Source organism: Alosa pseudoharengus, unplaced genomic scaffold, assembly GCF_046254945.1.
Source record: "Alosa pseudoharengus isolate Yale_2024_CS ecotype anadromous, Long Island Sound unplaced genomic scaffold, YU_APseudo_1.1 YU_APseudo_1.1_scf_2, whole genome shotgun sequence".
Classification (NCBI taxonomy): Eukaryota; Metazoa; Chordata; class Actinopteri; order Clupeiformes; family Clupeidae; genus Alosa; species Alosa pseudoharengus.
This window is the reverse complement of record NW_027468663.1, coordinates 23,244,552-23,316,640: the sequence shown is the minus strand read 5'-3', so window position 1 is coordinate 23,316,640 and position 72,089 is coordinate 23,244,552. Positions and strand designations below refer to the sequence as shown.

Genomic DNA, 72,089 nt, shown 5'->3' with positions numbered 1-72,089 from the left:
AAAATCTGACCTGGCGTAACGGGCAGCTGGCAAAAGCAGCGTTAGCCAGCTGATCTATAAAGAAGTGGTTTTATACACGCAGCCTTACAACACTGTTTACTGCTCTTCGAATCACTGTAGGCTACAATGTCATTTTTGGTACAAATACAATATAAGATATCCAAATGGGATGGGTGCTTGTGCTTCCTTAGGAATCCGCCGTCTTGGTTTTGTATAAAAATAAATGTTAAGTGACACATAATGCCGACACAAACATAGGGCACGGGCGGTAGGCCTAATGGGTCACTTTCCGATATAGAGGTTAACTTACCTAACTAGCAGGCAGGTAGGCTAGGAAATGGCATTTGTTTTCATGACATTGCGAACATTTTTGACTGATAGGCCTAAGGTTTCACTGTGTAGGCCTAAGGTTACACTGGTGTTCTAAAAACGAGATGACAGTCTGACTAAAAACGCTGCGTGTTTTCTGTCAGTGACAGACGAAACGTCACCAATACCATGCTGAGCTAAATAGCTATAGGCCTACTGCAACTGCGATTTGACAAAACGATAGTGTTGCAAGGTAGCCTATAACTATGAAAACAGTTATTTAAGTTAGTATTTGACATTTCGTTATGGCAGTTCTAAGCTATAGGCTATTCTTGAGAAAATAAACGAATACCGGAGCGTAGCCTATCTGACAGCTTCACTTCGGTAAAGTTAGATAGAAATTGGCCAGCTTCGTGGTAATTTCCCACGCTACTTATTGTTTTCACTTAGATCTGTGGCCATGACATCACACCAAACTGACATTGAAATTAAAGACACATGAAAATAGATTGTTGACGGAATGTTTTACAAACCTGTCCATCAAAACGACGGACAATGAGAACGTCTAGACTCTAGTGCAACCTCAAAAAAGCGCAATCTCTGAAAATGTGTGTTGTGTGAAACAGCAGATGATTAATGTTAGTAAAATGGCGTTTAATAAATGAAGTGTTCAGAACTTATGGTGGACCAGAATGAGTTAATTAAGTGGTGCAAGTTACTGATTATTATGCTGTTTATTACGTAGAATGGGAAAAAACAAGAACTTGAATTTGGGACACTGGTGGTTAAGTCCGGGACAGTGCCAAGTAGAATTCGGGACAGCTGCGGGACACTGAGAAAAAAAGTTAATTTCGAGCCCTGGGGGTAATGTTGGGTCTGAGTGGGGTAGGGGGGTAATGTTGGGTCTGAGTGGGGTAGGGGGTCTGAGTGGGGTAGGGGGGTAATGTTGGGTCTGAGTGGGGTAGGGGTGTAATGTTGGCTAGATCCAAGCATGACCCACAGTTGGTATATTTGTATCTTGGCAGAGACAGACAGATTTTGATTTAAAATTCAAAGTATTTATCCAGGAGTTTGTCTTACCATGCTGCGGTTGCAGGCCCTCGGAATAATAGTAGCCCCACAACACCACAGACCCTGCATCATAATTATTAGTGGGCATGGGGTTCTGTACACCACACCCATCTTGAGTGTTGGTCAGTTAAATCAGCATCAGCTGATGTAATGTAATGTTTGTTGACGAAAAGCTAAATTTTCATTTAATCTGACCATTGAACACAACTCCAGGCAAAGACAAGAAATTTTTTTTTTTCTTGCTATTGCATGCCTTTTAAATAATGCAAAGAGCAGTGGTATGGATCTCAAGATGCTGTTTTTTTTTGTAACTTTCCAAAAGTGATCCTGATCTCATGATGCCGCTCTTTTCTGTAACTTTCCAAAAGTGATCCTTACCTTCCTCCTCAACGTACTTGTATATGGGAGCAAGATAAACATGGGTTGGTCCTTGTCCAAACAAATTTGTCACAGTTCCAGTAGATTGGAACATATTTTTTGTATCAAATTGTGTGTGTGCGTGTGTGTGTGTGTGTGTGTGTGTGCGTCCCTGTGAGCATATACATGGAGGTTCATGGACATGCCCCCAGAGCGTATCGCTGTCGCTGCCTGGCTACATTTGCTGCTGGTTGTAGCAACTCGAGCTAGGTAAAAACGATTGTTTTCATTTTTTCTGTACTGACAGTACTCGGTGACCTTGAGAAACGGAGATCTATGTGAAAACTTGCTGGGTTTCTCCTTTAAGAAGATTCAGCTGGACTTGCAACGTCACTGTGGCTATCTCCAGGTCAGAAATGTTTTTCTTTCGGACATATTATGCACCTTCATGTCATAAATTCTAGGGGCGAGTCCTCTAAAATGAGCAAATAGAAGGGCATGATATTTAAATTACACTTTCAGCCACCACATTTACCAACACACATTCAATCTTATGCCTGAATTGGAGTGATGCAAACGTGTCATGAATCCGGCCCTCAGATCTGCACTGGTTTCTATGCACCGTTGATAAATGAGGGCTATTGTGTTTCTACCTTTTCTTATTATTACGCATCTTTCTTCTGTCTATGGCAGCCCATAGAACCGTTGAAAAAATGAAATTTGGTACACTGATTGGGGACAGTCCCATGTTACATTTGACCAAGTTTCATGTTTGCACCTCAAGTGCTCTAGTGCCACCAACTGGTCAAAGTTGGACCAATCCGAGTTCAACGCACGTAACGCAACGCACTATGACGATTCACAAAGGGTGTACTTTTTGTAGCCATATTCAAAAGCGTTCGCCTGTGTAAAGTGTTGTGTAATTACACATGCAGCTCGTGTGAGTGTAGACACTAGACTGGTTTATTCACGTTACCCACTTCACCATTCAGGGGTCAACACCTAATGGCGTTAACATCCACACTGATATTTAAAGTGATAGTGCCACAACTCTACATCCTCTTTCTTCCAGATGAGATGTAAATAAACTTAACACAGCCCACAAAACACATTTCATAACCTGAGGTGTAGGCATCACATAACAAAACCGGAACAAAACCACATACTGAAATTATCTGTCCAGGACACCTACCACAGAACAAAAAGTGACACACAACATTAATAGTAGGGTGCAGTATGAGCAAACAAAGTTAGTTCAGTTAACGAAGGAACACATAGTTATCATTTCCACATCTTGACTTTAGTTTAGTTTTTCAGCCTAGTACTGACATAGTCCTGATAACACTGATTGGGTTGGCTAACTCTGCCTGCTCAAGTCACCACCAACTGTCTCACAGGTGAGTCAGTAGTATTGACCACTGGTGTGATATTAGGAGGTGTAGGTGGTGGGTTGGCGTTTTCTCTCTATCAGGTACTGGTGAGGTGGACCTCAGTGGCACGTCCTCCTCAGAGCTTGCCGTTGGGTTTTCACCCACCCGGAGGAGATGTCGCTGATGTTTCTGATATATCTCTTTCCTTGTGATGCTATTACGTAGCTATTAGGCTGCTGAGCAGGGCCTTCCACCCTTGCCACTTGATTAAAACCACGTTCAGTCTGCACTCTGACTGTTTGACCTGGTCTTAGTGCAGAGAGGCGTTGAGCACTGCGGTCATGATACACTTTCCCCCTCATTCTGTGTTTGGAGATGGCAGCAGCCACGTTGACTTGGATAGCAGGCCTGAGCATGTCTGGGGTTGCTGGCAGGAAGGTCCTGGTCTGCTTTGACATGAGGCGCTGAGCAGAGAAAGTCCATCACAGGGAATGTTGCGAGTGTGGAGAATGGCTGCTTGGATATCTGTGCCATCATGGTGGCACTTCTCCAGCAGGTGCTTAGCGGATCTCACTGCACGCTCAGCAAGACCATTAGATTGTGGGTAAGGACTGCTGCGGAAGTCTGCAAAGTGCCTTCCAGTGAACTGGGTCCCATTGTCAGTCATGAGGGTGTGGGGCACACCATGGGTGTGTTCGAAACGGGAGACAGCTGCCTACTGCCTCCCTCCCTACATAGAGAGCTGTCTAACTAGACATGACTTTGGATTAAATGCATCTTTTAAAAATGAGCATAGCACTCTAGAATCTTTGGTTAACCCTACGGTATGACGTTAGCAAAGGCCTGACGTTAAACTAAATTAGCTTACGTAAGCTAGCAGGCTAACGGTATAAATTAGTTTTACGGCCGGCAGATATATCAGACCAGACGCTATTAATGGTTACAACAATGGCATAATCAGATAGTAAGTTGTTTATTTTTCATCTCTTTTCTACAAATCTAAGCAAAATAAGGTCACACAAATGACATTTTAAACAGATTCAGCAGCCATTACCGATGTCATCCGCCATGTTTGTTTACCTTTCACAGCTGTTTCAGACGTTGCCGCAAGGGATTATGGGTAGGAGGGAGCATGAAGTGTGCATCGATGCTGCCTTCAAAAATGACCGTTATTTGGGAATTCTAAGATATCTTAAAAGGCAGCAGAATTTGTTTTTTCGGTTTCGAACCACACTTGCTGCCTTGCTCCCCAGTTAGATATCTTAAAAGGCAGCAACTTTAACCGTTTGGAACACACCACATGTGTTGCAAAGTGTTGCTTCAGCTTCACAATGGCCGTATTGCTGGTCATGTTGGGGAGGTAGTCCAGCTCGAACCACCCTGAGTAGGGGTCCACCAGAACTAGATACATTTTGGCATGCCACTCAAATATATCAGCTGCAGTAAATGACCATGGTAGTTCAGGGATGCCATGGAGGTGCATTGGTTCCTTTGTGTGATGTGCTGTCAAAGCGTTGCATGCAGCAGAACAAGACACCTCTCTTTCGATATCTGTGTACATTGAGGTCCAGTACATAGTCTCTCGAGCTCTGCGTTTGGTGGCTTCAATCCCGGGATGGCCCTGTTGTAGCTGGCCAACATAAAACTTTTGCAGTGCTGCAGGTATTACTAACCTTCCTCCAACGTCAACTCTTCCTTCATGGAGAAGAACGGTCGCAACTGTTGCGGCAGCTCCTTGGAGGTGCTGGGCCAGCCATGCACGATGACTTCAGAGAGCTGTTGGCAGGTGATGTCACTCTTTACTGCATTTCGTAATTCATCTGTATGACGTGAGGAGAGAACCTGGACAGTCATCAGTAAGTCATCAGTAAGTGGGGGCTCAGACTCAGGTAAGTGTGCACGCGACAACGCGTCTGCAACAAACAGTTCCTTGCCACGCTTATACATCACATCCAAGTCGCAACGTTGCAATTTTAGTATCATGCCCTGCAGGCGTGGTGATGCGCTATGCAATGGTTTCCTCAGGATAGTTATAAGGGGCTGATGATCCGTTTCAGCAGTAACAGGGCGGCCATAGATGAAATCATGGATTTTTTTAGCTGCAAACACCAGTGCTAACATTTCTTTTTCACTCTGAGCATACCTGGACTCAGTTGGTGTGAGGGCATGTGACGCGAATGCCACAGGCCTCCCGTGTTGGAGGCACACCGCCCCAAGACCGTGTTGGGAGGCATCTGCCGATATGACCACTGGCTTTAATGTGTCAAAAAATTGCAGGATTAGTCAGTGCCTGCTTCAGTTTGCTAAACGCCGCATCATGGGCGTCAGAGAGCCAGAGACAAAGCCTACAGAGCTGGGGATGAAGCTGGCACGAGAACAGCGAGAGCCAACCTGTCCCGTGGCATCAAGGAAGCAAAAAACGAATACACTCACAAGATAACCACCCACTTCAAAGACAGCAGGAACGCACAAAGCCTATGGCAGGGCATTCAGGCCCTCACGGACTACAAGCCCGCACCACAGAGCTGTGAGAGCAACATCCCTCTGCTCAACAATCTGAACCGCTTCTTTGCTCGCTTTGAAGCACAAAACAGCACTTGCCCACTGAAGACCCCTCCCCCTCTACACGAGCAGCCCCTGTGCCTCTCTGCCGACAGCGTGAAGAGGACACTTGCTGCTATCAACACCCGTAAGGCAACAGGCCCAGACAACATCCCAGGTCGTGCGCTGAAGGACTGCGCAGAGGAGCTTAAGGATGTCTTCACAGACATCTTTAACACTTCCCTGAAGCAAGCCATCGTCCCATCATGTTTCAAAGCTGCCACCATCATACCTGTGCCGAAGAAAACTGCTCCATCCTGCTTCAATGACTACCGCCCTGTGGCACTGACACCCATCATCATGAAGTGCTTTGAGCGGCTTGTCATGTCACACATCAAATCCATTCTCCCTCCCACCCTGGACCCCTTCCAGTTTGCATACCGAGCCAAACGGTCCACAGAGGATGCAATCTGCTCTGCCCTCCACCCAGCCCTCATCCACATGCAAAAAAGAGACTCATATGTGAGATTGCTGTTTATTACGGAGCCCTCCGGGTGACATGGGGAAAAAAAACATGGGTTAAAAAAATAATAAAAAAATAGATCTCGCAAAACTTTTTTTCTACTTTTGGAACTTGCTGGGCTTCCTACTTGACCCCAATAGGCCCACAAACCACTACCGCCAGATGGCAATCATATCATGATACTATGATTGCTCTATCACTGTTGCGTTTTGTGGGTTTTCTGGACACATTACATAGGCCTATGAAAACGGGAGGGAGAGGGAGACACCTGCGTGCAGACACACACACACAGTCCAGGCGCGTAGCAAGCGTGGGGGATGTGGGTGTTATAACGTACACAGTTTTGCTGGAACACGATTCTATCCCCCACACTTTTTGTCAGATTAAATTGAGTAAAATATGGAAATAAACGCTCCCGTAAAGAGTTGGAACCGTATCTATAACGCACACACAGAGACACAAATAGGTCTGTTGATTTGATTGAACGGTCATCCAGCCAATCACATCAAGTTAGGTGAAGAACCAGAGCCGCTCTGATCAAATTCAAAGTGTACGTCTTTCAAGGCTATGCTGCTGCTTGGGTCTGCATTGTAACGTCTGCAGGAGCAGATTTCAGATAGAATTGAAATGATAATTGTTACCGCATTATGCTAATTTAGTAAACCAAAATTCACTGTCTGACTGACAGTTTTTGTCACAATGCAGGGAGTCAAAGTGAAAGCGGGGTGCGTGCACCAAGGCACCTGTTTCTGCAGGAAAACCTTTGGCTACTGTTCTCAGAGCATTATGCTTTCTCTGCCTATGATCTGCAGCTTTTCTCAAACTATGGGCCTCCTCAACAATTAACCTACTACTGCTCCACGTAGCCGCGAAATTAAGTTATGCCCGGTGCTTCACACGTCTGCTCATTTGCAGCATACTTATTCATTTGGTGTCATCAACTATATAGACATAGCCCAGTCAGCACACATACAGTACGTCTCCAAGACGCTTGGAAAGGAACAGCTTAATTACATCGCGTTCCATTTAGAACGTCTTATTTGATCTGATCTTACAAACGGCGGCGTCAAGACACATTTGAGTTCTACATCGGAGATAGAACGCTTATGATCGCTCATGCAATGTGTGCGTCCCTGCAGCAAGTGAAACTGGAGGTAACGTGGGCTAGAAGCAACAATAGTTTAAACAACAACGTGGCTTCCTGTAACTATCAATGGAAAAATGCATAGAAACTGCTAATCGTAATCTTTAAATTGACATTAATTAAGCTGGCTATATGCAACACAATTTATATATATTCCCTTTGCATATGTTTGGGTAGACTTCAAACGTTTTTGAATTTGAGCTTATAGTTCTGTGTCCTTTACATTTATTTAATAGGTATTAGTGATACCTCGAAATTAGGCTGCTGTCTGTTAGGCAATTTATTGTAGCCTGCTGTGTGTGCGTGTCTGCACGCAGGTGTCTCCCTCTCCCTCCCGTTTTCATAGGCCTATGTAATGTGTCCAGAAAACCCACAACACGCAACAGTGATAGAGCAATCATAGTATCATGATACGATTGCCATCTGGCGGTAGTGGTTTGTGGGCCTATTGGGGTCAAGTAGGAAGCCCAGCAAGTTCCAAAAGTAGAAAAAAAGTTTTGCGAGATCTCGCAAAACTTTTGCGGGATCTCGCAAAAGTTTTGACCAGCTATGTGATTGTTGCTGTAGGTTCCAGTGCAGTCATGCGTCAGCAGGGTGAAGAGCAGCGGACTGAGCACGCAGCCTTGGGGGGCCCCCGTGCTCAGTGTGATGCTGCTTGAGATATTGTTGCCAACACGTACTACTTGAGGCCTCTAACAGAGGAAGTCCAGTAGCCAGTTGCAGAGGTAGGTACTGAGTCCCAGTTTGTCAAGTTTGCAGATGAGTTGTTGTGGTATTATGGTGTAAAATACCACCATAATACCACAACCATAATACCACAACAACTCATACAATATCTCAAGCAGCATCACACTGAGCACGGGGGCCCCCCAAGGCTGCGTGCTCAGTCCGCTGCTCTTCACCCTGCTGACGCATGACTGCACTGGAACCTACAGCAACAATCACATAGTGAAATTTTCTGACGACACAACTCTGGTGGGTCTCATCACCAAGGGCGACGAGACTCAATACAGGTTGGAGGTTGACCTTCTGACCACGTGGTGCCAACGAGGGACAACAACCTCCTGCTGAACGTCAGCAAGACCAAGGAGATTGTTGTTGACTTCCGGAGAGGTCACGCCCAACACCTGCCACTGACCATCGACGGTGCTGTGGTGGAGAGAGTGAGCAGCACCAAATTCCTGGGGGTGCACATCAGTGAAGACCTCTCCTGGGCCACCAACACTGCATCACTGGCGAAGAAAGCTCAGCGCCGCCTCTACTTCCTGCTGAAACTCAGGCGAGCAAGTGCTCCACCAGCCATCATGACCACATTCTACTGAGGCACCATTGAGAGCATCCTCTCCAGCTGTATCGCTGTGTGGGGCGGAAGCTGCACTGAATACAACAGGAAAGCCCTGCAGCGCATAGTGAACACAGCTGGAAGGATTATTGGTGCTTCACTCCCCTCCCTGAAGGACATTTACACCACCCACCTCACCCGCAAGGCGACCACAATTGTGAGTGATGCAAGTCACCCCGCTCACAATTTGTTTGATCTACTGCCCTCTGGGAAGAGGTACAGAGGCCTGCGCTCCCGCACCACCAGACTCACCAACAGCTTCATACACCAGGCTGTTAGGATGCTGAACTCTCTCCCCCCTCTCCCCCCTCCACCCTCAGCTACATAACATCCTGGACTTTGGACCCACAATGGCTGCCTTGCACTACTCCACTTGTACACTTTGCACACTTTGCAACTTGTTGTTGTCCTGTTGTCCTGAAAACACAACACTTCTGCTGCTCTTACATAACTTGCACCACTATGCCACTTGCTTACTTAGGTCAAACAGAACTACCTCAGCCATTTATTGGCCTGACTTTGCACTATTATATTGACTGTCTATGCACAATTGCACAATTTCAACCCAGTTTTGCTGCTCTTATTTCTTCATTGTATGTGCCTTCTTATTTACTTTTTATTGTTTACTTGAATGTTATGTTTGTCTGTGGAGTTAATTGGTAAAATATGTCTTGTCTTCACCGTGGGATAGTGAGAAACGTAATTTCGATCTCTTTGTATGTCTGGGCATGTGAAGAAATTGACAATAAAGCAGACTTTGACTTTAGCAGCCTACAGGCCAATGTAGGCTATTTGCTGTTGAAATTAATTAATTAATACATTTGCTGTTGAAATTAATGCCAGTGCCACTCCACGTTGTGGTGTATCAGCTGTCTCAGGGGGCCAGTCATGTCACTGTACTGGGGAATGAATTTGGATAGATAGTTTGCCATGCCCAGAAACTGCTGTAGGACCTGTTTGTCCTGTGGCTTCTCCATCTCGCAGACGGCTTTGATCTTTTCAGGATCTGGCTTAACACCATCAGCGGTTAACAGGTGGCCTACATAGTGTACACAATTGACTCTGAATTTGCACTTGTCAGGATTGAGCTTTAGGTTGATGGCACGGATCCTGTTCAAAACTTGTGTTAGGCATTCATCATGTTCTTGTAATGTACGTCCCCAGATGAGGACGTCATCGACCACGATCTCGCAAGGTTGTCCAGCAAATAGCTGTTCCATCACGTTCTGGAAGACCTTGCTGCCTGTGCATATGCCGTATGGCATTCTCAGGAACCTTTATCGGCCATGAGGTGACATGAATGTTGTGAGCTTGGAGGAGGCGTGGTCAAGGGGTATTTGCCAAAACCCACATTTGGCATCTAAGATGCTAAATATTTTTGCACCGGGCATGTCTGCAATGATTTAGTCAATTGATTTGAGCGGATGACGGGGTCTGAAGAGGGCCCAGTTTAGATGCACTGGGTCGATGCAAAGTCGCACCGTTCCATCATTTTTCTTCGCTGCAACCATGGCAGACACATTCTGTTGCGTTGTTTTCTGGTGTAATGACACCAAGGGTAGTCATTCGGTCCAGCTCCGCCTTAACCTTATCTTTCATGGCAATGGGGATCCTGCGGGGAGCACATGTTGTGGGGGTAACGGTGTCATCTAGTCTCATATGATATATCACAGGCAATTTACCTATGACATTGGTGTCAAAAAGGTGAGCTTCTTGTTGCAGCATGTGGACGTCAGGTCCGAGATGTATGAGACCAATAGCAATACTGTCTTGTAGTCCCAGTATGGGTTTTACATCCCTATTGACCACATGAAACTTGAACTGTCCCTGTGTACAATGCAGTGTTACAGTGCCATCAGTTTTAATTGACTCACCTCCATAAGCCACTAGATTGACCTTTTCATTTGGATCCACATGCACTGTGTGGTCAACTGCATGCAGCAGTTTTCTGGGCAGCACATTACATTTGGCACCAGTGTCCACTTTTACCTTCAGTTGTCCATTTCCGTGGGGACCTTCCGTCCCCCTTCTGTGCAGGTGTGAGTATTGTGTCACAGTAAAAAGTATCAACCATCTGATTGTCTGGTTCAGTGGTCAATTTGTTTACTCTACCAATTTCTCTTCTTCTGTATGGAGTGGAGGCTTTGGGGCGAGCTGTGGCCTGCGCTGGTGCAGAGTGACAACACCTAGCAAAGCGATTAAGTTTTCCACAGTTATTGCATATCTTATTGAGAGCAAAGCATTTGCTGCGGTCAGGTGAGTGTTGGCCATTACAATTGCCACAGTGAGCCTTCTGAATTGAGCAAACTTCAGCTTCCTTATGAAGTTCCTTAGAGCTTTTCTCCAACTGTTCATGGAGCATGCTAATGCTAACTGCCAGTTCAAGGGTGAGATTCTTTTCACGTAATAGTTGTTTGCGGAGGGTGTCGCTCTGTATCCCACAGACGATACAATCCCTGATCAATTCATCACAGAGGGCATTTCTTCGCCAGTATTTTCAAAGTGGAGACATACACCTCAATAGACTCACCGGTTCCCTGACTAGCAGTGTTAAAAGCATGCCTGTCCATAATGATGTTTTTCGCTGGCAAACATAATTCAGCAAACTTTACCAGTAGAGTCTCTGGTTTTTCGTGACTTTCCCCCTCTCCATAAACAAAGGATTCCGACTTTTCAACAGCCTCCGGGCCGGCTAAGTTCAGTAGCGTGTAGGCTTGAACTTTCTTAGATTTATCCGACAGTCCTGTGTTGCAGTAGATTATCCATTCTTTCTCAAATTTCCGCCAGTTGTCGGCAACGTTGTCATCAAAAACTAGTGGATCGATACGACGGAGTCCTTGAGCTATTATCAGCCACATTTGACACCATGTAAAGTGTCGTGTAATTACACATGCAGCTCGTGTGAGTGTAGACACTAGACTGGTTTATTCACGTTACTCGCTTCACCATACAGGGATCACCACCTAATGACGTTAACATCAACACTGATATTTAAAGTGATAGTGTCACAACTCTACATCCTCTAGAGCAGGGATTCCCAAACTGTGGTACGCGTACCCCCGGTGGTACGCGAGCTGCCACTAGGGGGTACGCGAGATGAAAAGGGCAATGGCGGAAAGGAGTTAAAAATTATTAATTAATTAATAATCAAATTAATTCATAAATAATACATAATTTCGAATCGGGTTATAATGATATGGAAACGTGAAATTATAGGAAATCATTTGTAAACTATAATAGGCTATGTTTTCACAGTTTCGTTGAAGTATAGGCTAGGTAGAAGGCTGCGTAAACATGGAAAACTGGCTAAAAACAGGGACACTGTCCAAAAGGCCTAATTAAAGCGGTCGAAGAGGAGAAGCGAGAGAAACAGAGCAGGACACAGGTAACGATGGGATGGGGGGCAGACTAATGAAGGTGGAGATGGAGCACAGGGGATAAAAGAAAGGATGAGACAGAAAAGACTGTGCGAAGAAAACGAAAGTATGATGAGGCATATAGCCCTAGGCTTCACGTGGATTGGGAGACAGACTGCCCAAAGCCACAGTGTGTGGTTTGCAGTGAGATGCTATCTAACCAGTCTAATGTTTTCTCCACACTGTTTTTAGCGTGAGAGCTCATAGACCAGTTGCACATTTTGATTTTGTTATTTGTTATCATGTAGGGCGGCTAATTAAACATGATGCCTGGAATGCATCAATAGAATGTGTAACGTTATTATGTGTCGGATGGATGGTGGGGGTACGCGAGCCGAGTCAGGATGTAGAAGGTGGTCCGCGGGGAAAAAAGTTGGGGAACCGCTGCTCTAGAGTTTACAGCCTGCGAAATCAGCAGCGAAGCTGCCAAACAGGAACTAAGGTCATATCTCAGCAACTCTAACATGTATCAAAACAAAACTTGGTACATTACATTGGACTTAAACCCTATTGTGAGGACGCTCAAGAAATTTGGTGACCTTTGACCTTTAAGCTTCGGTAGCAAGTGACTGCTACGTTAAACCCCCACTAGCTAGCGAGCTAGCCATCAATAAACCAAGCTAAACACATAGGGCTCACAATAAAACGGTCGAGCAAACACATTGTTCAAGAGACTATCAAATCACATTACAAAAACGAAGTTCACCCAAGGGTAAGCTACTTACAATTTCAACAGCAACAAAGCCAAGTCGGAGTCCGTTTTGCAGTCTTCTTAGAAACTACAATCTGACTACATTTTCGAGTATTTCCGCCGAGTTACATCCGGATATCCACTATCCACTATCCAAAACTAGAAAGTTGCTAGGTTGACAATCACCTACAGAGAGCCGCTCAGATATAAAATTATTTTGGAAATATTATGTTAAGGTCAAAAAACTGTAATGCCTTTAATACAGTGGGAGTTCCAAAGGCTGCCACATGCCAAGTTGGGACATCAATATAATTGATCCAGCAGCCATATTGGATTTTGTCGGAAACACGAAACCATTTATACAGGTCACAGATTTTGTCCGCTCATCACGAAACTTGGCACACATGATCTTCAGACTAAATCTTACATATGTCTTGCTTTTTGAAGCCATATTCAAAAGCATTTGCCTGCGTGACAGCCAATTGAAATCGACAGTGAAGCCGCTAAACAGGAAGTGACCTTAAATCTCAGCCAATCTTTGCTTGTTTGACATGAAACTTGCTATGAGTGTTTGCAGCTATATGTCTGATGTAATAGCATCCAGTTGATATGGCAACTCTGGCCTACTGGACTGCTTGGCCCCCTCATTGCCGCTTGCAGCTATATTTAGATATATTTTTTCCTCAGAAAAATACTTTACTTGGCTTAAATATTGTTGACCAAAATAAATCACCAAAATATGATTTTGGTGATTTACACACACACACACACACACACAAAAAGACATTTAATATTTAACACAGAAATGTAACACAAACAAATAAAGTAAAACAAAGGCCAATAATTCACACAATTAATGTGTATTTTAAAGTATTAAGTTCTACTAATACATACTAATTTGATGTTGTTAAACTTGATGTTGTTTGAATTTATGGTGCATTGTCACTTTAAGGGCGCTGAGTCTAAATGGTTCTCATAACGGGTCACAAAGGATGAGGCTGATCCAATGCTAGCCTTGTTAAGTTATTATAAGCAGCATTCATTGGTAGGATATGGAAACATGTCATGAGTTGTTGCTAGTTTGAAATTTCTGTGTGCAATTAAAAGTGCATTGAGCCTGGTAGCCACCTAGTTATCTGAATGGCTATGTTTCAATCGGCCAAAAAATTTGAATATTCCCACCCACCACCCCCTCCCATCAGAGTTGCAATTGGGCCTGGGCAGTTTTAAGTTTGGGAACCTCTGGCCTAGCCTATGCTGGAAGTGACCCTGGCCATCCGGTAATAGGCAGCCAATTTCACAAATGCTTTTAAACTTTTGAATAGGCTACATCAATTCTAGTGGGCTTATATACCGACCCAAATAAAGTTTTACCCATTATCATTTAACATTGTTAGGCCATGTTACTTCATACATGCAGGTGTCTGAATTGATTCTGCTATGGTAATTGTATTTAGCAGACGTTTCGGCTAAACTCCAATAACTTGACTATTAGGCTACTTTACTACGAAAATTCAAACAGAACCATCAATGATGTTTGTCACACATTCTTTATTATTCCTGCATAACAAATTGCATTTTATCACTGGCGGTTGGAGGCTTTCTGGTGGAGAATCCTCCAACACCATGTCATCGACACAACTCGTATTCCCTAGCTTCTCTTAGGAGCATGCTACCCGTTGACGTAAACATGGAATCAGTTCCGGAGTGGGGCGTGGCCAACAACAGTTCATTTGCATTTTAGGCAACAGGCCCTAGAAACAGCCTATGAAAGGGACTGAAACTGGCAATAATGGAGCTGCTGATAATGTTTAATCTGAGGGGATTTTCTTGCAAACAGTTTCAGGGACATGTTTTGTGCAACCCATAGGCCTGTTTTGACTTGTTGAAAATGAAGTATAATATGGGCACTTTAAAGAGCCCTCACCAACCAGAACTGGTGAGGCAGTGGGAACTTGATAACTCTGCCACCTCTGATAGCCTCCCAGTCTTTGTTGAATTCATAATTTCCTTTAAAAAGTTTCTTATTAAATAGGCAGGGGTGGACAGTAGCTTGTACATTTAGTACAAGTGCAAGTAGATTTACTTGATTACTGTACTTAAGTATGATTTTTGAGTATCTGTACTTTACTTGATTTTTGGAAACCCAGACAAATCTATTTAATTGAGATTTGAGAAGTGGTCTGGTGTTAACCAGGCTATCCTCCATGATCATACTGAAATTGGAATAAAATTAAACAATCACCTGACATTTACCACATAGCTAGATTTTTTAATAATGTTAATTGAGCATGTTTTAACCACACAAGAACAGCTAATGACAGCAAATGTGCACTCATATATCTATTCCCCCCATTACTTTGGTGCCCCCCCCTCCCCCTGGTGTAGCGCCCCGAAGCACCTCCAGGGTTGGGTAGTAATGGATTACATGTAATCTGGATTACGTAATCAGATTACAAAAATCAAGTAGCTATAATCAGCCCAGATTACAGTAAAAAAATGTGTAATCAGATTACAGTAAAAAAAATGTGTAATCAGATTTGGGATTACTTGATCACATTTTATCATGTAAACAATGCAACTTTTTATGATAGCCTAATTAATTTTTTTAATTTGACAAGCAGTGATTTTGATAGATGTCATTATCATCCAATCCTGTGTAGTTTCTTGACAAGAAAAATTTTCAAATCAAAACCCCAAGATAGAGGAGACATCAACCGATAGACCCGTTCCAGTCTGGATAGATGCATTCAGTAATTATATAGCCACAACTTTGAATTTAAGACAGTGGAAAATAAGAATGTGTATGTTGTGTGCAAGTTGTATAAAAATAATCCTAAAGTAATCAGATTATGTTACATGTTTTGGGTAATCCTATTGATTATGTTACTGATTACAAAAATTGCCATGTAATCTGTAGTAAGTAATGGATTACAAGTAATCTGACCCAACCCTGCACCGCATATGTTGCTTACCCCCTTTTTGCCACTGGTTACAATGTAGCCGCACATTGTTCTGCTAAGTGCATGAGACCTCTGTGACCCCAACTCGTATTGTGTGACCGGGTTTTCTTGTCACACCATGTGATTTAGTCCTATACAAGATTTGGTGGCATTCTGTTTTACACGGTTGTGATTTTTAACAGTGAACCTTTACGTAATATACCTGTCTTAAACTGTCTTTTGTTGAAACACATATAATACATATTTTTGCATTAGCAGATTGTTATGGGGTGTGATTTATCATATGGCGTGACACCATCATTTTGTGTGACATCAAGCAATTAGAAAGAAAGTCAATTAGACAAGAAAGTCTAAATCATACAAATCTCAATGGAACAGATGGGAAATAGGGTCAGCAAAAGTCACAAGCATTTTCTTTCTTTTATATCAAGGTATATCAAAATGAATATGATGTTTATTGAAAGATTGAGGACAAATGCCTTACTTTACTAAGGAATAAGGAAAATACTGTAAAATGTAACTTTACGTTAATGAGATTGATCATTGAAAACTAAACTATTGAGGTTTACATAACTTCGTATGGTCAGAGAGTGGTCTAGCATGGAGCGAACTTTCGCCACGTATTCTAGTCCATCCCTGTGGAGAGAACGAGGCGAGGATGCGGAGAGAGGGCTCGTGACTGTCCCTGCACACACACTGTACAGATTCCACGGCTTTGGCAGAGATGAGCGACGTGCCAACACTGGTCTTGGAGTTACTGTTGCGGCCAGAGATAGGCCTACTGGCTGCAACAGATGTCGGACTCCTTGTCAGAGACAGAAGGGCTGAATCGGAAAGGGTTTGTGGTCTCTGTATCGTGGTGGGTTGGAAATTCCCCTCATTCCCTTTTCTACTTATTTAAAAAAAAATAGATTGGCGAAATCTAATAACCTACATCCAACTCGCATATCTCTGTGTCGCAGGTCTTAGTAGCCTATTTCATCTGTCAAAAAAAGTTTTAAACTAATAATAATTTGAGTAATTAAGTAGCCCATTAGCTCCAATGAATGATTAGTCTTCAGGTAGCAAAATCGTCCCATTGTTAAAATCGCTGAGTTAAAATGTTCAGGGTTTCTTTTTTATTGAGATTGTGCCAAATTAATACTGTTGAATCAACATATCTAGCATACTTAGGTCTTAAGCATTTCTAGGATTTTTTGCCTACATTAGCCTCCTGTAGGTCTATTAAGATAACGGAATATCATATGATTAACCAAAATAATGAATATTATGTGGGCTAACTCAAAGTTAATTCATTAAGTAGGCCTAAGATTATCGGCCCAAACCTGCTTATTTATGTAAGATTTATATCATGAGTAAATGTATCAGTGAGTATGATGTGTTCACTTAGGCCTATATACTGGCACTCCAAGATAGCTCCTGTTTATAATTTAATACGTTTCGAGCGAAAAGCTCTTCTTACGTTACTTGGGAGCTGTCTTGGTGTGCGATTTAATTATTTTGATTTCTAGAATCCGCACCCAGCTTAAAGCGTTGGAGATGTGGGTGCCCGACTTCAGTTTTTACTGATACAGAAGGCCATAGCTTGGTAGGCTAAAACCCAGTGATTTCGGAAGATCACAGCACAAGATACAGGACGAGTCCATGCTTCCAGGTTGTGCGCGTTTCGTTGGCCACCACTTTCGTCTTTAAATGGTTTTAGCAACTGTGCGCTGGGCTTCAGCAACTGTAAAGCAACCGCTGGTCGGAGAAGGAAGACAGCAATCTGATGTGACGTCAGTGTGAGGGAGTGGACGCGCTGAGGGTAGAAGAAGCGCAGTGAACACGCCCGCTCTCATGGACTGAAATCTGCTGTAGTCACTTCACGCCAAAAGGGCCTGACCTACACTCTTTTTGATCAGCGACTCAGAATGTCCGAAGCGCACGACTTTAGCGCCTCCGGCCATTGACTTCCATTCAAGTCTCGTTCACGATTTCCGAAGGGAACGCACAGGCTTTCCCCTACACACCTTTACCTACGCGCCACACAGGTAGGGACGTCGAGCCGGAAGAACTCGCATATCGGGTTACCGTCAACAATTACCATAGGAGTAAAGATACAAGACTGCATTGCGTTGTTTGTATTTACTCAAGTTTTTTTTTTAATCACACGAGGGTCCCATAAGGGAAACAATTGAGAAGACATATTGATGAGGAAAGATCTCGCCATGACGGAACAGAAGAGGAACATTTACATTTTGGTGGACGTCCTTTGTGTGGTTGTGGGTGAGTTTGTCATCATGCTTGAAAAGTACCTAAGTTTTGGAGCAAAAGGCTTGTTTAGTGAACAACACTCGGCGGATTAACAGCGCGTAGCCTACAAGAAAACTTTTCAAAGAAGGTGCCGATAACCGATTTAATGCAATGATTCTATTGTTGGGTTGGAGTAGTCGAACTTTTGTTGAATTTTCACTTCTTACCAGAGCCACTGTGCGCGTTATTCAACGCGTGCTTTGCACTCTTTACCTGTAGATACCTGCCCACTCACACACACACACATCATGGTTACCTAATAAATTCTCGGCAGGTTGCTCCTTGCGAAACGATTGATTCCCTTTGCGTGCAGATGAGCGTTTTATCACGAAGGCAACTATAGCTTTACACATCCGGTATAGTCAGACGCAGAGTGTCCTTTATAGCCTTCATTCCACTGTAATATGTAACTGAAGAGATAGGCCTATATAGGCTACCACTGGAAGAATAAGAACTGGCGTACATGGGATCATTTAATTTCACATTTGGCTTGAAATGGTATGAGAAAGATGTAGGATGAACCATATTCACCTGCCCAGTAGTTTCATGTTAATGGAGAGGCACACTGACACACACATGCTGGCACACACAAACACACACACACACTCACACCACAACCAGTGAATTCTTTTGAAAAATAGATGTAAAATGTGAGTGTGTGCATTCTCTGTATATGTACATAGGCTTCTACTTCTCTTGATCCTCAGAGTGCACCGGCACATGGTGTGTGTGTGTGTGTTACGGATGATTGGCACATGAATCACCACTGGCACAGGGTTTCCCTCAAGCAGAGAGTGGCGTTGCCACGGCATCCCAGGGGTGTGCTTGCTCAGAGGGAGGTGTGAATCTGTGTGTGTGGAGAAGAGGCCTATTTTCTCTCTGCCAGGCATGTGGCTTCACATTCCTCACTCTCTGCCTTAGAGACAGAGAGAGAAAGAGAGAGATAAGGGCAGTGTGGGGGTATTAGAGTGGGATAAGGGAAGCGGTGTGTATGTTGAAGTGGTGACAGAAGTGCGTAGGTAAGATTGGGAAGTGAGAAAGTGTGTGTGTGTGAGTGATGGAGTCCTTATGGCTGCAGTGGCGTGAGTGCTCTAACTTGTTGAAACTTGCCAGGGACTCCCTGGACAGAAGCAGTCAGGGACAAAAGACTACTACCTCTCTCTCTCTCTCTCTCTCTCTCTCTCTCTCTGCCTCTGCCTCTCTCTTTGAATCCCTGTCTTTACGGTGGCCACTGTCTGACGAAGACAAATATTTACTGTTGTGCCTCTTTAGAACCATCTTGCAGGAAGAAAAGACTACACACACACACACACACACACACACACACACACACACACTACGGCTACAGGCTTCCTGTCTCTTCCAGTCCTGATGAGACTTGTTGTGGAGCAAAACTTCAGTGTCAAGTTCCAATTACATCCATAGGCGACACAGGATATGATGATTTCAAATAAACCATATGTAAAAAGTGTGTAAAAAACTTCAACAAGCGGTAAATATTCCAAAATGACACTACTTTAGCTGGCTTGTTGCTAGCCTGCTTTGAGAATAACCTGGCCAATGAGTGCAGATTAGAGGCTCACAGATCCAGACACCAACTTGAGCAGAACTGAGTCTAGACTGCTGGTTCACGATGGATGGATGGACCTGTGCTAGATCAGGCCTAGAAATCCACCAGATGAGGGCCATATCCACTGAAGGGTAAGTAGCTGTTTTGGCCAAGGCTGTCCTGTGTAAATGTGGCCGCCTTGCCCAGAGTCTTTATTAGTCCTGAAATGTCAGCCTCCAACAGGCCCCTTTTGGTCGTCATGGTGATATCCCCAGGTGATTGCAGGTTGCCGTGGCGCTTTTGTCTTGGGTCCCTCCAGTAACATTTCAGGCCATTTCCTGGGAACACACACACACACAGTACTTTTAAAGACGAGCATAATTAGTTATGGTGTTTTGCCTGTAGCTGGTAAGTGTTTGAAAGGAGAAAGGAGAGAGTCTGTCTCTTGTCCCATGTACAGATGGCAGGTGTGTCCCAGGCCTGGTAGATCTGTGCCAGAGCAGGGCCAGATTCAGCTCTTGTGTTGACCTCTGAGCTCTGCTTTTAAGTAAAGATCTGCTCCCTCAGACTGTGCACCGCTGAGAAATGTGTGTGTGTGTAGTGTGTGCTATGTTTGTCTCAGAAGTGTGTGTGCGTATATGTGTGTTTGTGTGTGTATCATGTCAACATATGATTGATCTGTGTAGTAGTTGACCCTTTGGGGAGTTTGACTCCACTGTGGTGGTAGACTAGAAATAGCCATGTCTGCATCAGTTTTTTGATCAGTCAATGGCCAATTCCAGCAGCTTGACGTGATTAATAATCATTTGGTGTTTGTGAGCTGTACTGTCATGAGACCGCGCCCTTGAGTAAGTAATGATTTTTTGATTGGCCTCTTGTGATAATGAACAGAAGTAAATGGGCAGTTGGTGAGTGTGTGGAAGTCTGACATCCCCAGCGGTCGAGGGTCAGGCCAAACTGGTTTTACTAGAGGAATTACAGGACAAAGTTAGAAGAGACTGATTTTAATAGAGGCCTGGCTGAGGGGTATTACTCTGGATTCGACTGCTCATGCCTGGTTGCCTGTCTCTGCCCTGTGGCCTGGCTGAGGGGTATTACTCTGGAGTCGACTGCTAATGCCTGTCTCTGCCTTTTGGCCTGGCTGAGGGGTATTACTGGGGACTGGGTTGGAGCAGACCACCATGATGTTTTGGAGCTCAAGGGTTGATGGGAGAAAATGAGGGCCTGAGGGAAGACTGACTTGTAGAGTCTGTGAGTCTGTGTGTATGTGAGTCTATGAGTCTGTGTGTGTGATTTGGCTGTTAAAGGGAACTGTTTGTTTCCCCCTCCTCTTCACTCCCTCATCACCCTCCATTAACTGGGATCAGTTTAGAAGGCTCCAGAGATCTTACCCTCCTCTATCGGCTCCTCTCCCTCATCCTCTTACACTCCTCCTCATATCCCTTTGTGTGTGTGTGTGTGTGGGTACATACACAAATATTGGCTGATATACAAATGTGGTTGGTATGCTAATGATGATAGACAGTATATTTGCATTGAAGTCTGTCTCTCTGTCTCCCTCTGTCTCCCTCTGTCTCCCTCTGTCTCTCGGTCTCGGTCTCGGTCTCTGTCTCTGTCTCTGTCTCTGTCTCGGTCTCGGTCTCGGTCTCGGTCTCGGTCTCGGTCTCGGTCTCGGTCTCTGTCTCTGTCTCTGTCTCTGTCTCTGTCTCTGTCTCTGTCTCTGTCTCTGTCTCTGTCTCTGTCTCTGTCTCTGTCTCTGTCTCTGTCTCTGTCTCTGTCTCTGTCTCTGTCTCTCTGTCTCTCTGTCTCTCTGTCTCTCTGTCTCTCTGTCTCTCTGTCTCTGTATGCATGGATGTAGACATGTGCCTCTGTATGTGACTGCATGTACGTGTCTTATTATGTGTATTATGTGTGATAGTTGGACTGTTTTTGTATGATAGGCGTGCAGAACTGCCCTTTCCCCTGTAATTAACAGCATGTGTGTACATGTAGACTTGGATGTGTGTGTGTGTGTGTGAGAGAGAGTGAGAATGGCGTGTAGACCAGCCCTTTCCCCTGTGAGTTCTTTCTTTTCTCCTCTTTCATTTCTCTCTCTCTATCCCTCTCTCTATCTCCCCATCTCTGCATTGAAGTGTGGTCCTCCACAGCCAGGAGCCATTTGCCCAGTCAACACATTTCCATTTGGTCCTTTCCTGTTGACCTCAGCTCATGCATGAGAGCTGTTTGTTTGTTTGTGTGTAGAGGGGGTGGGGTGGTTGGGTGATAGGTGTGTGTGTGTGTGTGTGCGCGCAGTTGTTTGTGACTGTGTTTGTGAGTGTGTGCATAGTTGTTTGTGACTGTGTATTTGGTTTCGTGTGTGCAGTTGTTTGTGACTGTGTTTGTGAGTGTGTGCGTAGTTGTTTGTGACTGTATTTGGTTTCGTGTGTGTGTGCGTGTGTTTGTGTGTTTGTGTATTTGTTTGTGTATGTTTGTTTGTGTTTGTGTTTGACTATGTCCTAATGTTGGTGTCTAATGATAAGGAGGAAGCAGACGGTGTGAGAAGAGAGCAAGAAGGGAAGAGGGAAGTGGGCAGCTATGGGAGCAGGAGCTGCCACCTTTTTCCTGCTATTATGTGGTTTTTGGTTGTACCCGTGTGTGTGTGTGTGTGTGTTTGCGTGTGTGTGTGTGTGTGTCAAACCGTCCGTGTCAGTTCACATACAGACCGTATTTTGTGAAAGGTCATGATCGTAGATGTGTATGTAAACTGTGTCAGATGCCAAGAGTGGGGTGGGTGGGGTAGTGGTTGTATTCTTATGTGTGCGTGTGTGTGAGGGTGTGAAGGTGGGTGTTATGTGTGTGTGAGTGTGTGTGTGTCAGAGAGAGAGAGACAAGGGGGTACATTCCTTTGTGCTATGTCTGAGCTCAGGATTATCGGCTGATCCACACACACACACTAGTGAGCAGCCAGTATGCAGAAAGAAAGGATGGGGGAGGAATGGAGCACCGCGGAGATGGACAGAGCAGAGAGAGAGTTTTACAGAGGGAGAAAGGGATGGAGGGAGATGGAGAGAAACGTGGAGAGTGTGGTAGAGAGAAGAGATGAGGGCTTGAGTTGGATTGGTAGATGAATGGAGAGATGGAGGAGGAGGAGGAGGAGAGGTGGAGGGGGGACACTTAAAAGTGTAGAGCAGTTAAGAGGATGAGAGGTGGATTGATATAGAGAGAGAAAATAAGAATGACAGAAAGAAAGAGTGTTGTGTGAGTGAGAATGAGACACCATGGGAGCAGAGAGAGAGAGAGAGAGAGAGAGACACACACACACACAGAGAGAGAGAGAGAGACAGAAAGAGAGAGAGACACAGACACAGTCCTGTGAAAAGTCTGCTGTCCACAAAAGAGTGAAGATCAGCATGTCCTGTGTATTCAAGGCACATACCACACACACGCCAAAGATGTATGCACAGAAACATTCATATTCCCTACACACACACACACTCCGCCTCTTTCTTTCTTTCTTTCTTTCTTTCTTGCTATATTCTGTCTTACTCTCTCTCTCTCACTCTCTCTCATACTCAGGCCTAGTCCACGCGTACGAAATCGATCTTTTTTTCCTCCGTCTTCCCTGGAACCGTATCAAGAATATTTGCGTCCAAACGGATCCATCTCAACACGACTCAACACGTTACTTCATACCCCAGGCCTATAGGTGGCACTGTTTCTTTACAGAAATTGACCAAATATTTTACTGTCTATGACCAAAACTTGCGCTTTACAAACAGACAGAATAGGCTACGACGAATGGCTAGTGCAAGGAAACCAGAATTGTTTGTGTGGACTGATGGTGAACTGTCAACTGTAGTCAACTGTAAAACTAATAAACTTTATTTTACGGTTTGTGAAGGGTGCAGTCCCGTCCTTTATTTGGCTAACGCAGGTAGGCCTACTAATCACCTTTTACTTTCTTTGGTTGTAGGATAGTCCGTGATTCACATTAGTTTTGGCTATCACCGCAATTAGGCTACTAAACGCAAGGCTTACCCAAGTTCTAGGCTATTCTGTCGCCACATTTAGGCTATAATATTGCTATAAAACCTTCGTTAGTAACAGTCAATACTTTTGCCTGCATCAAATCGTGCATTCGCATTCAGTGTGCTACCATGGGCTTATAGTCCAGTCATTTTAAGCCAAAATAGGGGTCAAGGTTGAACAAATTGCAACACAAGCAAACTTAACTGATTTTGAATCCTCAATATGTCCTGAGTAAGGGAAAAAAAGCCCCGAAGAATCCCGATAGGGGAAAGTTTAGAAAAAGACCCAAATATACCCTATTCATGCGCCTATTCAGTATTTTTCTCACGTGAATAGGGGAAAAAAAATAACCTTCACATATCACCATGAAAATTACTGAGTTGATTACTTACATCAAGACAAACAAAACATGTATTATACGTTTTTTGAAATTGTTTGTTAACATGGGCAAACAGGGCATAATGTAATTACGTATAGTTAATTTGTATAAATACCACAACGGAGCTAATAGTCCAGGCAAAGGTCTGACCCAAAACTAATTGCAACAGAATTTATTTTCACATTTTTATATTTCAATTGGTGATCTTTACACCATAGTAAAAGACCATGAAAATCCAGTTGGTGGAAATATGTTAAAATGAGGGTTGTTTTATGCATTATTCTTCAGCAAATACTGACAAAACTGTAATTAGAATGTTGTAGAATACACATTCTAAAGAATATCTGACCCCATCTAACTTAACATGGAATTTTAGAATCTTGCATTGTTGAGGAACATTCTTTTATTTTCAAATATATAGAATTTCTTTGGCTTATTTCAGACTGGTTTGTTGCAAAATTGGTGACCTATGTGGCCCTTTGAATCAATGGAAATGGTTGTTGAATCTTTAAATATAGCCAAGTGTGTTTTTGCATGTAAGTGTTCCACAATGTGTAATCTGTACAAACACATAGTTAGGCATTATTCAGCCTAGGAAAGTGGTTTTGGTGTTTACGTAATCTGACTTAGAGGTCACTGAAACATACTGTATATCACACTAAAGTATCAGTCCATCATTTTGCAAGTCTTATAGTAATTGACCTCTTGCCCAGGGGTTGACTGATACACTGTCTGTCCAATCAGAGGGGCCTGTATGATGCCCCTTTACTTTGCACAATTTTTGTCTAAAACAATAATCGGACAGCACAGTATGTTTATGTTAGTGAATGCAGGAAAATTGTGAAGGCAAAGTTGAAGATGGACATGATCATGTCCTAATTCGACAGAAGGGTGCAGACGGGATAACTGCAGTTAGCCTCCAAGTGACTCTATTGTTGTGACATCTGGCAAAAATGCTATACTAATAAATATAGTTTAAGATTAATAATTAACAATGCATGCCTATGCATGGGTCATGGTTTTACCAAAGTCATAGAACAGTCAAAACTATACATATTCTAAAAGTATATGCACTGTACATGAAATATAGCATCAATCAACTTATGTCCCATCTTCCTCCATACCATGCATAACACATACTCCTCTATTCTGTATAGGCGAATCAAGTGAACAGCTGATACATTTTGGCCTGCACTATTAAGGGAAACTAATTAAACACCCTAAACTATATATTTTCTGAAAGCATATACCCTCCGGAGGAGATATAACACCATTTAAGACATTTCCCATCTTCCTCTATGCCATGCACAATACACTGCCCTCTATTTTTAAAGGCGAATCTAGTGTAAAGTGGATACATTTTGGCCTATACTGTCCAGGGAAAACAAATTAAACACCATAAACTATATATTTTCTATAAGCATATACCCTCTAGAGGAGATATAACACCATTTAAGACATTTTCCATCTTCCTCTATGCCATGCACAATACATTGCCCTCTATTCTGTAAAGGCGAATCTAGTGTAAAGTGGATACATTTTGGCCTATACTGTCCAGGGAAAACAAATTTAACACCATAAACTATATATTTTCTATAAGCATATACCCTCTAGATGAGATATAATACCAGTTAAGACATGTATTATCTTCCTCCATGCCTTGAACAATTTGTTTGTCAAATGTTGCAATTAGTTTTGGGTCACTATACATTAGCTATACATAATTATGCCTTGTTTGCCCATGTTAACAAACAATTTCAAAAAACGTATAATACATTTTTTGTTTGTCTTGATGTAAGTAATCAACTCAGTAATTTTCATGGTGATATGTGAAGGTTAATTTTTTTCCCCTATTTGCGTCAGAAAAATTCTGTATAGGCGCATGAATAGGGTATATTTAGGTATTTTTCTAAACTTTCCCCTATTGGGATTCTTCGGGGCTTTTTTTCCCTTACTCAGGACATATTGAGGATACAAAATCAGTTAAGTTTGCTTGTGTTGCAATTTGTTCAACCCTTTCTCCTAAAATGACTGGACTATAACGTGAGTTCTAAGCGTCTTTGTATGCTTATATCTGATTTCACTCGACTGTGAATGCATGTATATATGTTGTAAGACATGTAAAATAAATTAATGACACTGGCACTACGCACAAATTAATGTAGCCTAAACTTACACCGCACTTTCCTAATAACTGAAGTTCTCTTGCGTCACTGACAGTAGCTAGAATGCATTAAAAAAAACACCGGGAAAAACAGTGTTCAGTCCACCAAGTCATAAGCTATCGGCGCTGCGCAGCACCAGTTGTGATATTTATCTTACGGAGTGTGATCGTAGGTAATGTCATGTATGAAAACTAGTATTGTTAGCCTAGGCAATAGGCTACTATAAGTGCAAGTCCAGGGCAGCAGGTGTGGCGATGACATCATCGATATGGAAGCAGGATGTGCGGTTTCGCTGTCTAAACGAATTCAAACGGGCTACGGTTTCAGATTTCTCCACTCTGGGACCAGGTTTCAGAAAAGTGCGGTTTCGGGCAGTGCGTTTACAGGATTCGTTTGGACGCTCGGCCAAGACGAAGCAAAACCTCTGCGTTAACCTAAAAAGCGTCTCCGTGTGGACAGGCCCTCAGTCTCACACACACACAGACACACACACTCACACTCACACTGCACTGCGCTGCGCTGCGCTGTGCTGGGGTTGCACCCACATGTCATCTTAACAAGCAGAGACATGACTTCTCTCTCACACACACATGCACACGCACACACGCACAGACACACCATAAACAATGCAGCCATGTATAAACATGCATGCCTTGTTGTGCACCAAAACATGCCTTGGATACATGCACTCAAAGAGCGAGGGGAAAAATGGACACAAACATGTTTATGGCAATATATAGACACCCACACTGTGTGTGAGTGTGAGTGTGTGTGTGTGTGTGTGTGTGTGTGTGTGTCAGATCAGATGTCGTACACATTACTTTCAGATCACCCCCAGTTCTAGAATCCATTTCTTCCGTGTGCTGAGAGCAGCAGAACAGCCGCATACCCTCCACTGGACACACCGCCATGACACATTTACAGATCCCCCCCCCCCCCTCTCCCTCCTCCTCCCCCCACCCCCTCTCTCTCTCTCTCTCTCCTCCTCCCCCCCACCCCCCCCTCTCTCTCTCACTCTCAGAGCGCATGTGCGAGTGAGTGTGTGGTGAATGTGAGCGTGAATGGTTGCCGTCTGTGGCTCTCTACGATTTCTATCTTTTGTGTGTCTTTATACGTGTTTTGGTGGTGGGTTTTTGTTGCTTATTAGTTGATGAAACATTACTGATCAATTGGTTGCTCTACATTTATCGGAGCCCGAACGCAGCTTCTCAGTTGGTTGTGGTGGTGTCTCCAAGAACAGTACAATGGAGTTTGAGAACTTAACACGCCGTCATGGAGTCAAGGTAGTTTCTGACGCCAGTGTTGAAGTTTGCAGTTTGGCTATTGGGGAGATAGTGGGGTACGACGATATTAAGTCGGCCTCTCGAATGAATAATGGCATTGTTCTCTTTTTGAGTACTGTGGAAAAAGCAAACCAAATTGTTCGTCATGGCGTTGTGCTTGGTGGCGAGCTCGTCCCTGTGCCCCCCTTAGTTTGCCATCGAAGAAAATACTGATTTCTAATGTGCCACCGTTTCTAAAAAATTATCTCCTGAGTCGTGAGCTTTCACACTACGGAAAATTGGTTTCCCCGATCAGGCAAATATCCCTTGGGTGTAAATCACCACTGCTTAAACACGTTGTCTCTTTCAGATGACAGGTGTACATGGTTCTAGACAAACATGATAAACTTAATTTGACTTTTAAATTTAAAATTGATGGCTGTGTCTATGCAGTTTTTGTAACGTCATGATAGTCATGAGGTGTTTCGGTTGCGGTAGGATAGGTCTTTGCATTGGCGTATGTCCCCATAAGGCTGAGCATAACGAGGAGGGTGTTGGTGAGCAGGTGCCTGCTACAAGCGGTGTCGAGGTGGGTGCTTCCGTGGAGGTGGCATCTGCCGTAGATGAGTCTGAGGGAACCGGGTCTGTGGCAGAGGAGTCTGCTGCGGCCTGAACCCAAAGGGCTGGACCTGAGGTGGAGGAGTCTGCCTCAGCCGGGCTTGAACGGACCAGGTCTGTGGCGGTGGTATCTGCCGCGGAGCCCCTGGTAACTGAGCCTGAACAGGTGGGAGCGTTTGCGGTCGAGTCCGTTTCAGACACCAGTTTGGGTTTAACGATGGAGTCGGCTGTGTTTGACGCGGCTGATCCACCGGGAAATGTTGCCGTGCCTGAAGGTGAGCTTTGGGGGTCACCCGCGGTTGCGAGTGAGCCCACTACACCTTCCCTTGCTGGGCTTGCTTCAGGCCACACGGGACAGTCTAATGTGAGTGAGCCCACTACACCTTCCCTTGCTGGGCTTGCTTCAGGCCACACAGGACAGTCTAATGTGAGTGGTGAGATGGAAGTTGAAACACATGTGTTTAAAGTGCCTAAAAGGAAGGGTAGTCTAGACGGTTGTCAGAAAGACGTAAAGAAGCATGTAACACGGGAGTCACAATCGAATTGCAGTGGTACAGAAAGCGATGGTTACTCCACTGATTCGAGCAGTGGTTCATACTCTTTTAACGAGAGCATGATTATAATTTATGGTGCTGAAGAAATCAGTAAGTTCTTGGCTGAAACTAAGGGGAAAAGGGGGGTTCAAATCCAGAATTATTTTAATGATACCGCACAGTTTGTGAACGATGCTTGCTATCTTATGAGGGAAGGGGCTTTTGAGCAAAGGGAAGTTTACCGTCTGAAAACATTGTTCGCAAATTACAAAAAGTACTCATTCATGATCACAAGACGGATCAGTCTTTTGGCTGACTTCCACTGTTTGTTTTTTGGGTGTTGCATGAATTGTTGTTTATTAATTTATTTCCGGCGAGGTGCGGTGTCAAATGTAATGCACTGTCTCGCGTTGTCCCTGGTTTATGATGCTGTGATACTTTTTAAGGAAGTATTCCTTATGTTTTGTTGTTACTTTGTTATCTGAAATACTGTTTGAATATGCTATGTATGTACACTAGTTGTGTACATGCTTGAAAGGAAAGTGGGTTTTGGACATTTCAGAGGGGTCGTGTGACTGGTTCATGATTTGTTCAGCATGATGGTGCCTATTGTAGGCCTATGGTGGTTTTTTTGTAACCCCTTTCTGGGACAATTCATGTTCTTTTTTCATTTGTATTTCATTGGTTGTACTGATATCCTTAGTTGGTCTGTAAATAAAGTTCTTTATAAAATCAAAAATCTCTCTCTCTGTCTCTCTCTCTCTCTTATCACTCTCACACTCTCATTAGACATTTGTCCTTCTGCACCCCCCCTGTCTCTGGCACCATCTCTTTCACTGACCCCCTTCCATCTTGACCCTCTCTCTCTACTCTCTCTGTACTCCCCTTTCTGTCCCCCTCTCCGCCTTTCTCTGCCTCTCTCTCTCTCTCTCTCTCTCTCTCTTCCTCCTTCACTCTCTCTGAGTTCACTGCCCTAGTAAAGTCACTTTCCTTCAGCAGTGTCCTGCTGCCCTGGACAATGAGTCGACCTGCTGGTTAAACATGTTTCCTGTGACGAGCAGCATCTGGAGATTCCTTGTCTGCCCCCTCCTCTCCTCTCCATCTTCCTCTCCTATCTCTCTCCTCATCTCTCCTTCTCTCTGCTCTTCCTCTTCCGTACTCTCCCATTTCTCCTCTCTTTTCTCTCCCTATCCTCTCCTCTAACTCTTCCTCATGTCTCTCATTCCTCCTCTCTTCTCCTCTCCCCATCTCTCCTCTGCTTTACCTCTCCTCTCTTGGTCAAGGCTGCTGTGTGACCTCACTTTTCTTGTCTCCGATGCTTGCTTTCTCATAACATGGCAGCGCTTACACACAAAGAGGAACCTCAAGTTTATGACTGGGAGGCGAGCTCACACTTTACTTGGATGATCTCCTATCCGCTACTAACAAATGCTTAGAGTGTAAACAAACTACATGTTCACACCCTGTTAACTACAGTTAAGGATTAAGGTCGGGGTTAAGGTTAAGGTTAGGGTTATGTGTTGGGCCTGGTTAAGGTTAGAGTTAGGGTTATGTGTTGGGCCTGCTTAAGGTTAAGCCTATGGTACGGTCCCGCGTCTGCGTCCCGCGCACGCGGCACTGGTGAGCGCGTGACGAGAATTGCGTCATTTTTAAGGCATGCGTCGCGTCTTTGGGTCGACCGAAATTTAAGACCGCACGTCAAAGTGACGCGTAGACTGCGCATGTGTAAAACGGAACTGCGGTAAACACTCCCCTCCAGTAGGTGGACCACAAAGAAGAACAACACTTACACCTAGAAACAAACCTAGACAGAAGAAGACTTTACGTGAGAAGAGTTACGTGAGACATCACGACATGGAGTCAACTTCAACCGATGTAAAGCCACAATCCACAGATACATTCTTTAACATTATATTTAACGGTTACTTTACCATCTATGGTGTAGAACCCAAAGTATTTCAAGGCACCACATTTTAGATGAGTTGGGGACGTAATTATCTGTCTGCTGGCCGTTCTGTGCGTCACCTTTGATTGTCGAAACAGGGTGGCTGCATGGGCTCATTGTGGCTACTGGCTATTATATTGGCTTGATTTGGTCATGAGCCATGGATCATATAGCACTGAATGAGATGGCAAACAATACAATAAAACTAATCATAGACTGTAGAAATGCGCTACACAGCACTAAAAACCGAATAGTTTATTTATAGTTCGACTACGGATATTTCACGTCATGTTCGAATAAAAAGTGACGGCCCTACTCCCTGCATAGAGAGCTGACATGACTTCGGATTAAATGCATCTTTTAAAAATGAGCGTAGCCTAGCACCTATTACTGAACAATGCTGAAATCAAATCGCGAAACCCAGAGCCATATAAAGGTATCTATCTACAACGCTCAGGCGAACACTTGCTGATCGAGATGCATTCTCGCCTGTTCCGTATAATGCGTTATCATAGTGATTATAATAATAAAGGGAATGTAGCCTACCTCTCCCAGGTGCAATCATTATCACCTAGCCTACTCCTGAACAATGCTGAACTCAAATCTCGAAACTCGCCTGTCAACACCGGATGCATTATCATAATAATAATTGAAGGAATAACCTAGGCTACCTCTCGCTCTAAATACACCCATTATCACAGTGAGACATTATACATGAACACAAATAGTTACTTCAAAACTTTTATTGACACGTCATATTTACAGGTTTTTGGTTCATACTTTTTGGTATGAGGCAGGTGTGAAGACTCAATACAAATTTAATTGAGGACATCTGTACGCACAACTCTTACCATGCTGTGTTTAGAAAAATGTCTTTACTTTGTATCGCACCAGTATTGCTGCCCTCGCAGCACAGAGTCACTTAGCTATAGGCTAAGTAGCATAATAAGCAAGTAGGCTAAGCTAGTCTCTCAGCTATACCAACAGGTGTGATGTGTGTGTTCTGGTGGATGATAAATGGAGCGATGCGATGGGCCAGCTTATCAAACTTCCCAGCAGACAGGCAAACGTACTCGTGGTGCTTTTTCCTTCATCAGACCCAGATAGCAAAGGAGCGTTGAGGGGCGTTGAATCCACGTTTGTTTGAAGCGGCGGAGGTTGATTCAACGTGGATTCAACGCCTCTGTGCTATCAGGGGATCTTCCTTCATTCAGTGCTCGCACATTCCACGTTCTTCTTTTCTTCAGGCGTTTCAGGCTTCTTTGGTGGTTGTGTCCTACTTTCAGGCTCGACGTACCGCCCCCAGTTGGTTGGGCAGAGTATCACAGTTAATCCGTAGTGCGCAGGCGCTAACCTTAACGATTTAATGCGCATTCAGGACAGCAGAAATTGTAGTATGCTTCACGTCCACGGCAAAAATGACGCACGTCTTGGACACGCGCAAATGTGACGCACGACCATACCAGAGCCTTTAGGGTTATGTGTTGGGCCTGGTTAAGGTTAGGGTTAGGGGTTGGGCCTGGTTAAGACATCGATGAGACAATAATCTCTTTCCAACCAAGTAGTTACAGGAACAGTCCACTTCTAAAGAGTTCTACTAACTACTCTCCCCCAAAATCGGTTTTGCCATTTGCATTCGCACTGACCAAGGGCCTGTCCACACGGAGACGCTTTTTAGGTTAAACGCAGAGGTTTTGCTTCGTCTTGGCCGAACGTGCAAACGAATTCTGTAAACGCACTGCCCGAAACCGCACTTTTTTGAAACCTGGTCCCAGAGTGGAAAAATCTGAAACCGTAGCCTGTTTTAATTCGTTTAGACAGCGAAATCGCACATCCTGCTTGCGTATCGATGATGTCATCGCCACACCTCAGCTGCCCTGGACTTGCACTTATAGTATTGCCTAACAATACTAGTTTTCATACATGACATTACTACACTCCGTAAGATAAATATCACAACTGGTGCTGCGCAGCTTATGACTTGGTGGACTGAACACTGTTTTTCCCAGTGTTTTTTTATGCATTCTAGCTACTGTCAGTGACGCGAGAGAACTTAAGTTATTAGGAAAGTGCGGTGTAAGTTTAGTGTCATTCATTTATTTTACATGTCTTACAAGATATATACATGCATTCACAGTCGAGTGAAATCAGATATAAGCATACAAAGATGCTTAGAACTCAGGTTAAGCCGATGGTAGCACACTGAATGCAAATGCGCGATTTGATGCAGGCAAAAGTATTGACTGTTACTAACGAAGGTTTTATAGCAATATTATAAATGTGGCGACAGAATAGCCTAGAACTTGGGTAAGCCTTGCGTTTAGTAGCCTAATTGTGGTGATAGCCAAAACTAATGTGAATCATGGACTATCCTACAACCAAAGAAAGTAAAGGTGATTAGTAGGCCTACCTGCGTTAGCCAAATAAAGGACGGGACTGCACCCTTCACAAACCGTAAAATAAAGTTTATTAGTTTTACAGTTGACTACAGTTGACAGTTCATCATCAGTCCACACAAACAATTCTGGTTTCCTTGCACTAGCCATTTCGTCGTAGCCTATTCTGTCTGTTTGTAAAGCGCAAGTTTTGGTCAATTTCTGTAAAGAAACAGTGCCACCTATTAGGGGTGTAACGGTACACAGAAGTCACGGTTCGGTTCATACCTCGGTTCGGACATCACGGTTCGGTACGAGTTCGGTACAATGGAGGGAAAAGCAAAACAAAAATGCAGAAAGCATTTTTTTTTATTGTGCATGTCTCAGGCTGTACCATCTAGTGTCATACAGTCTCTTCCCTGAGCTATCTGCAACAGCCTGAAGTGTGTAAGATGTAGGCTAAACAGTACAATAAGTACCCAGACTCCATCTGTAACTTGTAAACAAAATAAGACAATCAGCTATAAAACTGAAAATAGGCCTACAGTATCTCTTATTTCTGAAAGTGCAAATTACATAGAAAAATGATTTTTAAAAATCCACTTAAGCAAGACCTTCAACATCTGTGTTTAGTTGTATATGGAAGGGTCTACAATTTGCCTCAATATTTTTCATTGTGTGTAAAGTAATAATCTAGCCTACTAACTGTGAAAATATCACACTATTTTGCCTTTTTTTTAAAAACGAAATTGCTCCTTTCATTTCATAAACAGACTACAACTAGAAGTCACGTGGTGACTTTGCCCTTTGACGTTAACTCACCGTAGCATGGTTTGTTTATTAGCCTGGTTAGCGTTGTCACTTTATTTTACTGTCTATGCACTTAACACTACCAGCTCCTCATGTGTGAAGTTACAAGTTACCCCAACATAAAGGTAATTACCACGCGATTTACATAGCTTTCTGTCATTACGAAATCATTTAATTTAAGCCATAGGTTTTGGCCCTATTTGTATGTGTATCCAAAGGCTGCTGAAGCGCAGGGGAAGTTTTTTTTCCCCTCGTTTCAGTGATTGGTAGCCTACATCATCTGGGTGATGGCTTCGAATATGTGTAGCATTTTATCCACTCACATACCCAACAACTGCTGAACAACGCCGACACACAGTTTAATCTTATCCACCACTCTTTCGCCTGTACTAACGTTACTGTAACTGAAGTTCTCAAACTTGCGATCTTAAAGAGACCAGCGGATCCTCTAACTCTTGTGGGTCTAACCTTAGTGCTGCTAATGACTGACGGACTCGACTGACGACCTACAGATTAGCGTTAGGTGTCGCTAAAGAACTCCCGTAACTCTCGCTACTTAACAGTAATTGCGCATGACATTAATTAATCCGCACACGAGTTTTATGTATTTTTATACCGTGTATTCTCCGTGTAAATTCATGCACCGAACCGTGACGCCCGTACCGTTTCGGTTCAATACGAATACATGAACCGTTACACCCCTACGACCTATAGGACTGGGGTATGAAGTAACGTGTTGAGTCGTGTTGAGATGGATCCGTTTGGACGCAAATATTCTTGATACGGTTCCAGGGAAGACGGAGGAAAAAAAGATCGGTTTGGTACGTGTGGACTAGGCCCAAGGGGCCATAGGAACTGGTTGTCCATTCAATTGCAAATTGCCCATTCAACTTGGGTTGACAGTGGGCGTGACTTATAAGTTGGACCAATCAACATAGACCCAGGTCACAAGGGTTCCTATGCAGAAAAGGGAAAATACCCTGGCCTGGAGTAGGAGCTGAAAAGAGTTACAGGAGAGATAGATAGATAGATAGATACTTGATAGATAGATAGATAGATACTTGATTGATAGATAGATAGATAGATAGATAGATAGATACTTTATTGATCCCTAGGGGAAATTCAAGGAATTTAAAGAGGTACTTAAGAATCCACAAATAGGTCCGGTCGGAACACAAGAAAAAAAGGGTTCTAGGAACTGCAAAACTCCCGTCACACACACAGCACGCTGCTCTGGCAACACAAACACCCTGAGGAAGTGTGTGTGTGGAAGTGGGAGAGGGAGAAAGAGACTCGCCCTGCATGCTCAGATTGCTGAGACGTCTCTTTGGGTGAGGACCTGAAGGAGTTTCCTCCCAGTGCTCTCCAAAGTCAAGTGAGCCTAGAGACATGTCCATGAAACTGCCAAGTCATCACATGCCTAGAGACATGTCCATGAAACTGCTGTGTCATCACATGAACAAGACAAATGGATTGAGATGATCGTGTCAGAGACGTGTCCATGAAACTGCCATGTCATCACATGACCAAGACGGAGGTAGGGCTGGGCGATATGGCTGAAAACGGTCACGATATAAGTATTTCATATCAGTCGATATTGATAATTATTGATTTAAAAAATATATAAGAAAAAAAAAAGTTCAATTTAAACTTAACCTTCCTCTGATTTTAATCACCTCAGTTATCAATCAAAGCAAACAAGAAATAGCAACACAATCATGAAAAACACTCAAATAAATAAATGTGCACATACATGTAAGTCTGAATGAAAAGCAGCACTGGTGTAAGCCTGGAAATATTGTAAACAAAGTAGCTTAATTTACTAGTTTATCATAGTCTACTCTACTGGTAAAACAGTAGTTTCCCCACGTGTGTTTTTAAGTTTTACATTTTTTCTTCTTGGGACAGGCCCGTTTGAGTCTTGGAAAATACTTTTCCATTTGCATCGGGATTGAGATGATTAGAATTTAGCAGTCAATTTGAATGCAACAGTTTTGAACAAATTCGTGCAGCGTGCTAATGATGCTAACTGGATTTAATAGCAATTTAGTTTCGTCTTGCATGATTGTGAATGTTTGGATTACATGTGCATGCTGAGGAGGGATGTGCCTGTTGAGAGAGAGAGAGAGAGAGAGAGAGAGAGAGAGAGAGAGAGAGAGAGCACGGGGCAAGGACTCATTGAGAGTTTGTGTTGAGGTAGGCCTACTTCTATCGCCTACTCTGAGTTGCACATACTAGCTACAATGCAAGATATATTTAGCCTTTGTATTTATGGACAGCGTAAGGCGGGAGGTAGGGGTGTAAATATTAATCGATTCGTATCGATGCATCGATTATGCAGCAGGCGATTCAATGCATCGATTCGTCAGCAAGAGTATCGATTAATGTGTTTATTTTGCCGCCTGTTTGTTTGCCTATCTATTTTCAGCATCAGCTCCGACCTTTCTTTTTCTGTCTATGGCTCCGATGTAAGCGCACTACCTACTCCTAAGCTGCGGGTGGTTTTTTTTATTTTATTTGCAAAGACATGAGGCTGTATAACGAAGGCTTTAGATACCTCCTACATTCTGAACTTTTGTTGATTTATTTGAAACTTCATAGATATCATGTAAAAATATTGAGTATTGAATCGTATCGAATCGTATCGTGGGGAATTCTGAAGTATCGAAAATAATCGAATCATTGGCTTAAGAAATCGATATTGTATCGAATCGTCATGAAGACTCCGATTTACACCCCTAGCGGGAGGTGTGTGTTGCTTTTATTAATCGAATGTTCAATCGAACATATTTTTTATTGATATCGATTACATGTTTATTGCTATACATATCGCTATCGTTTTATCGCCCAGCCCTAGACGGAGGGAACATGATGGTGTCAGAGAGGAGAGGGTTCAGACGACTTGTCTCATTCCCATTTAGTCATTTAGCTGACACTTTTATCCAAAACCCCTTACAACTGAGGACTGACTTTTGAGCTCCAGTGCAAAAGGACACCTTAGACCAGGGGTCATAAACTCTCGGCCCGTGGGCCAAATCCGGCCCGCGTCCGGCACAATTCTGGCCCCCGACGTATGCCAAAATAATAATGTAATCCGGCCCTTGAGGGTATTTCTCATTGCGACAAACAACGATACTGATTGAAATAGACGATAGATCCAAGTACGGTGACAAATCCCATGTGTACTCTCCTTCACTATTTGCTAGACATCCAGAGCTTGATTCAAACCCAAAATCGCTGCACAAAGTTTTCAGGAAATACTTGTATTAGCCTCATGCGAGAAACACAAAGACGTGCATTTGTAATGACGCGGAAGCAATGCAGGCCATAGTTTTGCACAAAGTGAAGCAGAAATAGGCCTAGGCTACACCAAATGTTGAAAAACGTTCACGTGTGATGAAGTCTTAGGTAGGCTATGTTATTCACCTATTCTGATTCTGAAGGAGAATTATCCTAATGGAGATTATGATCGATCGTCTACTGACAGTGATAGTCACGGTGCGTCTGTGAATAGAGATGCGTCTTTGCGTTGCTTACCATGCTTATTTCGACCCTCTGACAAACATAGCTTGGAGGTTGCAGTGGTAATCGTGATGATCGTGTCCGTAATGAGGTGGTACAGACAGCAGGGCTAATAGAAATAGGGCTCTGAAGAACTACAAAGCCACCCGCGATAAGAACTGATTTGACCAGGATACTTTATTGTAGGCCTTGTGGTTATAGGCTAGTAATAGCTTACTATTGTTGGTATACATCTTAGGTTGTTTCCTGTTAATTTGTTATGTGGGTAATATGACAAAAAAGAAAGTAAACCTGCTCAAATATGTTCATCCAGTATTTACTGTGAAAGTAATTGTGGTGAATAATTACTTAATATTAATCTTAGACTGGCGAACTTCAGGAAAAACTCAGGAATCAAGTTTATTCTATTACAAGCAGAGAGAGTACAAAAAGGTCTATGGTCTATGTAGGCTTAGCCCAGGCCTGAAAGGCCTAGGTTGGCCTGTAGCCAACTTCTCCTCTCTTCCGCTCTACATCCTTAGTCTGACAATCCAAAATCTAAATCACTTTTGTATGAGTTAAACAAAGAGGAAAATGGCGCCAAGAACAATCCCACATGATTGGTTCTCCAGTTGGCATCAGACACACCTACTCACACACCTATTTCACACCTATGCATTCTTATCAGAATAGCATGAGGGGAGATATCATATATATCAGAAATATCACTTATAGAATGTTCCAAACATTCTCACAATCAAATCATTACAAACCTTGTACTGAGACTATCAGAATGATACCAAAATGAATGCATTTACATTTCATGACACGTAGATACATTATATCAAGGTAGCATCCTTTGTCTTGTGTACCTGATAGTCCTTAACCAGCACATTAGCATTCCATTGGGGGAGGGAAGGGTGTCTTTGTTTAAACCAAGAAGGGTTACATGGCTAACTAAAAGCAGTCTTGAAGTTAAATTATTATCCATTTTAACCATACATTTATTGCTATCAACTGAAAGGTGCATAATTTGAGGTGCTTGCCATCCAGTGGCAAATTAGATGGGTAAAGTTACCCCCTTTGTTTTGTTTATACTCAAAGATTTTTACATTTACAGTAGGACTTTTATCTCTGACCACTTTCAAGCCATGGCCTTTTGAAATTTTGATATAAAAATCCAATGGTGTTGCTTTATTAAACCTGACGCCTAGTTTGCCAGGTTTAAAAAAATATTTGGTGTGAAACATAGTCCTACCTGTTTATGCTTTTTTGTTTGTTTTTATAATTTGTATTAATATTTATTTTATCATTATTTTATTTATAAGCTAAGGTTGCTAGCACACGTGTCTAAAAATAGATAAAAAGACTTGCACTTTCTGTTTGTAGTTTTGTGTTTGAAAATACAGTATTTGAAAAAAACGTTGCATTTTAGGAAATAGCCGTTGTTTTTTTGTATTATTCTTTAACACTGACGTGGCCCTCCAATTAGATGACATTGGCAGAAGTGGCCCCCAGCTCATTTGAATTTGAGACCCCTGCCTTAGACTAACAATAAATAATACCTTTACTATAAATAAATACTACCATGACACACAATACAAGATAATCAGAAGCCCATGGTGCAGAACTTTGTGAAAACCAGGCAGGTAAGCAGGTGATGCCAGGCCAGGGAGTTAAGCAGGTGACGCCAGGCCAGGCAGCTGCTGAGTCCAGCATGGAGTGATGAATTTCCAGGGAGTTGAATACTTGTGCAGCCTGCTGTATGCTGGTGTCTGTGTGGAGATGGATCAGATGACATTGACATTAAACTCATGTAGCTGAAGCACAAGGCTGGTGTAGACCAGGCACATATGTTGACCATCGGGATGGATGGGCCTATCCGTCTTACTGAGATGAATCAACATCTCTTTCTCTCTTCATCTCTTTCTTTGCTCTTTCTCTCTCTCTCTCTCTCTCTCTTTCTCTCTCTCTCTCTCTCTCTCTCTCTCTGTCTCTCTTTCTCTCTTATTGAGTGTATTATTTACAATGGGAAAGAGCCTAACCTGTCGAAGCCTGTGTTGATTTCATAGTAAAAACCTGTGTGGAAATCACTCATCAAAAATACGTGATTGACGCCAACCACACTGTCTGTGTGAGTGTGTGTGTGTGTGTGTGTGTGTGTGTGTGTGTGAAAAATGAAGTGTCTGTGGTTTGGAAAGTGATAGTTCTTACTACTTACTCATAAGCAAAAATAGGTTCATGTTCCGTGTGTGTGTGTGAGAGAGCGCTCTTTCTATTTCATTATCATAGTGACTCATATGGGAGATCGGGTTGTTCATCTCTGCTGAACAGCCTGGACATGTCACGGGTAACATTGTTGCATCTCACACTGCTGCCAGATCTGACTGAGAGTCTGGACTCCTCGGCAAGCTGGGTCTGCATCCTGCTCTGGATCACTATGGGTATACTTTACAAGGCAGCCTGGAGATCTGCCTTCTACTGTATTGTGTGTGTGTGTGTGCATGTGCATGTCTGCGCGCAAGCGGGCCTAAATGCACCTATCTGTCTAAGAGCGAGAAATGTTTATTTGCATGTGAGAAAAGTTCAAAGACTTGCATTTGTGTGTGTGTGTGGTGTGTGTGTGCGTGCGTGCGTGTATAAGATCCCTCTACAGATTCAGGTACTACTCAGGAGTGTTATGAGAAAGAGATGTTAGTATTTGTATCTATTTGTATCTATTTTCGCTCTCCATATTGGCCTCTCTCTTCCCTTTACCCCCCACCACACACACACCACACACACACCTAACCTCCTGAACCCATCCAAGTCATCCACCAGAGATTTAATCTTCTCTAACAAACCTGACAAAATCATAGCTAGTGGAGTCTTTGACCTAAGGGTCAGCGACCACTGCCCCATAGCTTGTATCAGAGACACTCACTTAAAGAAGGCACCCCCTCGCGTCCTAAAAAGAAATATGAAGCAATTTAATGAGGCATCCCTAAATGATTTATATTGCAGCAACATCCACAGCACCTCTGAAATCTCTGATGTTACGCTAGCCCTGGACTTTTGCGAGTCCTTTCTCTCTATTGCTGACATCCATGCTCCCCTTAAAAAGCACAGAGTAAAAAACAGATCAAATCCTTGGTTTTCCACTGAACTGTCCATTTTACTTCTTTCCAGAAACAAAGCTTGGTCGTTGGCCAGACGTACAAAATCTGACCTTGATTGGGCCACCTTCAGAGTAATCAGAAATAAATTTACTTCGAAGGTCAGACAAGCTAAATCAAATTATCATCTCAACTTGCTTTCTAATTCCTATTCAAATCCTACTCTTTTCTGGAAAGCATTTAAATCAATCACCTCCAACGTAACTGCTTCCATCCCTTCCTCTATAATGCTTGAAAATAAAATTTTACAGAACCCCACTGTGCAGCCTTTAATAACCATTTTGCTACTGCTGGCCACATTTTTGACGAAAAGTCTAGTGGACTTAAGGACCCCCCCTGCTCCCATCCCCTCGATGAGGCCCAGGCAGGTACCTCAACTCCTGGTGTTCAGTTCTCTTTAACCCCCTTTACGGTTAGTGAAGTCGTAGGGGCTCTGAATGGCTTGGATCCCAAGAGCTCCACTAGAGAAGAAAATCTTGACCCCTTTCTACTAAAGTTCTCTGCTCCACTTATTATGACCACCGCGCAGCGAAGCGGCGGTCATATAGGTTTAGTCAGAATTTGTTTTTTCTTTTTCGCATGCCCAAATTTCTGTCAATGAGTCCCAGGACACTGAAAGACCGGGGTACACGAAACTTGGTGGGCATGTAACCCCACATGGATAGCATGGAACCATCGTTTTTCGTTTTGATCTGTAGCCCCCCCGCTGGACTGGACCCCCCGAAAGGAGGGTAGGGCAGACACAGTTTTCTGTGAATATCTCGAAAACCGTAGGGTTTAGGAGGACCATTTTTTTTTGTATGTTAATCTCAAAGGGCCATGTCAACCCATTCCATAACCACTCATTGCATGTATAGCGCCACCTAGTTAAACACAAAAAAGTAAAAATGAGGTGTTGTAATTGAAGGTATCTGTGACCTAACATAGTCAAAACTGCACGAAATTGGAAGTGTAGGATCATTATGACACCCTCTGTATGCACGCCAAATTTTGTGGAATTCCGTTCATGGGGGACCACACAATAAATTAATTTATGTTACTATACACCAACTGGCCTGTAGGTGGCCGGAGACAGTTTTCTGTGAATATCTCGAGAACCGTAGGGCCTAGGAGGTCCACCTTTTTTATGTATGTTGGTCTTAAGGGGGCATGTCAACCCATCCCATTACCACTTATTTCATGTATAGCGCCACCTAGTTAAAAATTAAAAAGCAAAAAATTAGGTGTTTTCATAACAATATCTCTGGCTGACAAGGTCAAAACTGCACGAAATTAAAAGTGTAGGATCATTATGACACCCTCCGAATGAATTTTGTGTACTTTCGTTCATGGGGGGCCTTACAATAAAATAATTTATGTGTACATTTAGTGACGTACACCAACAAGGATTCCCGGGACACTGAAAGACCGGGGTACACAAAACTTGGTGGGCATGTACCCCCACATGGATAACATGGAACCGTCATTTTTCGTTTTGATCTGTAGCCCCCCCGCTGGACTGGACCCCCCGAAAGGAGGGTAGGGCAGACACAGTTCTCTGTGAATATCTTGAGAACTGTAGGGCCTAGGATGACCATTTTTTTCCGTATGTTTGCCTCCAGGGGTCATGTTAACCCATTTCATGTGCACACATGTGCACAAACAGATACACACACACACACACACATACATTCACAGTAATCATACGTATGACACATACTCACACAGTAGACATATGTACGCTTGCATGCACAGGCACATACGCAGGCACACACACAAGCACGCACACACACACACACACACACACCCACACACACACACACACACCCACACACATAACATAAACATACTGTAACACAAACAATCAAGAATTATGAACAGGCAAGATGGAGGTGGGGTTGTATAAAATGAATTTTACATGTAAAATCTATGAACTAATCATGTTTTGGTACTTGTTGTCTAGCAGATACCAGTGAGAATTGAGTCTGGATAATGCAATTTAGTGAGACAGTTAGAATCCTATAGGCCTTTCAGCGTGATTTCTTTTTGTGGAAAAAATGTGCTGGACTGGGCGGCGGTCATAATTTGTACCGCTCTGCAGTACATCTAGTTACTGAGCAATTAACTCATATTTTTAATCTCTCAGTCTCTTCTGCCATATTCCCCCAAATCTGGAAAATGAATAAAATCCTTTCTTTCATACTTTTCTCTATTAAACCCTCACCAGTCTGGTTTCAGAGCAAAACATAGCACAATTTCTGAAGTGACCCTAGTTACCAATGACATAGCATCTGCACTAGACAACAAGCACCACTGTGCTGCACTGTTTGTAGACCTATCCAAAGCATTTGATACAGTTGATCATACCCTATTATTACAGAAACTAAAAGAGATTGGCTTTGATTATAATACTCTTAAGTGGTTCCAAAGCGGTTCCAAAGCTATTTTAATGGGCGGTCTCAATGTGGCCAAATCCAACTTCCTTCCTCTAACTAAAGGTGTCCCGCAAGGATCAGTGTTAGGACCAATCCTATTCACACTATACATAAATGGCATAGCCACTTTTATGCTGGTGACACTGTCTTGTATTGTGTAAGTAAATCTGTCTCACAAGCAATGGACAATCTGCAGCAATCTTTTAATGCATTGCAAAAAGCACTAATTAATCTTAAATTAGTTTAAAATGCAAATAAAACTAAATGTATGCTGTTTACAAGGGCAAGGGACATTGATTTTAGTAAACTGCATCTCACCACCCTAAACGACAACAAAATTGAGCAAGTTTCTGTATACAAGTACCTGCATCTGGCTTGACGACAAACTGAACTACTCATTTCATACGGATTACCTAGCGAAACAGCTAAGGCAAAATATTGGTCTCCTTTACAGACACAAAACAAGTCTCCCCATGCCATGCAGGAAAAGGATTGTTGAAGCTGTCTTTTTGCCATTGCTGGATTATGGAGATGTTATTTATAAGAATGCTACCCTTACTTCTCTCAAAGCACTTGATACTGTCTATCATTCGGCTATCAGATTTGTAACTGGCTCTAGCTATAACACTCATCACTGTACCCTGTATAATACAATTGGTTGGCCTTCTTTATTAGAAAGACGTTCCAGACACTGGATACTGTACATATACAAAGCCATCATGAGTAAACTCCCACCCTACATCTCTTCACTACTACTCTGGCCGTCACATGTCCACCATACCCGCTCTTCTAACCATCTCCAGCTCAGAGTTCCCAATGTTCACTCTGAACTTGGTAAGACAGCCTTTAGCTTTGATGCCCCTAGAACCTGGAACTCAGCCCAACAGTCCCTTGGTCTGAGCTCGCTCATCTCTTATGGCCAGTTTAAAGCTTTAATTTCAAATCTCCCCAGCCCAGTCTGTAATTGTTTTACTTGACCTCTTAACTACGCTTTTACCTCATTGCCATTTATTGGACAAATTGTTATATTTGTATTGTATTTAATGATCTATTTACTATTTATTTTATTGTGTTTTATTGATATTTTATTAATTCACCTACAATTATTTGTTAGTGGCCTACACTGGCCTTATATTTTGATTACTATGTATCTCGGCGACATTGGAAAAGAGAACTGCCCTCAACTGTATCATGAAATAATGGTTGAATGAATGAATGAAAAAGTTTGTCTCCTCCTAATGAAGTCTCTGAGTGTGCGTGGATCTGACATACAGCCTCATACAGATGTCAGGGGGTAGGTGTAGATCATACGTGGATCAAAGGGCATGCCTGCTTCCTCACAGTCTTCTGTTAAATAAACTCCTGCTGTTTGCAGGTCCTGCCCTGTGTGTGTGTGTGTGTGTGTGTGTGTGTGTGTGTGTGTGTGTGTGTGTGTGTGTGTGTGTGTGTGTGTGTGTGTGTGTGTGTGTTTTCTTTAATATGACACAGTGTAGGCTGTTGCTTCGTGAACTCCATTAATGCAGACACACTCCACTCCCCCTGGACCCCCAGAATCAGTCATGCCCCCCCAAGTCCTAGAGGCACCAGGCTGAGAGTCTAAACTGGTTGACTGGGGCCAATAACACCAGCTGGTCTTTACTAGACCTGCTCTTAATGGCTTGTTGGTCTTCATCTAAACTGGTAACCTGAAGTCCAGGACTCTGATCGCTTTAGCACCGGTCTTCAGCAGGGTGAGGGGCTATGTTATTTGGTTTGGTCCTCAGCAGGGTGAGGGGCTGTGGTGTTTAGGTGTATGGTGACTCAGCAGGGTGAGGGGCTGTGGTGTTTAGGTGTATGGTGACTCAGCAGGGTGAGGGACTGTGGTGTTTAGGTGTATGGTTTGCTGTGGTGGCCTGTATGAGGGTTTGCCTTTATTTTCTTTTGCGGAGACATCATGAAACCCAAGTCCAGCTAGCCACATCCAGCTAGCCACATCCAGTTAGCCTCATCCAGCTAGCCTCATCCTTAAGAGCGCAGGCAGAATTTCCCTGTATAGTCCTGTTGTATACTGGCCCACTTGTCCCATTTCTTGCACTGTGTGTGCGTGCGTGCAATATGTTTTGATGTTTCTGTAAGTGTGTGTGTGTGTGTGTGTGTGTGTGTGTGTGCATGCAATGTGGTGTTTTGATGTTTCCTGTAAGTATGTGTCCAGAGTGTCTGTGTGTCAGACACAGACACAGACTTCCAGAAGTAAGAGATTATACACACACTGCACACTGGCGGCTATACATACGACACACACCAGCTGTAGGTGTGGCTATGAAATAACGAGCCTAATGTCATCATTTAGTTATTATAAAGAAAACTTGTTATACTTGCATAACTTGTATGGAATTAATCATAACAAACAACCCTGTTATTTAGCACCTATGCCTTGTACATACAATAAACACCAGCCACACACACACAGAGTACACCAGCCACACACACACAGTACACCAGCCACACACACATACACTACACACCAACCACACACACACGCACACACACTACACACCAGCCACACACAGTACACCAGCCACACACAGTACACCAGCCACACACACACACACACACACACACACACACACACACAGTACATTAGCCACAGTACATTAGCCACAGTACACACCAGCCACACACACACACACACACACACACACTACACATCAGCAACACACACACACACACAGACTACACACCAGCCACACACACACACTACACACCAGCCACACACAGACACACTACACACCAGCCACACACACACACTACACACCAGCCACACACACACTCACCTCCACCCACCATCCCTCAATGCTGTTTGAAAAGCAGCGAACCCTGTGTGTGTGTGTGTGTGTGTGTGTCTGTGTGTGTCCCCTTTTCTGCGCTGGTAGAATCTACGGTAGAGCCAAGACACACATACACACATGTATACACACACACTGCAGATTCCGCCAGTGACCCTGGGAGCGTGGAGCCGGGGGTCAGAGGTCGTGGGGAAGCCAATCTGCATCCAGTTCTGGATTCCAGTCTGCTTGCTTTGTCCCAGCCATCTGCTTTGAAAGCTAATAGGGCATGGACTGGATTGCGTAACTCCTGCAAAACCCCACTTTTTCCAAAATACACACACACACACACACACACACACACACACACACACACACACACACACACACACACACACACGCATGCATGAGAGTGTGAGCGCACTTGTGCCCTGTGCAAAATGTTGGGTATTGTAATTCTTGGTGCACCCATGCCCCTCTCATGAGTCAGAACCCCATACTGATACATGTCCATTTAGCACTATGGGGAAACCCATTACTGATACGTCCGTTTTGTTGTTCAGAACTGGAGTGTGATCATTGTGGCGGTGCCATAACTGATGTGATCTGCTCAGACGAGGAGCTTATAGCAGGTTGGGAGATGAACCTGCACCTTCGTTTGCCTTCTCATCAAAGAACGAAAGACCAGTGTGCCCTTGAGGACTCCGATATGGTCTTTTGTTCTGCACCCGATGCCTTACATTATATAAACCAACCAAACTAATGGCTAAAGTGGACGCCAGTGTCTGTGTGGACCCAGAGTTCAAGTCTGAATGTGAAAGCACTCGACCTTGTGGTGTTGTCTTACTATCGGAACGTCTCGTATGTCCTACCTCTTACGTGTATGTGTCACTTAATATTCATTTCTATACAAAAAACAAGACGGCGGATTCCTAAACAAACGTAAGCACCCACACCATAAGTTTATCTAAGCTGTAAACAGTGTTGTACAAATCCGCTTGGAGCTCAAGTGGAATTTTGAATTGCTGACAAGAATTCTCGGGCTAACCGTTGATGTGCTGTGAGAAAGGTTGGGAATGAGCACCCACCAGCCCAGCACTAAACTTCGAGCGTGGTAAAAAAAATTGTATATTTCAGGCAGTAAAAGTCCCGGTAAGAACCAAACTAGATTTTGTTCAAATCTACACACCTATGGCTACTGAAAAATGCAAGGTTCATTTAGCAAATGTTATTTTGAAGTATTAAAAAAACATTGTTGTTTTAGAATTTTCGAACGAAATGGTTGGTAATTAGCATGTTTACGACACAGAGGGATGGGAAGACACAGAATAACTTTAAGGGCCTGATGTCCTCAATCTGACATTGTGACACCAGTGCCAATATAACATCTCAGTCCTCTACACATGAATCTGAGTTTATAACACCAGTGCAATATACTTGTACAGATTAGGGCTGTGTATCGGCAAGAATTAAGCGATACGATACATATCACGATACATGGGTTACGATTATACAGTTAAGAACAAAATGATTCATACCCCTGGCAAATTCAGTGTTGATTTTCTCTTTATCGATATGTTTGTTCTGACTGAAAATGACACTACCACATGTCAAAAGGTTGTAAGACAATGTGGTAGAAACATGGAATCAAAAAAAGAAGCATTTTCATCTTTTTTAACATTTTTATGGTCCAAAATTATTCATACCCTTTTTAAATAATCAATGGAAACATCTTTATTTGCATTCACTGCACTCAAAATGGTTCTTATAATACCTACCAAACCTCTCCATGTCTCCACAATGATTCTAGACTGCACCTTTTTAACAGCAAAGGTTTTGAGTCAAGAGCGATTATTTGCCATCCCTCTGGCCTTGTGCTCACTTTTTTGACGTATTGAGGTCTGGACTATGGCTGGGCCACTCTAAAATGTTGTTATTGTTCTCGGTTAACCATTTCTTTGCCTTGTTTAGCTGTATGCTTTGGATCATTGTGTGGTTTAATAGTCCAATGCCGCCTATTGGGGCAGGTCTCTGTTTTTGGAAATGGCAACTGTACTGCTGAATAAAATATTAATATAATTATTGTTGTTATTATTATTATTATTAATAATAATAATAATAATAATAATAATAATAATAATAATCATTTATCAATATTTTCTTACACTCCTAGTACAGATGTCTGCACATAAATCTGTGACACAGCCTTCATTTGAATGTATGATACCAGGAAGAATATTGCCATATAGTCCTCAATCTGTATAGCACCGGTGCCAACAGCCCTTTAACATCAGTCTGAGCTTATAACGCCAACAGCCCTTTAACATCAGTCTGAGCTTATAACGTCAGCGTAAATCTACCATCTAAAAGCAACACAGAGCCAAGAGCACGCCCCAGATTTTGGCTCGTGCTGTTTCCCAGCGGAACGCTCTCAGCTGCGGTTCTCAGGACAAGAGAGAAGAACAAATAATCTTTCAAGTTTCTAATTCGGTGTTATTCCACACAGTGTTGTATTAAACCTCTCTGGGGAGCGCAGAGCGTTAACCCGATATCAGTGTTATTCTAGCCTCGCTGTGATACACCCTCATGCTGCGGGGTGGGTGTGTGTGTGTGTGCGCCATGCAAGAACATTTTTCCCCCTTATCACAACATTGCTGTTTCTTGTGAAAGAGCATCACCTTTAAAGGGGAAAAGGGACCGGATGCCCGTGTCAGTGGCCAGAGGATGATGTCAGAGCCTCCCCGATGCCTTCCCAGAGTTCTGTCTGTTCTTCTCACATGTGCCATGACCCAGAGGCTGCTCTGCTCTTACCACACACACAGTCTCTCCATCAGTATATCTTTCTTTCGGTCTTTCTTTCTTTCTTTCTTTCTTTCTTTCTTTCTTTCTTTCTTTCTTTCTTTCTTTCTTTCTTTCTTTCTTTCTTTCTTTCTTTCTTTCTTTCTTTCTTTCTTTCTTTCTTTCTTTCTTTCTTTCTTTCTTTCTTTCTCGCTCTCTCTCTCTCTCTCTCTCTCTCTCTCTCTCTCTCTCTCTCTCTCTCTCTCTCTTTCTTGGAGATCAGGAGAGAGGGATAAAGGGTGAAGTAGGGAGAGAAGGGTGAATGAAAAGCTCGAGTCAGAGGAGGTGGAGGTAGAGAAGCAGATTATATGGAGATACAGACAGCGAGAGGGACAGATGGAGATATGGAGGGAGAGAAAGAGGGAGAGATGGAGAGAGGTAAAGATGACTGTGGAGGAGGGAGAAGAGAGGGGGGGTGGCAGTGGGAGGGAAGTGAAGAGAGAGTGTGTGTGAGAGCGAGAGAGACACCTGGCGTACAGCCGGCTCTAGTCTGATTGTCTCTTGGCTTTGCCTTGTGACACTCGCCTTGTCCCTTGTCACAGTGTACAGTACACACACACACACACACACATATTTCCCCTGGTCATACATACACACACACACACACACACACACACACACACACACACACACACGTGCCTTACCCCTGGTCTGATCTGATTCACTGTGAGAATCACTCTCCTAACATGAATGTTGACTCATGAACTGTGTCATTTCCTGCTGATGTTTGAAATCAAGTACATGTAGTGTTTGTGTGTGTGTGTGCATGTGCGCGTGTGCTTGCCTGCATGTTTTCACAGTGATCATGGAAGGAATTTCCATAATAACTTTTAAGTATGCTGACACCGCACACAATCTTTCTCTAGCTCGCACAGACCACATATTATACACACACACACACACACACTCACTCACTCACTCACTCACTCACTCACTCACTCACTCACTCACTCACTCACTCATACACACATACATACACAGAATCACAGTGTCACGATCACACACACACACACACATACACACACACACCTACATACATACATACATACATACATACATACACAGAATCACTGTCACTATCACTCATACGGAGACACACACACTCACACACACACACACTTACATACACAGAATCACACAGTTACTGTCACTCATACACTCATACATACACACACACACACAGAGAATCACACAGTTACTGTCACACGCACGCGCACACACACACACAGAGAATCACACAGTTACTGTCACACACACACACATACACACAGAGAATCACACAGACGCACTGACACATGCACACACAGGATCACACGGCCTCTCTCTCACACACACACACACACACATACACAACAGAGCTGCAGAGCGAAGTTGTGTACACACACACACACACACACACACACACACACACACACACACATCTGAGGCACGTGACAAAGAGCAAAGGAGCTTCAGGAAGTGTGTTCTGTCCTATAGGAGAGATATGGTTTCCGGACGAGCCCTAGCTCTGTGACCCTGCCCATCTCTCACTATCAGTCTGGGAGTTCACCAACTGCCGCTCAGAATCTCTCTCTCTCTCTCTCAGAATCTCTCCCTTTCTTTCTTTCTTTCTTTCTTTCTTTCTTTCTTTCTTTCTTTCTTTCTTTCTTGTCACTCTTCGGTGAGGAGCTCTATCTTATCTGTGGCTTCCTCAGAGGACACTCTGTGATGTGTCCTTCAGCCTGCGTGGACATTCTTTGGTGGAGACAGGAAGCTTTCACTGGCCAATGGTGGTCCAGATTACATTGTTCCAGGCTGGCGGCCACGGCGACAGCAGCTCCAATTGTGCAACTGTTGCTGTTCTTTTGTCCTTTCGCATTCTGAAGTTCTCTCTCTCTCTCTCAATGAAAGTAATAGGAATACAGTTGTTGTTTTTTTATAACTTCCGGAACGCGTGATTCCCAAATGTTCCGCATTGTTCTGCATCATCAATTTCAGCTGACAGCTTTACAGTTATTTTGGCCTGTGCCTTTTCTTATGCCATTGTTCAGTTCCGTTAAAAATAAGCTTGAATATTGCCTGAATGTCAACCAGATAACCCAGCTGCCCTTGCCTCCCCCACCCCCCCACCCCCATTAGCACTGAAATCAGTGCGGCTCCTTTGTCTGTGTGCCCTCTGAAGTGGCATGTTGTTTTCCAGGCTTTTGATATTATGGTCAAATCAAAAGTATAACGTTTAAAAGATGGCTTCAGGGCCGAAACTGATTTTGATATTTATTTGTTCCGATTTCTGTGACCTGGAAGTCTATCCAAGTCACTTTCTTGGTCTAGACCTGTCCGTGCTCAGTGTTGACAATTTAGTGACTTTGTTGCTAGATCTAGCGACTAATTTTGGCCATCCCTAGCGAGAAGTTGTCTAACAACTATAGCGAGAAATTTGGCGACTTGCGCAACGATGGCAAACTCGGTTTCATTGAATCGACAGAAAATCATCTCCCTTCTCATGCCTGTTTCATTTATAAACATCGCGTTCGCCCAAAGCGTTGCCCCATGATTATAGAAGTAATGACTGGCCTAGGCTATGTAGTATCAGCCCATGTTAGGGAAGTAGGCCTAGATGTTAGATCTATCAGCTCAGATCATCATTTGTCGCCAACGTCATTGGAAGGCAGCCAGCTGCAGTAGCCTTCTGGTGAGATTACACCAAAGACAGTAGCTATGACAGGGAAACTAGGGACACACATCGTTCAACAAGCACATTGATCAAAGGAAAGAGGGGCTACAACTTCATTCACAAACAGAGCAAATAATTCAAATCGAGCCATAGGCGTAGCCACAGGCGGGCCTAGGCCCGTCTACTTGTCAGTCTTGCCCGTCCAATTACGTTCACCATCTAAAAAAGACGCGCAATTCAACACTGCTCTGAGAGCTCAAGAATCAGTCAAATCGCGAACAGGCGGCAGCTCCGTTTAATTGTCAGGTGTGAAATGCGTTTATATTCAACTTTTTATGTCATAGACGTTGCATGCCTATGGAAGGAAAGGCTTTGCAGTAGGATTGTCCAAGCTGTTGCTTCAGTTTGTGTTTTAAGTTATGCGATGCACCGTTGCTGGGTTCATGCCGTTTTGCGTTTAAAATGTTTAGCCGACTGCGTAATTTGCCATTTTTGTTCAATAAGTTCTACTTTTCATGTCATGAATGTAACATGCCCATGATAAGGCTTTGCAGTTGTACAATATGGTCAATCTATTGTCTCAATTGTGTTTCATGTTTGTATCACATTCATAAACAAATAATGAAAAAACAAGTCCTTTTTTTGTTTTTTCATTTTGGATTCTCAATTGAATATCAAATGAACGAATGATACACCAGAGACGGTTGATAAAGGATCTTTGGATACACCTTCCAGACCTTCCAGCTCCAAACCAATGTGCCACGTTTTGAACTGGTTTTCGTTTGGTCGAAATGCTTAGTACAGTTCAAATGTTGGTCCCACGAACAAGAATGGGACCGGCTCTCTGCAAGTGGAAAAGGACTATGAGTGGTATCTTGGTAGTGTGTATACTATCCACTGAGTGTATCCATAATTCGTGGCATATACAACTTCCTGTCTCCATATTCTATTTCCTGTCTCCACATTCTTCTTCCTGTCTGAAGCCTCACATTGTAACGCAACATCAAGACATGATTCAATTCCTTTATATAGCATCATAAACAATTCACATTGTTTCAAAATGCTAAAAAGAGCTCAAAGCCTGAACTCCTTAGGGTATCACAAAGTCAGCAGCTACAAGGACAAACTGACAGGAACTACAGGGACTCATTTTGAGCAGAACACCACTCAAAAAGCAGTGCAGGGAATTATGCCTTTTATGACTAAGTTCCTTTTATGACTAGGTTCCTTTTTAAGGTTTATTTTTTCCTCCCTCCCATTCGTTCCCAGCGGCAATGCCCTTCATTATCATGACCATCGTGTTCCGGCCATACCAGAGGGGCATCTACTGCGATGATGAGAGTATCCGCTACCCCTACAAAAGTGACACCATCTCCCATGGCATGATGGCCGCCATCACCATCTCCTGCTCAATTATCATTGTGAGTTACCCAGAACATGTTCAACAAAACACACACACACTCTCTTGTTTCTCCACCCCTGTAAATCATGTCAGACAAGGCCTACCTGGTGTACATCAAGCAGTTACACTCTAATAATACACAAACACACACACACACACACACACACACACACACACACACACACACACACACAAAAAGCTCAGAATGAAGAGTGGCTCTTGTTTGCCCACCCTTGTAAATCATGTCCGACAAGTCCTACCTGGTGTACATCAAGCAGTTCCACTCAATAATAATAAGACGCACAGACACACGCACAGACACACGCACAGACACAGCTCAGATTGAAAAGTGGCTCTTGTTTCTCCATCCCTGTAGATCATGTCTGGTGAGGCCTGTCTGGTCTACACCAAGCAGCTGCACTCCAACTCTGGCTTCAACCAGTACGTGTCAGCACTCTACAAGGTGGTGGGCACCTTCCTGTTTGGCGCCTGCGTCAGCCAATCCCTGACTGATCTGGCCAAATTCACCATTGGCCGGCCACGGCCCAACTTCCTGGCCGTGTGTGCGCCCCTTTCTTGTACGGGCTACGTGCTAAATATCAGCTGCACTGGGAACCACCGCAATGTCACCGAGTCTAGGTAAGGCATTTGGAGTGGTGTGTGTTAAGGCCCGGTTATACTCGACGCACCCGACCTGTAGCACGACAATGTGACGTCACAGAAGCGCCATAACCATTTATACTCGCGCGTCGTGGTCACGACACTAGTTGCAATATTCTCCTGAACAGAGGTGTCGCTGTTGTGAAAAGATTAACGCTAACTACGTTAGGCTACACAGCAGAAGAAGCTGCATTAAGAAACACTAGTAGCAGAGAATGTAAACGGGCTCTGCTATTACCTAGCCTCTGTGATGGTACTTCAGACTTTGGTTGCTACTATTCACAACTACCACCATCATTATCATCTAGTTTCCAAGGTGTGCGCACAGATAGATAGATAGATAGATAGATAGATAGATAGATAGATAGATAGATAGATAGATACTTTAGTCATCCCGAGGGAAATTTTAATCATTTAAACAGTTTAGTTAGCTGGCTAGCTAGCTAGCAGCTGGCTGAGTTTGTGTAATTTCCTAAAGTGGAAAGAGATTTTGTTCAGGCCTTAATAGATATCCTTTGTTTGAAAATAAATCGTTTCTATTCTTTCCTTTAATTCCATGTGTTGCAACTCTGACTGGTAACTTTGTTAACTTATCCAGCAAACTATTAAAAATTCACGACTGTAACAAAACACTGCAACTCGCTTGCCCTCGAACTAGTCCATCTTCCTGTTTCCGCCTTGTCGCGCTCGTCTGAAAAAAAATGAGTGGTGCGCTACCGTGGGCTACACGGCCAAAACCCTGGCGCGCCAGAGAGATCTACGTCATTTTGACGTCACGTTGTTGCGCTACCGGTCCGGTGCGGCGAGTATAACCGGGCCTTTAGAGTGAGTGTGTGTGTGTGGTGGGGGTGGAGGTTGGGGGGTAATTCCCAAATCTAGGCAGTCCCTCCCTTCTGTATCAGGAAATTTAGGTGAGTGCAGTTCCTCAGAAAGTGTGCGTGCGTGCGTGTGTATGTGTGTGTGAGAGAGAGAGTGGGAGTCCCGGTGAGGGTAGTTGAGGCCGTCTTGTGAGAAGTGAAAGTATGAGTAATGGCTCTGCTAAAGGCCGTGGTGAGATAATGAAGGAAGACTAAGCATTTTTCATTTTTTGTTTAAATGTTTTGTTCGTTGTTTGTTTGTTTGCAGGTTGTCTTTCTACTCCGGACACTCTTCCTTCGGCATGTATAGCATGCTCTTCCTTGCAGTGAGTACTGTTATGAACTGTTATGTACTGTAGTTTCAGTTTCCCACTATTTTATAAACTGTACTTTACTGTGCTGTGCTGCTTGGAAACCTCCAGGCTGTCCATGACCATAGTGTAATGCATAAACAGTCTTAGGCAGGGATCACATTGACCAGCAACAAGCAGCAGGTTTCTTTATGGTTCGGCCGCAGAACGGTACGGCAGCGCTGGCGTAACGGTAGCGTTGAACAAGCTGAGCGTTGAACTTGGTTCAACTTTGAAAGCGCAACGCGAGCGTATTCAATTGTCAGTTTAGTCAAACCGTTTGTGTTGCTTAGGAATGAGATAGAACTTATTATAATCTGAGCATTGCACTAGGCATGCTGATGCCGCTTGCCGCTGGCCAATGTGATCCCCACCTTACTCTGTGGTTTGTAATTGACTCTGTGGAACAAGCTTAAGACAAGTCACCCCCCCCCCCCTCCCCCCATCTGCAGTTGTACGTCCAGGCCCGCTTGGTGGCCAAGTGGGCTCGGCTTCTGCGTCCCACAATCCAGTTCTTCCTGGTGGCCTTTGCCGTCTACGTGGGTTACACGCGCGTCTCTGACTACAAGCACCACTGGAGCGACGTGCTGGTGGGGCTCCTGCAGGGGGCGCTCATCGCCGTCCTCAATGTGAGTACCTGCTGCAGCACAGCACCACTCCACCACAACACCACTGTCACATCGTCCTGTACCAATGTCATATTACATCACAACACCACTGTCACATCCTCCTGTACCAATGTCATGTTACACCACAACACCACTATCACATCCTCCTTTACCAATGTCATGTTACACCACAACACCACTGTCACATCCTCCTGTACCAATGTCATGTTACACCACAACACCACTATCACATCCTCCAGTAACAATGTCATGTTACACCACAACACCACTATCACATCCTTCTGTACCAATGTCATGTTACACCACAACACCACTGTCACATCCTCCTGTACCAATGTCATGTTGGGGCAGCCGTGGCCTACTGGTTAGCGCTTCAGACTTGTAACCGGAGGGTTGCCGGTTCGAACCCCGACCAGTAGGCAGCTCACTGCGCCGGGATTAGTGTGTGCTTCACCTCACTGTGTGTTCACTGTGTGCTGAGTGTGTTTCACTAATTCACGGATTGGGATAAATGCAGAGACCAAATTTCCCTCACGGGATCAAAAGAGTATATATACTATACAATACAATACAATACAATACAATACAATACTATTACACCACAACACCACTGCCACATCCTCCTGTACCAATGTCATATTACACCACAACACCACTATCACATCCTCTTCTACCAATGTCATGATACACCACAACACCACTTTCACATCCTCCTGTACCAATGTCCTGCTATAGCCAGGTAATTTGTAATAGGAGGAGAACTTTCACTATCAGGACACTTCAGGTTTCCGAGAATCGCTGCTGTTCACCTAGAGGATACTTGCGAGCGACCTCACAATGAATGGAAGCTTATGGAGCATCACCGACCAATCAATATTCATTAGCAGAATGCTAACATGTTAAGGGCCAAACCGGCCCACCCTGTAAAATACTGAAAGGACCGATATTTGTTTGTTTCACGTTTGATGGAAAACCCACACTGTAGTTTTTATAACTACAGAAGAATTTTTTTGCGATAAGCAAGTGAAAATAATTAGCCATCTAGCCCTATACACTCCCATTCATTTTGCACTTGCTTTGGACCGCCCCTTGGGGAACTATAGGTGAACTGCAGGTGAACTGCAAAATGGTTTCGATACAATGGCAGTTAAAGGTGCTCTAAGCGATGCCACACGTTTTTTAGGCTAAAGCATTTTATGTCACTTACTGCAAACATCACCTAACGAACCGCTAGCTGTCCGTGTCCTGAATACACTGTAAAAAAACGCTCCAAACGGCAACAAAAACAACCTGGGCAAACCTAGCCCATAAAAACATAACAAACTGTTGCAGCAAATCACAGACGAGATGCTCGTTAAGGAGAGTTTCAATTGCACGGGAGAGCGGGGGAGGAAGTAGCGAGCTAGCTCTCTGTTTTGTTTGAAAGTCAACAGAAGTGACGTTACCCAGCATCGCTTAGAGCACCTTTAATAGGAAATGAACGGGCTCTACTACTATCCTCCTGTACCAATGTCATGAACACCAAAATGCCTTTATGCACACTGTGATATTTACTCATATTGCAGTTGTTGCTTGAGACAGCCTTGCCTTGACAAATGATGAATGGTGGTCTCAAGTAGAAAGGAAGAGAGGGAACAGCCTCTATCTGGCTGACTGAATGAGTTGCATAACTAAGCACAACAATTTTCCCACCCAACTCACTGACATTATTTGCATTTCTATGTAAACTAAGATACTGTCTGGTCTGTGAGGTAAAGGGTGATAAGAGACGGAGCCGACATGAGCTGTCTCTCTGAATGTTTACTTATGAAAATCACCAGGTATCTTCAGTTGAAATGTGTTTTCCCATTCAAATATTACACAAGCACATAACACAGGAGTAAATTTGTGTATGTGTTTGTGTGTGTGTGGACAGGTTCGTTACGTGTCAGACTTCTTTAAGATCCGCCCACCCCTCTGTGTGCGATCGGACTCTGGAGAAAGTGAGGATCTGGAGAGAAAGCCCAGACTGCAGATTGCTGAGACCGACCGGCCCAACAACCACTACAGCTACCCGGGACCTGTGTGAAGCCTTCACACACACACACATAGACACACACATTATACGTTTCCTCACATGCACATATTTTAATATTTCTTATGCACATTATACACATATTGTCATATTGCTTTTCACATACACACACACATACACCCACACGCACACACACACATTTACACACACACCTTCTAATCAAGTACAGACACATACATGGACTTGGATCACTGAACTATTCAGTCAGTCACCTGGCTATTACCCCATTGTGTGTGTGTGTGTTTGTGTATTTGTTTTTTTGTGTTTGTGAGTGACCATGTGTGTTCAAATGTACAAGAGTGTGAATGGTGAACAAGCAACACTTTTATTGTTCTTCATAAGGCTGACTGCTGTATGCAAATAGCAGGTCTCTCAGTAGCTCAGTAAGTGGCCTCTTCCCACTGCGTTGCTGATGTTCTTAAAGGTCAGAGGTCATTGTAAGCAAGGGACCAACATACGATGGCAAAATTTCTGGATTTCAAGAGGGCTGGATGCGAAAAGGCTTTTTTTTTTACCCATAGCCATGTTCACAGTGCCTTCATGGTTTGTTTTGAAATTGTTTGTAGTTTTAATAGTTGCTGGGTAGTAGTTGAGCCTGCTGTTGTGGATTATTATTTTGTTGTTTTTGTAGAACGGTCTCTATATGCCTGTTTTATACTATTACCCTGTATTTTAGTGCCACGTTTAAGTCTTATTAATTTGTACTTAACACTGTGCTTTGGCACTCATGATAACTCATTATGAGTGCACCATTAACATAAAGAAGCAGTGCTGTATTGATAGCCTGGATATATTAGCTAATGGCTGCTGAGCTGAGTTTTGATCTGAGCTGAAATATCAAAACATGAACACATTGGACCAGTGTCGGAGCTGAGCTAGAACTGAGCCGGACTCACACCGGGTCGAGTGATACTTTTGTGTTTGGTGTGTGCGAGTTGTGTGTGAAGTGTGTGTGTGTGTATATGTAAGAACCATTGCTCTGGAGAGCATGTGCATTTCCTGAGAGCACAAACTACTGTCTGCCATTTAGATGTGAAACAAAGTATGTAAACTCACACAGTTAAATTTGTTCTCAATTAGTGTGTGCGTGTGTGTATGTGTGTCAAACACTGAATAACACATTCGTTGGACAATATTATAAACTTAGACAACAGCACCTGGGATGTTCTAAGAAACACTCCAGGTTCTTGGAGAAGTTATACGAATAGATTGCCACCTTGTTTTAACAGTGCGTGTTCTTATTCTCATTCCGTAACCGATGGAGCCCTGACTGTTGTTGCTGCTCCACTAGATGAATTGTTTGGACAGCAAGACTGCATTTACACTTCCTGTCTGTTTTGGACAGCAAGACTGCGCTTACTCTTCCTGTCTGTATAACTATGTTTTGTATCTTCACCAGTCTTTGTCTAGACGCCCATGTTATATTTTCTGTACACACCTGTGAGGCATATTTATTCTGATAGCAACTGCACCCCATATTCAGTCAAGCTGTATTTTATGCCATTATTCTCAGTACTCATTCTATACTGTATGTATGTTTGTTTGTTTGTTTGTACCAATCATATAGACCTGAATGTTTTTCACGTAAGAATGTTTTTCACGATGCTAAGCGACAGAAATCGTTGTTCTGTTTCTTGTAATTAGTTGTGGACTGTGTGTTCTGGTCTCTAAGTGTACCCAGCCTAGTGTCTTCTCTCTCTCTCTCTCTCTCTCTCTCTCTCTCGCTCACTCTCTCTCTGCTGGAATGCAAGAGGTGACACTGTGTCAACTCTATCGCCTCCACACTAGTCACATTCCAAGACTCTCCCTTCAAAAACAGGAAGCGCAGTGTTCCTGCGTCTGACACCAGGCCCCCCTGCCCACCACACAGGAAGGGACACTTCACTGTGTCTCTCTCCCTCGCTCTCCTTCTCGCTCTCTCTCTCTCCGCACCGCGCCACCCTCTGTCCTCATGCCAACGTAAATGCCAGCCCATTGTGCCGCAGGGTGGCAGGTCAACCAGTGAAGAGCTGCACGGCACATCGTGGCTTGACCGGATCACTCCAGTTCACGGCTGAGAGAGGCCACCTCAGCGGGTCACATGGGGCCACCACAGAGAGGAGCAGCAGCACAGAGGGTTAACCAGGGGAGTTATCACATACTAGAGCCCATATGGGGAGAAGGGCCGACCTGGACAATCACATACTAGAGCCCATAAAGGGTTAATGTCAGGTTGGGTGGGGGAATAGACCACGCCTTGTCACGTTGTATTAGCTTGGTTTCAGTGAGTCCTGTGGTCTTGTGAGTTAGCTTTGGTCAGTGCCTTCAGTGAAGTTCATTTACACGCAGACACTAATGACGTGGGCCTCATATTGGCACAACCCTGCTCTCACTCACCCTGCCTTCAGCTGACCGCATGAACTCATCATGAACTTATGATGGACTCATGATGGAGACCTGGGTCACCCCAGTCAACACTGGGTGTCTTCTCCCAATGCAGGCCACCGTCTGGGCCAGAGAGGTGAGGGATGAATGAGGATGTGGCCGATGCCATGATGGATGTTCAGATGGAGAAAGCTACATGCCTGTTCTGTGTTGACGCTGTCTTGTCCCTCAGGTGACCAGACCTCTGGAGAACAGACTCCCTTATGTGCTCTGGTCTTGATGACCTGCTCACACCATATACACCTGATTATGATCACTAAAGCCATCCCATAATGCCCCAGGACTGGAGAGGAATCTCATCACACCTGGCCTTACCCCGTCACACCTGGCCTGATCCGTCTGTGTCCTCTCCTACCTGAAGGCTTCTGTGTCCTCTCCTACCCGAAGGCGTCTGTGTCCTCTCCTACCCGAAGGCGTCTGTGTCCTCTCCTACTTAATGGCATCTGTGTGCCGAAGGCCTGACATCACTGGACACCACACGGTTCACAACATACTCTTTGTCTCCCATGTCCTTTTCTGGAAGGACGGCATGCATAGCATCATCTTTGTGTATTGTGTTTTTGTGAGTTTTTAACTTTGTTGTGTTTATTTTTGTAAGTTTTTTTCTTTGATTCATAAACATTTTGACATCCATTAACAAAGTTGGGTCCAGTCTTTTCTTCTGTGTGTGTGTGTGTCTGTCTCGCGTACGCAGAGTGAGTGAGCGAGAGGGGGGAACTGAGAGAGGTGAGGGTGTCATGTCTCAGCCTGACGTTCAGGGTCGGTGCTCTACTGTTTCTCACGGTTGTCACTCGGTTACCGCGCAACACTTTTAGCTGCTCCAGATAACTACTTCCTGCTCTCCTAAAGGGCATCATCTCCTGTCCTATTCCGGAACGCTGAGATGGAGGTCCTCACCCCCGACCCTCACAATGCACCATGGGAAAGGAACTGCAGTGTGTAAATCTGATTTATGCCTTCCCATTGTGCGACATGCTCTGGCAGAAACACAGCACTGCTGAACAAATGGTGCCCCTCACGTTAAAAATGCAGCCCAGTAGTAAAGAGCACAGAAAAAGCTGACAACTGGACCCTCCCCCCTCTCTCTCTCCCACACACATTTGAAATGTAGGATCTCCAGCACCATTGAGTGGCCATTCAACTACAGATGGGCCATTACGTCTGCTCTCCACAACCTGTTTACTGTTTGGACTTCATGATTAACATGACATCAACAATAGGAGCACGTCATCAGACTGAAGTAAAAAACCAGGTAGTCCGGTAAAATCAGGCACATATTAGATATTTCTGGTAAAATTGGCCACATATTAGATATTTACGGCAAAATCGGGCACATATTAGATATTTCTGGTAAAATCGGGCACATATTAGATATATTTCTGGTAAAATCAAGCACATATTAGATATTTCTGGTAAAATCGGGCATTAGATATTTCTGGTAAAGGCACATATTAGATATTTCTGGTAAAATCGGGCACATATTAGATATTTCTGGTAAAATCAAGAACATATTAGATATTTCTGAAAAGGCCATTACTTAGTTGTGAGCTGTGTAGCTTTACAATCTTGTTTAGTCTTTACCTGTTTGCTGTAAACACTACAAGGTAAAACACATATTACACAATTTTCTGAACTATTTGACTACTTGACATGGAGAGTTCCTAATGTGAAAGTGTCAAAATGATAAAAATTGTCCACAAAACACCTATTGTGACATTCTGCTTGTGTGTGTGTGTGTGTGTTGGTGAGAGGCCCAATTTGGAAAGTGTTGTTATACCTTCTATTGAAACTCCCTACCACAGCACAGATGTGTTAGTCAGTCCTGTTCTTCTGGGGGGAGATTTTTGAGCTTAGCTCACCATGTGGATGTGACCCAGTGCTTCCTCTCTGTTTTGTCTCTCACATGGTATAAGAGCTCTGGACACTTGTCATATGCTTATCTCCACCCCAGAGTGGCTGAGTTACGCAGATAAATATGAAGATTTGTGTCATCCATCAATTCCCAAGTTAACTCTGCTGTTTCTCAAGTGTTTAGGCCGAGGCTCCAACACAGACAAACACGGGCACAACACACACACACTCACAGTTTTGGGGCTCAGGATCCAGCACCCAGTGTTTGCTGTGGTGAGCCAGACTGCTGTACTCCTGTGAGTTCTGGGCCAGATCCACTGTGGAAACCATTGGTAGGCTTTGTGTTTAGACCTGTAGTGCCCCCTAGTGGACTTTTAGAATAATACAAGACAAAAATGGAATGGGATCACATACAGTAGATGAAGAAAAATGTCCTTATCCTACAAATCACTGAGTGGGAAAGAAGTTCCATCCAGACTGATCATGAAACTGAGAGACCTGTGAGAGATCAGCTCCTCCCTGTGCAGTTGGATCCTAAACTTTGTTTATATCACATTCATAAACAAATAATGAAATAACAAGTCAGTTTTTTATTTTATTTTTGATACTCAAATTGATTTCAAATGAACGATCCAAACACAGACCTGACCCGAAACTGATTTTGATATTTAATTTTACAATCACACATCCTCAGCATTTTTTTGCACTTGACTATAGTTTTTATCTTTTTATCTTTTATCTTCCCCCCTTTTAATACTCACACTTCAGTCTTGTTTAATTAGCCATTAATATAATATTTTTTAATGACTTACTTTTTAAAGTTGAGCTGGCTCTTGAGCATAAGAAATTGCATTACTGATAAATCTTATTTATTTATTGTACATGAGAGTACACTTGAACTAGAACTTGAAATCACATCTTTGGAGAAGTTTGGTCTCTGTCATCCCATTGACCGCTGCCTATTAATTTAGTTTTCAGTGAGTCACTTTACAACGCAGTGTGTGTGAAACCTTTATTGGGAGAATCACACTGCTACCAGAAAGACTTGGTAATGGTGGTAGCAATCCTTGGCTGAAATAAAATCAAATATGTATTCCAGGGTAGGATGATATTTCATGAAGACTTAACAATAACAGTATTTAGTGTGAAAGTAGCAATGAGCGTTGATGACTGGGAAGAGGGGCACAGAGCCCATCCAAGACATGAGAGCTGAGTCCAAGTTATGGGTTGTTGGTAGAGAGGTGAGACATAGGTGACAGACATGAGCTGACTAATCATTCTTTGCTTTTTGGATAGACTCCTGCAGAAGAGAAAATCTTCTTAATTAATGATTAACAGACAAAAAAAAGCAGACAAAACCGCGGTACAAAATATGACCACCGCCCAGTCCAGCACATTTTTTCCACAAAAATAAGTAAGGCTTGTCAAATTGTGTTCATTTCCTACTTTTTTGTGTGTTTGTAATTGAGTGTGTGCAGAGTGTGTGGTTGTTTTTGTGTATATGTGTTTGTGTGTGTGTGTGTGTGTGTGTGTGTGTGTGTGTGTGTGTGTGTGTGTGTGCGTGCGTGCGTGCGTGCGTTTGAGTATGTAGGTGTGTTTGTATGTGTGGGTGCATGTGTGTGAGGGTGTGTGTGTTTATGTGTTTGTGTGTGTGTGCTGTGCGTGTGCGTGTTTGTGCATGTCGTGTGTGTGTGCATGTATGTGTGTGTGTGTGTTTACGTGTCTTTGTGTGTGTGTGTTTGTGTGTGTGCATGTGTATGAGGGGCCGTGCAAGACATTATTCATACTGCCTCTCTCACATACATACATTCTCCTCTCACATACATACATTCTCCTCTCACATACATACATTCTCCTTTCACATACATTCTTTGTGTTCTCACATTGATACATTCTCCTCCCACGTACATACATTCTCCTTTCACATACATACATTCTTTGCTCTCACATTGTGAAAAGGTAGCCCCTCCTTTTCCCCAACTCGCCTGACATTCCCCACGACATTTAAACTGACTACCTTCTCCTACACGATCAAGCACGCTTACAAGCACACACGCACTTAGTTTCAAATGTTTGTAATTACACGCAGTGCCGGCAACCACGACGCAATTCATTCATGCGCGATCGTTATTTACACATCTTTTGTTACTCACCCAACATCTGCAAATATCATAGCGAACGATGTGGTACCCGTCGATTCTGCTCCATAACCCATTGCATTCCGTTAGTCCATGCATTGTGCACACAAACATTAACAATACACTGATAGCTCTTACTTTCACTTCCTGGTCCTGCATCACTTTGTTTCCCCAAGGAACACGATGCCCAGGACAATGGCTATTTTATTCCCTGTTTGGGACAGGGGAAAGTGATGTTTTGATTGGTTGATTTTTTGTTTATTTTTCGGAAAAGTATTTTTTGTTGGCATTGTGCCGGAACACGTTTTTTATAGCACTGTAAATAAATCTGCACTTTTCACCACAATCCACGTTTGCTGTTTGCTGTGTCTTCACCCCATCACCGCCCAACCTCAGTGTGTCCTTGTCGCCACCATCCCGTGTGGACGTGGGTTGCAAGGCCCATTTTTCACAGTTGGTGTCAGAAGTGGGATAGTGGCGCCCCCTGGGACACAGAGGAAGAGGCCGGGAAGACGGGTCCAGCTACGGCAGGCGATGTCGTACAGACGGCTGGCCAATGAGGACCTGCAGGAGCAGGAGGAAGACGGAGTCGGGGGAGGAGAGCCGGCGGTTGACTCTGCTGTGACACCAGATCTTGCAGCTCTGTATAGTCTCATACAGAAGTCCCTGCAGACCCAGGATCGCGAGTCACTGAAGCAGGAGCAGAGATGGCGAAGCGTGCAGGTGCAGCTCAACAGCTTTCGTGATGAGCTGGAGCAGAGAGGTGACGGAGACGGAGCGCCTCTGCCAGCAGCCCCACCGGCACCAGCCGCGCCGCCAGCAGATCCGCCGATGCCTGCTGCACCACCGGTGGCACCGTCTCCAGCAACATGGTCCAGAGCAGCCGTGCCAAGGCTAGAGGAAGGTGACGACGTGGAGCAGTACTTAACCTCCTTTGAGAGACTGGCTACAGCCTACAGGTGGCCCCAAGCAGACTGGGCTATATTCCTGGTGCCGTATCTGACCGGTAGGGCACGGGCTGCTTATGTAGCCATGGATCCGTACGACGCAGTGGATTACCTCAAGGTGAAGGATGCTATCTTGGCAAAGTACGAGATGTGTGCAGAAGTGTACCGGCAGAGGTTCAGAGACCCGAACCTGCATCCGGGGGAGACCCCGAGAGAATTTTACAACCGGCTAAAGGACTTGTACGGCAAGTGGATTAAGCCGGCCGAGAAGACTGTTGAGGAGATTGGGGAGATCCTCATTTTGGAGCAGTTCTTGCGCTCCCTGTCTCCAGATGTGCGGGTGTGGGTCAAGGAGCACGACCCACACACAGGACACAAAGCAGTAGAGCTTGTGGACTCTTTTCTTGCTGCTCGCCATGGACCAAAGGACTTCTGCCAACAAGGCTCCAGCAGACCAGTGTCTAAAAGTAGGTCTGTGGGGTATGGGAGTGGAGTTGGTCCTAGATATAGCGAGCAGAATAGGGGTCCAAGCACTAGACATTACCCACCACAGCACAATGCTCCCACCTACATCCACACCCCCCATGAGTAAGGACAGCTATGTATGTCATTATTGTGGTAAGCCAGGACACCTTATTAGAGAATGCCCTGTCAAGAGAGCAAAGAGCTCTGTGTGTTCCATCCCTGGGCCCATTAAAGACCCTGTGTATGTTGGCAAGGTACAGACCATAGATGTCACCGTAAATGGCAGGCCAGAAAGAGCTCTTCTTGACACAGGCAGCACCCAGACTCTCGTGCAACCCCACCTGGTGGATCAGCCCGAAACGCTGACAGGGGGACGCCTCAGAGTGCAGGGATTAAAGTGAAAAAAAATTGTTTGACTGAACTTTTTTCAGGCCATAAGTCATACGTTGTTCATATCTACCTATAGAGATAGCACCCCTTTTGCGGTCGCGACCTATTGGTTTTTAATGTACAAAAAGATGCAAACAGCAAAGTAAAGGGAGTATTCGCCTTATTCACACGCCGGTCACATGGTCAAACGAGGCTACAGGGTACACTTACTATATAATTAATGCCACCTACAGGTGAATGCATAGAACATAACAATCCTATGGTTTGTGTACCCTGTAGCCTCGTTTTAGCCGCCAATGGCCGCCATGTGAATAAGGCGAATTGAGTTTTCTTGATTGAGATTGAGTTTTCCTGATGAACAAAAATATATTTTAGTACCATCCCTGACCATTGCTGATTAGCCATTGCTGTTCTTTTCTACTGCAGCAATATTGTAGAAAGGCTTTAACACACTCTTATTTAATTACTTCAGGCCAAAAGTGTTTAAAGGCGAGATTTTTTTTCTTGTTAATATGCAATTCAACACCAAGTAAAATCTATAAAATCAAGTTTGCAAGACTTCCCATTTCCTCATCAAAGTAACGAATCAGAACATTCTAGATATTGTTCATATTTCCATTTGTTGCCTCATCCGCATTTAATGAAAACATGGTAATTTTGAGTTTTACAGACAACTCAGTTTTCCAATGAGCAGCAATACTGTGTGTGCTCATGCAGGAGGTCTGCGCATTTGATAACGACAATTTGGCGCTTTTGTCTCACTTCAGCAACAGATTGTATAAGGTTGACAAGAGGTTGCGATATGGTGAAGGACAGGTCGTGTTGCGCTATGAAAGAACATGCATAGCCTACTTTCTAAACGTAAAAACGGTCAGCCATAGATAAACGTAGCATACCTCTTCCGTGGTGGCTAGTTGCACCAGGTAGGGAAGATGTCCTGAAGTGCACGAACGTTAACCTTATGGCGGTCTTCTGATTGGTGGCGTGCTAAAACGTTTTCCTATTGCATCCATAAACAATTTTCTTGCAGCGAACCGCGCAAAAGCAAACCCCTGGCACTTTGATTTCTTTACACCATGGCTTGTTAGTTCTCCCCCGTTTCCAACAGCTGCCCATCTCCATTTATTTTTTAACTTTTGACACCTGCCTTCCTTTAGCAACAACGCATCCATGACAGCTAGTGGCCTTGCCGAATAGACGCACACAAATCATGACGCTAATATGCAGGTTCTGGTAGGCCTACTGGTTATGGTTTTGTGCTATAAATTAATAATATTTTATAGCAAAGTTTTAAGTTGACTATTTTAATTGTATGGTTATTTTTTGTCAACATACACTCACAACCTACTGTCTTTAAAAGTGAGGCCTAAGCAAAATAGGCTACAAGGCTGTCTGTGCGTCACAAACACGACTGACCCCCTTACTCGACACGCTCAGTAACCTTCCGTCGCAAATTGTGAAAAACATTGTTGTACATGTCATAACAGACGGGACAATAAATTGCATAGGCTACGGTTTATATTGCGTCGCTTTACACACAATGTTAGTTGCATTGATTAAAAACTGTAACAATAATAGTAGCCTACATCGGGTGGCATAGCAGGCTATCTGTTCAAGTCATAGGTGACCCCCAAAATGAATGACCTCCCCTGACAAGAGTTCGCGATAGTAAGAAATTGTCTACATTGATGCACGGAAAGAACACAGCCTCTTCTTCTCCGAATTCGCACATAGAGCTCACAATATCATATCCAAAAAAGTTAAACGGATTGGCCAACCTCATCAGCGGTCTAGATTGTGTCACTATAATCCAACTTTTAGACCGTTATAGTCCTCCATACGTGTTCTTTTTTTTAAGCAAACGCCCGAGACAAGTGTGTAGCTACAACATAAACAAAGCGAAACTCATGGCTGACGTAGGCTAGGCTATCTTCTTGAGCGGTCACTGATTGAGACACAGAAAGTTCTCAAGAACACTATTAGGTCTTTAAACATTTACCTAATATTTGTAGTTGCCTTAAAAAAAGGAAAAGCAAAGGTGACAGTCCCCCCCCCCCCTTATTTTTTTTCTCATCGGATCTGCATCGATCTCAAATATGACATTTCTAAAATCAAATTGACGGAAATCCGTCCTATGACGGAGAACTTTAATCCTTGAGAGTGTGCTGTGTCAACGGAGATGAGCATGAGTACCCTATAGCGGAGATATGTCTTGAAGTCCAAGAACAGACCTATAGATTAAAAGCGGGCATTGTTAAGGGGTTGAGCCACCCAGTTGTTTTGGGCCAGGATGTGCTCATACTGCCAGAACTGGTGCAGTTTACTCTGCCTGTGAGTATGGTTGCAACCAGGTCTCAGACCAAGACAGAGGCCCAAAAGCTGTTACAGATACTGCCATTTAGCCAAGAGGAGATCACTCCCCCTGAGAAGCTAAGAGCAGCTAAGAGCCGCCAGCAGCGCAGAAGAGAGAAGCTGTTAGGCACAGTTCAACACATGGCTGAGTCAGAGCCAGAACCAGTTCCCGTTGCCAGAGACTACGTATGGGAGGTTCCCAGTGATTTTAAAGAGCTACAGAGGCAAGATGAGTCCCTAAAAGAGCTCTTTAGTAAGGCTACAGAGGTTGAAGGGGTAAGCACAGGCCAGGCAAAAGCTCTTTCAGGAGAGTTTTACTTTGTGCAACAGGGCCTGCTATATCACCAGCCTGAAGGGAGCAGCACTGAGCAGCTAGTAGTTCCCCATAGCCTAAGACCCAAGATACTGAGTTTAGGTCATGACATTCCCTGGGAAGGTCATTTGGGTAGTGTAAAAACACTCCAGAGAATAGCTGGCAAATTCTTTTGGCCAGGCATATATACTGATGTACACAGACACTGCAAAACATGCCCCACATGTCAACTCACAAGCAAACACAAAGTCAAGCCTTTTCCCCTACAGCCGCTCCCAGTTATTGAGGTGCCATTCACTAGGATAGGAATGGACATTGTTGGCCCCTTAGAACGCACACAGGCAGGCCACCAATATATACTGGTAATCTGTGATTACACCACCCGCTACCCTGAAGCTTTTCCCCTACGAAAGGTCACGGCTAGAACTATTGCCCCCGTACTTTTGCAGTTATTCTCACGGGTAGGGATCCCTAGGGAGATACTAACTGATCAGGGAACAGCCTTCCTCTCCAATACCATGAAGCAGGCGTATGGGTTGTTGGGGATTAAGGGTATTAGGACCACTCCTTACCACCCCCAGACGGATGGTCTGGTAGAAAGGTACAACCAGACGTTGAAGAGCATGCTGAGGAGGTTTGTGGCTTCCAACGGCAAGGACTGGGACCGTTGGCTCCCCTACCTCATGTTTGCCTACAGGGAGGTTCCCCAAGCCTCAACGGGGTTCTCCCCATTTGAGCTCCTGTTTGGCCGACAGGTGAGGGGCCCACTTGATCTCCTCAGAGATGCCTGGGAGTCACCAAAGGAGACCACCACCAACATACTCATCTATGTCATCACCATGAGAGAGAAGATGGAGGAGATGACCAACCTGGTGAAGGACAACCTTCACCAAGCGCAAAAGACTCAGACCAGCTGGTATGACCAGAGAGCAAGGCAGCGAACCTTCCAGCCAAGTTCTGCTACTCCTGCCTACCGAGGAGAACAAGCTGTTGGCCAAGTGGCAGGGACCTTACAGCATCAACAGGAAGCTGGGGCCCACCACCTACGAGCTGGAAATGCCAGAGAGGAGGAAGCAGCAGCAGGTGTTCCACATTAACCTGCTGAAAGAGTGGCACTAGAGAGAGGTGCCACTGAGCCAGCAGCTGCTGGTACAAGCAGTAAAGGAGGAGGAAGACACCCCAGAGCAGTTCTTCCCCACAGACCATCCAGCAGGAGAGATCGACATCACACATCTCACCCGACAACAGCAGCAGGAGTTGCGGGCTGTCATCCCTGACGGCCTGTTCAGCGACCAGCCCGGAGTCACCTCCATGGCTGAACACAACGTCCTGCTGAAGGATTCTACTCCAGTCCGGCAGCGGATGTACAGAGTTCCGGAGCGAATGTTGCCTGCCCTCCAGGAGGAGCTGCAGGTGATGCAAAGACTTGGTGTGATTGAGCGGTCAGAGAGTGCCTGGAGCAGCCCTGTCATCCTTGTTCCAAAGAAGGACGGCAGCATGCGTTTCTGCATTGACTTTCGCCAGGTAAATGCTCAGTCACACTTTGATGCCTATCCTATGCCCAGGCTGGAAGACCTCATTGAGCGCCACCTTGGACCTGTGTATGGGCTACTGACAGGTGCCAATGGCTAAGGAGGCCAGGCCCTGCCCAGCCTTCAGAACACCCCAGGGCTTATTTCAGTTCAAGGTTATGCCGTTTGGCCTGCAGGGGGCGCCAGCCACGTTCCAGCGGTTGATGGACCGGGTGCTTGACGGGACTGGTGCCTTCACGGGCGCATACTTGGACGATGTGGTCATATTCAGTGCTACATGGGACGAGCACTTGAAGCATCTCGCTGAGGTGCTACGGCGCATCCATCAGGCAGGACTGACTGCCCAGCCCAAGAAATGTGCTTTGGCGCAGCAGGAGGTACGTACTTGGGACATATCCTAGGGCGTGGGGTAATCAGACCCCAGAAGGACAAAATTGAGGCTATCCGCGACTGCTCGCGGCCCCAGACCAAGAAGGATATCCGGTCCTTTTTGGGGCTTGCTGGGTGGTATCGGCGGTTTGTGCCTAACTTTGTGAGCTGGTCCGGTGAATGTCACGTGGGAGGAGCAGCATGAGAAGGCCTTCCAGGACTTAAAAGAGGCTATGTGCAGCGCCCCAGCGTTGCAGAGCACAGACTTTTCCCAGCTATGGACAGTACAGACTGATGCCTCTGGAGTAGGTCTGGGGGCAGTGCTACTCCAGGGTGAGGGAGAACAGCAACGACCAGTGGCTTTCATAAGCCGCAAGCTGTTTCCCTGGGAGACACGGTACTCAGCTGTGGAACTAGAGTGCCTGGCTGTTAAATGGGCACTGGACACATTCCGGTACTACCTTCTAGGTAGAGACTGTGTCCTTTAGATGGACCACCGAGCCATAAAGTGGCTGGGCAAGATGAAGGACACTAATGCACGTGTAACGCAGTGGTTTTTGGCTTTGCAGCCCTTTAGATTTGAGGTGCAATTTAGGGCTGGCAAACAAAACTTGGTGGCAGATTTTCTGCCTCGCCACCCCAGTGGCGAGCCTCCAGAGGAGGGAAGTGTGAAAAGGTAGCCCCTCCTTTTCCCCAACTCGCCTGACATTCCCCGCGACATTTAAACTGACTACCTTCTCCTACACGATCAAACACGCTTACACGCACACACGCACTTAGTTTCAAATGTTTGTAATTACACGCGGTGCCGGCAACCGCGACGCAATTCATTCATGCACGATCGTTATTTACACATCTTTTGTTACTCACCCAACATCTGCAAATATCATAGTGAACGACGTGGTACCCGTCGATTCTGCTCCATAACCCATTGCATTCCGTTAGTCCATACATTGTGCACACAAACATTAACAATACACTGATAGCTCTTACTTTTACTTCCTGGTCCTGCATCACTTTGTTTCCCCAAGGAACACGATCCCCAGGGCAATGGCTATTTTATTCCCTGTTTTGGACAGGGGAAAGTGATGTTTTGAGTGGGGGAAACTATTGTCACAATATAAAGTGATTATCTGTACAATAGTGTCATTATTATTTAATTATACATATATTGAAATGTTATTATTGTATAATATGGACATTATGTTGAATTATGCTCCATGTATGATGGTGATCTATGCATAAGGGATGATTATCATTGTATAGAGGAAATGACCCTGTTATATTGGTATCTACCAATTAGAGGTGATGGATGGCTTTATTTAAAGCGAGGGATTTTTGCTCTCAGGGTGGGAGTCTGGAGAGTATCAGCTTGCTGAGAGGTTGGATACAGAGTATTGGTGAATTTGCGAATTGTGCTTGAATTGAGAAACCGGTTGGTTGGTTGTTGGTTTTTGTTTATTTTTCGGAAAAGTATTTTTTGTTGTGCCGGAACACGTTTTTTATAGCACTGTAAATAAATCTGCACTTTTCACCACAATCCACGTTTGCTGTTTGCTGTGTCTTCACCCCATCACCGCCCAACCTCAGTGTGTCCTTGTCGCCACCATCCTGTGTGGACGTGGGTTGCAAGGCCCATTTTTCACACACATACATACATTCTCCTCTCACATACATACATACATTCCTCTTTCACATACATACATTCTTTGTGTTCTCACATACATACATTCTCCTCCCACGTACATACATTCTTCTTTCACATACATACATTATCCTCTTACATACATACATTCTCCTTTCACATACATACATTCTCCTCCCACGTACATACATTCTCTTTTCACATACATACATTCTTTGCTCTCACATACATACATTCTCCTCCCACATACATACATTCTCCTTTCACATACTGTACATACATTCTTTGCTCTCACATACATACAGTACATTCTCCTCTCACACACATACATTCTCCTCCCACATGCATACATTCTAATTTCACATACATACATTAGAAGTTAACCAGGAAGTGACATTAATATTGAGGGACATATCGGGAAATACTTTGCACATTATTCCTATTGTTCCTACTTTTCCTAATTTGTTGCTCAGTATGATGTTATTCAAAGCCTTCAGGTGAACTTTTCAAGTGCCGTTTTTGTGGAGTTGTATTTTGTTGGTATGTGCCAATGAAGATGACATTAGGCATTTTTTTGGTGATGTTTTACGATGTGCTGAGGACATACAAAGGGGAGGTGTGGATTCTTTTGTGCATGAGAGGTTGTATGGGGAACTCTCTGAT

The 72,089-nt window shown here is 44.0% G+C and overlaps 1 protein-coding gene across 2 annotated transcripts; it reads left to right on the top strand.

Moving 5' to 3' along the window:
- Positions 1–17,537: 17,537 nt before the first annotated feature.
- On the top strand, positions 17,538–60,057 carry LOC143134113 (phospholipid phosphatase 2-like). 2 transcript variants are annotated; one of them, XM_076294236.1, is made up of 7 exons: positions 17,538–17,757; positions 17,882–17,992; positions 52,298–52,449; positions 52,807–53,069; positions 54,216–54,273; positions 54,750–54,926; positions 56,842–60,057. In XM_076294236.1, exons 2-7 carry the CDS (start codon positions 17,917–17,919, stop codon positions 56,992–56,994), a joined length of 879 nt encoding a protein of 292 aa, XP_076150351.1. In that variant the 5' UTR covers positions 17,538–17,757; positions 17,882–17,916; the 3' UTR covers positions 56,995–60,057. The 2 variants fall into 2 exon arrangements, with proteins under 2 accessions (XP_076150351.1, XP_076150350.1); XM_076294235.1 differs by having other exon boundaries at positions 17,538–17,992.
- The last annotated feature ends 12,032 nt before the right edge of the window (positions 60,058–72,089 follow it).

What these genes read in the sequence shown, in the direction of transcription:
- LOC143134113 (XM_076294236.1), top strand. Translation starts at nt 17,917, where the DNA reads ATGAGGAAAGATCTCGCCATGACGGAACAGAAGAGGAACATTTACATT. An exon ending in TCTCCTGCTCAATTATCATT is followed by an intron (nt 52,450 to 52,806) that starts GTGAGTTACCCA and finishes CCATCCCTGTAG; the next exon opens with ATCATGTCTGGTGAGGCCTG. An exon ending in CGCTCATCGCCGTCCTCAAT is followed by an intron (nt 54,927 to 56,841) that starts GTGAGTACCTGC and finishes GTGTGTGGACAG; the next exon opens with GTTCGTTACGTGTCAGACTT.